The sequence below is a fragment of the Giraffa tippelskirchi genome, chromosome 4 (genome assembly GCF_054371585.1).
Source record: "Giraffa tippelskirchi isolate mGirTip1 chromosome 4, T2T-mGirTip1v1.2.pri, whole genome shotgun sequence".
NCBI lineage: Eukaryota > Metazoa > Chordata > Mammalia > Artiodactyla > Giraffidae > Giraffa > Giraffa tippelskirchi.
The window spans coordinates 35,695,702-35,759,533 of record NC_137278.1 but is presented as its reverse complement, the minus strand read 5'-3'; the positions used below and the strand labels follow the sequence as shown (position 1 = coordinate 35,759,533).

Genomic DNA, 63,832 nt, shown 5'->3' with positions numbered 1-63,832 from the left:
GAATTCCCCACAGAAAAGTCTGTGCAGTGTCCTTTTGGTTCCAGAGACACCTTGCCTCTCAGGGGAGCCTGTGTATTCCCTGAATTTGTCGGTATTTGTGGGGAGAAAGTCTATAGCTTCCATCAGATTCTCAAAGGAGTTCATGACCCCCAAAAATGTTTTTAAAGCCACTGTTCCTGTGAATTTAAAATGTGATCTTAAGGATCAGTATTGGACTGACACCCACTTTTCAGAAGGGGGCAGGCAGATTTCTTCAGATGATGTATGGGCCCGCACGTTCCTGGCGACAGAAGAGGGCAACGTCTCAGTGGGGTCACTGCTCAGTCCTTCCCACCCTCTCCTCCCGAGTGAAGCTGTTTGTTTTTAAACAAGCTTCACATCCGTGCACAAACACCGTACCAAGTGGCGGCCCAGCTCCTGTTGACCACGATTCTTCCTCATTCCTCCTGGTATGCATGTGAGTGTGTGTGTAAGTAACACACCAGCATCACCAGTCAGCCCAGAGCCCTGAGCGCATAAAAGAATGACCCTCCAAGCCCCACTGAGCCCTTCAATAGTCTAGTTTAAGCCCCCAGAGTCTTAGGTGTCCTGCGAGGACTTCTGGCCAGGCTGGTACGTCAGGCAAACGCCAGCTTGCAGGGCCCTGCGCCTCCCTGCACTGGGAGGGGAGGCGGCGAGGAGCAGGGTCATAATGACTGGGTAATTTAAAGGCTCTGAAGAGTGACTCAGACATTCCAATGGAGCTTTTATTTTTCCTTTTGGTTGATGTGTGAAATGTAATTGCAGTCATTTTTTCCAATGAGTTGATAAACAGTGATTATCCGTGGCAGCTTTTGAGTTGAGCCATTGTGAACCAGTTCACATGCCAACATTTTTCTCTCTCCCACCCCCAATCCCTAAGGTAACCACCCTCCAAGCCTAAGGTCAGAGGTTTCTTGGTCCCAGGAATTTTAGCAAAGCTGTAGGCTGCAAATGGTCAGAGGCTGTCTGGGAAGGGTGGCCATAGCCGTAGGCTAGAAGCCTGTGAGCTCAGGCCTGACCCTCGGCCCCACCCACCCCTCCTTTGTACTTAAGATGAAGGCAGAACAGAGAAATGGCTTGTTCTGCATCAGAGAGACCATCATCAAGAAAGGCAGAAGCGACACATAATATTTGGTGAGCCCCTTCTGTGGCAGGAGCTGAACTAACCAACCCGTTCCACGCGGATCACTTCATATAATCTTCCCAACAGTAGAGGACTGTTCAAACCTAATGCATGCTAAACACCACATGCTATAGGTACCGGATCTTTACAATCGTTACTGAGTGATATTATCTCCGTTCAATTTATAGATGTAGAAACTGAGGCACAGAGGATGAAGTAACATGGCCAGTTAGGGAGCAGAATTGGGGATTTGAACCCAGATCTAACTATTAGTAAAATCCATCGCTCACCAACACACAGACTGCCTCCCATCAGAGAGCTGGGCTTGAGGGACCACAGTGACCCCTATGACAGTGCCCAGCTGTGACAGTGTAGTAGAGCCTCTCTGATAATTCAGGAAGAGTAGCAGACCATGGTTTTCTCCCCACCAACCACAGAGACACAGGCTTCCAAGGAAGACCCATTTTATTTACTAACTGGTCACTGGTTAACAGCCTGCCAGGCAGTGACCATGGACACCACTTGCTAGGGAGTCCTTGTGACTGTCACTGATGTGTGCTATCATCCATCCTCCTTCATGCAAGAGGAGGAAATAGCAACCACTCCAGTATTCTTGCCGGGGAAATTCCATGAACAGAGGAGCCTGGAGGCCTACAGTCCATGGGTTACAAAGAGTCAGGCACAACTGATCATGCACACTTCATGTTTCATAAGGTCATTTTAGTTGGACTGCTCTGGCCACCTCTCTTGGTGAGAAGCCCTGGGATGTGGAGGTGGGGCCAGGCTAGGGTGGAGCAGAAACACTGATGAGAGATGTAAGGGGCATTTGGGAAGGAAGTTTGGTAAAGGCTTGGCTGGCCAGGGAATCAAAAGTGAACGAGAGATCTGAGACAGAGATTAGAAAAATGGCAGGACCCTTTCCTGTTTGCATTAAAGACTGGGTGCGGTTTTGACCCCCAAGGTAAATTTTTATTTAGATATGAAAGTTTAATACTCACAATTTTAAAAAGGGACGGATAGGAAGGAGCAGGTTGTTTACTCAAAAAGAGCCTATTGATGCCTTTGAGTTTAAACTGCCATTAACATTATGAGCTTCTGAGTTACAGTTTCTCATCATTAAAACTGAGGCTATCATTTTCCAAAGTTAGTATGTTGGGGATGACAAGGGTGCCGGGGAGAGTTGAGGAGTCACTTTGCTACTAATTCCACTGAAGTTAATCATCTTTTTATCCTGGTTGCTTTTAAGATTTCCTTTAAATATTAGGTATTCTAAACTTTAATTTGTTGTATCTAGGTGTATATTTCTCTTCATCTTTTCTAGGGAGATTCAACAGTCTTTTCAAATCTGTAGATTATTGTGTTTGATGACTTATGACAAATTCTCATTGTTCTCATCCATTTTCCTTTTTTGTTTCTTAAAATTTGATTAAAATTTTTTTCTTCCAGTTTTGAGATAATTGATAAAATAGCACTGTATAAGTTTTAGGTAGGAAGCATAATGATTCGACTTATATGCTCATGAAATGATTACCACAATAAGCTTAGAAAGTGTCATTTCATATAAATAAGAAATTAGAAATGGAAATTTTTTTCCTTGTAATGAGAACTCTTAGGATTTACTCTCAACAACTTTCACATATAACCTATAGCAGCGTTAGTTATATTTATCCTGGTGTGCATTACATCATTAGTATTTATAAGCAGAAGTTTATTTATTTTGACATCTTCATCCAATTTGCCCTCCCTTTACCCTGTGCTTCTGGTAATCACAAATCTGATCTCTTCTTTCCTGAGTTTGTTTTTGAAGTATACCTGACCTACAACACTATGATAGTTCCTGGTGCACAACTTAGTGATTTGATATTTCTATACATTTCAAAATGATGACTACAGTCAGCCTAGTTACCATCTGTCACCACAAAGATATAACATTATTATTGAGTATATTCCCCACACTATATCTTTCATACCTGTGACTCACTTATTTTGTAACTGGAAGTTCGTACCTCTTAATCTCCCTCACCTATTTCTCTCCTCCCCCAGTCCTCACCTCTCTGGCAATCACTTGGTTGTCCTCTGTATCTACGACTCTGTTTTGTTTTTTTTATGCTTATTTTTTAGATTGCAGATATAAGTGAACTTATTTGTCTTTCTCTGTTTGACTTATTTCATTTGGCAAAATATCTCCTAGGTTCATTCATGTTGTTGCAAATGCCAAGATTTCATTCTTTCTTATTACTGATTAATATTCCCTTGTATATATTGCTGGATCATATATGGTAGTTCTATTTTTAATTTTGTGAAGAATCTCCATACTGTTTTTCATAGTGGATGCACCAAGTTACTATCCACCAACAATGAATGAGGGTTCCCTTTTCTCTACATCCTTGCCAGTACTCCTTATTTGTTGTATTTTGGATACTAGCCATTCTGACAGATCTGAAATGATATCTCATTGTGGTTTTTATCTGCATTTCCCTGATGATGTGTGATGCTGAACATCTTTTCATGTGCTGCTTGGCCTTCTGTTGTCTTCTTTGGAGAGATGCTTGTTCAGGTTCTCTGCCCATTTTTTTAAATCTTTTTTTTTTATGTGAGTTGTATGAGTCACTTGTATATTTTGGATATTAGCCCCTTTTCAGACATATCATTTGCAAATATCTTCTCCCATTCAGTAGGCTGCACTTTTGTTTTGTTGATACTTTCCTTCACTGTGTAAAATCTTCTTAGTTTGATGAGGTCCCATTAGTTTATTTTGCTTTTATTTCTATTTTCTGAGGAGACAGATGCAAAAAAAATATTGCTGAAACCTATATCAAAGAATATACTGCCTATGTTTTCTTCTAGGAGTTTTATGGTTTCAAGACTTACATTTAAATCTTTAATTCATTTTGAGTTTATTTTTGCTTACAGTGTTTTACTGTGGTCCTCTTTGGGTTGATCTTGTTTGGAACTCTCTATTTCCTGAATCTGGATGTCTGTTTCCTTTTCTAGGTTAGGTAAGTTTTCAGCTATTGCATCTTCAAATATGTTCTCTGTTCCCTTTTCTCTCTCTTCTCCTTCCGAAACAACTACAATGTGAATGTTAGTATGCTTAATATTGTCTCAGAGGTCTCTTAAACTGTCATTTTTAAAGTTCTTTTTTCTGTGCAGTTTGGGTAATTTCTAATATTTTATCATCCAGTTTGTTGATTTATTCCTCTGTTTCATCTAATTTACTGTTGATTCCTTCGGGTGTGTTTATTTCAGTTGTTACAGTCTTCATCTTTGGCTCTTCTTTATATTTTCTGACTCTTTGTTAAACTTCTCACTGTGTTCATTCATTCTTCTGCTGAGTTTTTTGAGCATCTTTATGATCATTACCTTGAACTCTTTACTGGGTAGATTGCTTTTGTCCACTTTGCTTCTTCTGGGTTTTTATCATGTTTCTCAAAGATATTTGGAACATATTCCTTTGTCATCTCATTTTGCTTAATTTGCTGTTTTTATCTCTAGGTATTAAGTAGATCAGTCATGTTTTCCAATCTTGGAGAAGTGATCTCATGAAGGAGACGTCCTCTGGGGCCCAGCAACCCACTCTCCTCTGGTCACCAGACCCACACACTCTAGCAAGGCCCTCTATGTGGGCCGCATGGGCCCTTCTATTGTATTGGGTTGACTACTGTGGGCATGCTCTTAGGTGTGGCTGACCTCTGGTCTGGTTGGTTGCCAGGCCCTGCCTGGTGTGGAGGCTGCTGGCCAATGATGGGTGGCTCCAGGTCCTGGCATAGCTGGCTGCACAGCCTGTGGAGTCACCAGTGGGTGACTAGGTCCTGGGTTAGCTGGCTGTGGGGCCCTGGCAGTCCTAGGGCTAGTCCTGGCCCGTTGGTGAATGAGGCTGTGTCCTTAGCCCTCTGGTGGGTGGTCCTATGACAGCAGGTCTGCTGGTGAGTGGGGCTATGCTCCTGCACATCTATCTGTTTGGCCTGGAGTTTCCCAGTACTGGGGATGACTAACTCATGGCCAGGGCCATATCCCAGTGCTAATAATCTAGGAGGATTCCACAATGGTGCCCCCATTAAAATGATGTCCCCCAAATGGCTACCGCCAGTGTCTCTGTCTTCAGGGTAAATTCCAGGTGCCCCATGCCTCTCTAGGAGGCTCTCTGAAATCACCCAGTGGGTCTGACCCATGCTCCTTTCAAATTACTGCCTCTGCCCTGGGAGTCAGAGTAGTGAGATTTAGTGTGTGCTCTTGAAGAATGAAATGTATGTTTACCACACCCCTCTGAGTCTCCTGAAAGTAAGCTCCCCTGGTTTTCAAAAACATATTCTGAAGTCTTGTCTTTCTTGTGTAGGAGGCCTGGGCTGGGGAGCCCAGTATGGGACTTGGACCCCTTGCTCCTTGGAGATAACTTCAAGGCAATTGTAATTATCCTCCCATTTGTGAGTCATCTATCCAGGAGTGTGGGTCTTGGCCATTCCACATCTCCATCCTCCTACCCATCTTGTTGTGGTTCCTTCTTTATATCTTTAATTTTAGGACATCTTTTCTACTAGTGCTCATCTGTAGTTACTCTGTAAGTAGTTGTAATTTTGGGTAGAGGAAGTGAGCTCAGGGTCTCTGTACTCTACCATCTTGGCTACTCCCTTCTTATCCATTTTCTTGTTGAATATTGTGTCCCTTGTGTTTTCCTTCTCACCACCTTCATAAGCTCCAATTGGATGTATATAAGATATTATATCTCTGTTCTCTAGGCTTCTACTCCATGTTTTCATGTTATTAGCCTCTTTATTTCTCTATCCTCAAATTTATTGGGGGACAGTGTTTGGCACATAGAAAGCACATGATAAATCATTGTACTCTTTCCTTATCAAGGTGGATAAACATGTAATTATTAGGGTGTGAGTAGTAGGTGAGCCTTATATTTAAAAGACAAACTGAAAAATGCATGACTGCAAAGTGTATTTGTATGAAGATAAAATGGGATACAGAATGGTCCTCTAAATCTTTGCTACTCAGGCATAGTTCCTGGACCGTAACATCAACCATACCCTGTATCTTGTTAGAAAGGCAGAATCTCAGACCTTACCCCAGACCTGCTGAATCAGAATCTGTGTTTTAACAAAAGCCCCAGAAGACTCACATGCATTGTAAATTTTGAGAAGCTCAGTTGCTTTACAAACTTGCCTGTGTCGAAATTATAAACTCCTGGCACCCAGGTCTCACTGCCAGAGACACTGATTTCGTTGGTCTGGGCACTGAGTCCTTTCTAACATGCAGCCAGCATTAGGAACTAGCACTCTGCACCCCTGAGGTTTCAGGTGCTTGGTGCATCTGGGCAGGGGGTGAAATGGAGGAAACAGGTTGCCTGCTCAGCTTTCTCAGACGAAACCTCCTTGCCACAGCAGGAGTTGCCCCGGCTTTTGCCCAAAGGAGGATGCAGAGTTTAAAGTAAGGAGATTTGGGTCCTAATTCCAACTCTGCCTCCCCAGTAGGCTGTATCCCTGAGTCCAGTCACTGCTGGCCAAAAGAAGGACGAGTAAGTGACCTGTCCCTCTGAGTCCTGGTGTCATAACTGGAAAAGGAGGCTATTTATTCCCTCCAGCCATATGGTGTAAAGTTTTCCCCTATATTTTCTGTCCCTCCTGCTTTATGGTCCTGCTGAAGAGGGCTTCTCCCAGCTGGGCTGGCAACACTGGGACCTGACACAGCTTCAGGCAGAGGAGGTGTGCTCCTGAGGGGTGCAGAGAACGTGATTTCATTTATAGGAAGGTTGTGGGGGTCAGAAGAGTGGTTACCCTTTGGAGGAGTAATTGACAAAAAATTGGCACTCAGAAGACTTCTGGGGAGGGATGATATTCTATATCTAGATCTGGGTGGTGGTTTTATGGGTGTATAAACCACTGAGCTATTCACCTGGGAGTTGAAGACTTTATGTAAATTATATCTCAATTGAAAACAAAGAGCCAGTAGTACTCAGCAGGCCTGTAAGGGAATAAAAAGTTCAAACCACTTGATGGCTAGAGGCTGGGAAGACTGGCTTGGGAGCTAAAGCAGAAATTGGGTAGATGGGGTAAGGGTGAGTATGGACAGAGAAGATGCTTAGGAGAATAAGCTAATCCAAATTCCAGGCAGCTGAATTAGTTCTAGGTAAGAAGGGTGGGGTTTGGCTTCCAAGTAGGGTGAACAACAGTACTGATTTGCGCAGAACTCCTGGTTTTGGCCCTGAAAGTTCTGTATTCCGGGAAACATCTCAGGCCAGGGCAGTGGGGACACTGCATTACCTACCCTGCTTCTGAGCCCTGGGCTGAGGCTGGCAGGAAAATGGAGCAGGTCAAGGGTGCCCAGGAGGATTAGGTAGATGGGTTCTCTCCTCTTGGGCCAGAGGTGGCTATTACTCCAGAGTCTGATGTGAGGTAGTGGCCACCTACTTCATGGCTGCCCTACATATGGCTTCTGTCTTATCGCTGCTGTCATGGCACCCATCAAGCTAGTCTGCAGTGACTTATTTGCTGTGAGTATTTCTCTTGGCTTTGCAGCCTTGTGGGTTATGGATGAGGCTCCTTTGCCCATGCAAGTTCAACTCTCTCTCTGCTCAGGGCCACAGCACCAGGCCTTCAGGGGGTTCCTCACTGGCTCCCTGAAGAAATTTTAATCCTCTTTTTGGAATAATGCTATAAATGCATAAAATGCAAAGAGTTGCACACAAAATCAATTGTGCTGACATACAGCTACGCACTTGTGACAAAGTCATAAATGTCCTTTATTAATGCTTTACCTAACAAAATGCAGCAGCAGGTTTGACTTTGAGGTAACCATGACTACAAATGGTAGTTCCTGATACCTGCAACAAGTGTACCGTGAAAATGAAAATACTAGTGAATTCTGTTGGTGACAGTCATGGTGCTGCTGACACTCCTGTGGTTTGTTGCCAACATCTCTAATAGCAGGACATGCTGAATTTTTACTTAATTGTTGTTCAGTCATAAACCGTGTCCAACTCTTTTGCAACCCAGTAGACTGTACCTCACCAGGATCCTCTGTCCATGGGATTTTCCAGGCAAGAACACTGGAGTGGGTTGCCATTTCCTTCCCCAGGGGATTTTCCTGGACCAGATATCAAACTCATGTCTCCTGCATTAGCAGGCAGATTCTTTACCATTGAACCATCAGGGAAGCCCTTCACTTAGCGGTCAATGAAAATATAGATGTTCTTTTTGTCCCCTCCAAATTCAGATGCCCTCCTGAATTTTACCCATGTGCCCAGGTTCCAAAAGTGCTGTGTAAGTGAATGAAAGATCTGAAGTATGGTAGAGTGCAGTGCCCGTATAATATTGTTATCCTTGGGGGATGTGGGTAGTTCTGGGATGGGCAGGAGAGGATGAGAAACAGACTAAACGCAGATAATTAGCCAGCAAACAGTGAAGCTAGAAGCCAACAGGGGTGCCCAGTCTCCATGTTTCAGAGCTGGCTGCTGATCCTCACCAGGTATTGCTGCAGTAAAATAGCATTTGGCCTGACCCTCGCCCCCTCCTTCCATTCCCCAGTGTGTAGGAAACTAACCACTGGCCAAGCTCAAGCACTGAGGGGAACAGGAAGCCTGTCTCTTCAGCCTGGAGAGTGGACTTTTGGGGCACAGGAGGAGAGGCTATGGGGTCAGGCCCTGCCCATAGCCAAGGGAGAGAGCTGCAGGGAAGGTCTCTGTCCTCACCCCGACCTGCATCCAGAGACAAACTTCAGGTAAGCCCTCCTGGGCCGGGGCCCTCTTGTAAGATGAAAGTCTCCCTGGGAGAGGTGGGGTGTTGAGATCTCAAGATCACAGCATGAATGATTTTTTATATCACCCTGTGTAAGAGTGCAGGGGAGCAGAGACCCTGGGGGCAAAGGGCCCCATTCCTGGCACCAGCCCAAATGACCTCCAGCTGGAAAACTGCCCTCTAATTAGCAATCAGGAAATGAAGGTATAGCACAGCGCCAAGGAGCATGACTCCGGCTGTAGCCTGGTGACATTCCAGCCCTCGAGACAGCATGCCCCTGCCCCCGCACCGCAGGGCTGCAGACCCTGTGGGTTATTTTTATCTAAGGGCGCTATTGTTGGTTGTATGGTAGCTGCTGTGGTGGGTGCCAGCAGCGGTGAGCTTGCAGCCAGGATTTCCTGTGCAGCTTCCTTCCCCTCCTCCCTCATGCAAGGGGCCCTCCTTCCAGTGCTCAGGAGACAATCTGAGGGCTGCCTGGAGCCTAACCCTGGCCGTGGAGGAGGCCAAGGGCATCGTGGCCTTCTCTGGCTTCTCCTGGCAACACTGGGCCACCCCAGCCCTGCCTTTGGGTGCCTCAGCCCCATTTCCTCTGCAGAGAAGGGTATAAAAGGCACTGTTTCTAGCTGCCTCTCTTCCACCCCACAACTCTAAAAGGTAAAAGCACTGCTTTCTAGAAAGCCAGATTCACTCAGTGACTAACTATTTTAATGGCAACCTACAGCAAGAAGAAAAATTTCTCATGATCCAGTACACGCATCCATACACATGTAGGAATGAAAACAAAAGTTTCAGGAAATAACACAATCTTCCCATGTCTACTGCACTCTGATTCTTTTTTTTCTTTCCTGTTTTAGTCTTTTTTATCTGTTGTCTTTCTTTTAAAAAATTCTCGTGGCAACTCACAGATAAATCATTTCACAACCCAATAATGATTCATGATTCAGTTGGAAAAATACTGTGCCAAATACATCTTCTGGAGCTATTTCTCTTTCTGAATGAAGGAAGGGCAAGCACTAGAGTTTATAGAGGGCTTCTGAACTAGGCACTGCCCGGTGTTGGAATTAAATTCATTTTATAGAAAAGGAAGCTGAGACTCTGACAGGCTGAGTAGCTTGTGCACAGAATCAGCCAAAGTGGGATCATTTACCCCATGGAAATTGGCAAAAGTTTTAAATTAGGTTTGTTTTTGTTTTTCTTCTCTTGAGAGCCAGCTCTTACACATTTACCAGCACATCACTGATTCTAACCCTGCTCTTTCAGACCTCAGCTTCCTCATCTGTAAAATAACATTAAAAATGTCTACTTCATGGGAAAAATACATTGAGTACCTTCTGGTAAGTATGAGGGATAATGACTGGAAGGAAACAAAAATGCAAATCATCCTGTCACTTGCCACTGGATGGGATTTGAAAGATGAAGTCCCCAAACTCTGCTGTCTTCTACACTGCTAATTGTAGTTGATACAGAAAAAAAATCTGTATATAAAAACCCACATTTTAAAAAGCTGTTGCAAGAATTAGAAGTGATGGTAAACCTAGAGCCCAGTGCTCTACAAACGGTAGCCTGTATTGCTGCTGCTGCTGCTGCTGCTGCTGCTAAGTTGTTTCAGTCATGTCTGACTCTGTGCGACCCCATAGACGGCAGCTCACCAGGCTCCGCTGTCCCTAGGATTCCCCAGGCAAGAATACTGGAGTGGGTTGCCATTTCCTTCTCCAGTGCATGAAAGGGAAAAGTGAAAGTGAAGTCGCTCAGTCGTGTCCGACTCTTAGCGACCCCATGGACTGTAGCCTACCAGGCTCCTCGGTCCATGGGATTTTCCAGGAAAGAGTACTGGAGTGGGGTGCCATTGCCTTCTCCGGGTAGCCTGTATTAGAAAAAAGGGAATTCATGTTTTCCTGATTGGAAATGGCAAAGGAAGTAGTGCAAATGAATTACATTTCAAGCAGGACCTTCTTTGCAGATAAATGGGGAGAGGGGAGTGTTGTAATGAATATTCTGATATGCAGGCTATAATGACCAACATGGAAAGTGAAAGTCGCTCAGTCGTGTCCGACTCTTTGCAACCCCATGAACTGTAACCCGCAAGGCTCCTCTGTCCGTGGAATTCTGCAGGCCCGAATCATGGAGTGGATAGCCTTTCCCTTCACGTCAATCATTAATTCTTATTCTTTCTCAGTTCAGTTCAGTCGCTCAGTCGTGTCCGACTCTTTGCGACCCCATGAATCGCAGAACGCCAGGCCTCCCTGTCCATCACCAACTCCTGGAGTCTACCCAAACCTATGCCCATCAAGTCAGTGATGCCATCCAGCCATCTCATCCTCTGTCGTCCCCTTCTCCTCCTGCCCCCAATCCTTCCCAGCATTAGGGTCTTTTCCAATGAGTCAACTCTTTGCGTGAGGTGGCCAAAATATTGCAGTTTCAGCTTCAACATCAGTCCTTCCAATGAAGACTCAGGGCTGATCTCCTTTAGGATTGACTGGTTGCATCTTCTTGCAGTCCAAGGGACTCTCAAGAGTCTTCTCCAACACCACAGTTCAAAAGCATCAATTTTGTTGCGCTCAGCTTTCTTCACCGTCCAACTGTCACAGCCATACATGACCACTGGAAAAACTGTAGCCTTGACTAGATGGATTTCTGTTGGCAAAGTAATGTCTCTGCTTTTAAATGTGCTATCTAGGTTGGTCATAACTTTCCTTCTAAGGAGTAAGCGTCTTTTGATTTCATGGCTGCAAGCACCATCTGCAGTGATTTTGGAGCCCCCAAAAATAAAGTCTGACACTGTTTCCACTGTTTCCCCATTTATTTCCCATGAAGTGATGGGACCAGATGCCATGATCTTAGTGAAAACATTTCAATCACTAATTTTCAAATTTCTAGAATAAGCACTTTACAGCCTCAGATTTACCCAGTCCAGAGGAGTGGTGCCCCCTCCAGCTGACAGACACCTCTGCCTAGAGACACCAAGAGAACATTTAGCCTTAAGACAGCATGGGCTCTAGTGCTGGACAGTGGACTTGGCCTGCTTAGAACCCCTCCTGTCCATTGCCAACCTGTTCTCCGAGGCCATGCAGGGAAAGTCTGTCTCAGCAGTCCCCAACCTTTTCGGCACCAGGGACCGATTTCATGGAAGACAATTTTTCCATGGACCAGAGTTATGGGGGAGGGGATGGTTTCAGGATGGTTCAAGTGCTCTACATTTATTGTGCACTTTATTTCTAATCTAACGTGGCTGCTGATCTGGCTCCTATGGTACCAGTCCGTGGCCCGGAGGTTGGGGACCTCTGGTCTATATCATCATCACCACCATCATATTATTACACATGGCTGTTTTGGTTTCTTACTGTGGCTCAAACAAATTACCACAAATTTAGTGGCTTAACCCAAATTTATTATCTTACCATTTTAGAAGTCAGAAGTCCAAAATGGGTATCACTGGGCTACAATCAACACGTTGGTAGGGCTGTCAACCTTCTGGGGGCTTCAGGAATTGTCTCCTTGCCTTGTCCAACTTCTAGAGACAGGTACCTATACTCCTTGAGGCCCCCTCTGCCATCTTCAAACCTCTCTTTAACTCCCACACTCGCTAGTCAGCTTTCCCCCACCCCTTATAAAGACCCGTGTGATTAGATTGGGCTCACCTGGATAATCCAGTCTGTCTCAAGTCAGTCAGCTGATTAGCAACATTAATTTCACCTGCAACTTTAATTCCCACTTCCAATGTAACATCACAGAGTCACAGGTTCCTGAGATTAGGATGTGGACAACTTTGGGGAGTGAGGGGAGGGTATTATTCTGCCTTCTGCAATGATTGACATTTGAGCACTTACTTTGTGCCTGGTACAGTTCTAAGCTTGTTACTACTTGTAAAAGTGCATTTAAGCCTCACCTTAACTCTGTGAGGTAGGTACCCATTTTACAGAGGAGGAAAGTGAGGCCCAGAGAAGGAAAGTAACTTGCCTAAGGTCACACAGATAGTAAAGGCAGGGCTGAGCTACATACAGATCCAGGGGCCTGAGCTCAGTGCCCATTCTCTTAGCCATAACCACTTTTCAGTAATTGGAGGTACAACAGACTTCTGCCTAGTTTAATCCTCCTTTGATGATCCAGAAACCCCTTCAGGCTGTGACACTGCCTCAGGTCCATCAATCCTGACTGCCATTTGCACCGGTGAGACATCTTTGAATGGGCTGAGCAGTGAATTTCTAGGGGCTGGGATGCCTGATGAGCCTGCTTCCTTCTCCAGTGGGCTTCTCACAATGGGCAATAGTGATTCTAAACTCCACTATGTGGTATCTGACCTCAGCTACTTCTCTTTTCCTCTGCTCTAGCCCTGCTGGCTTCACAGACATTTCTCCAAAAAACTCAAGTCAATGCCTACCACAAGGCCTTTGCACTTGCTGTCACCCACAGCTTGAATCTCTCTTCATTTCACACAAAACCATCACTTCCAACAGGTCTCTGCCCAAGGATCTCCTCTTATTTAAAAAGGAGCCAGACATCAGGCCTAGCTTGATGGGAGATGTCTCCCTCTCCCCTCTTCAATATTTTGGTGGACAGAGGCATTAATGTTCCATTCATCTCCCTGCTTTCTCCCCCCCTCATGGTAATAAATAAAAGGGGCAAATTAAGGGAGGAATTTTTTTCTGTTTAAATTTGCTTTAAAAAACAAAGCAACTCTGAATTATAAAAAAAATTAAAATGCATTTATCTTCCATTAAGATCAATTAATCTCATCACCGATCAATTAATTTCAGCATTTGTGGATAGAGAGCTGTCTTCGCCTTGAAGCTCTTCTTGACTCTTGGTGTGCACACAGGACTCAGTGTGAAAAGCAGGGGAAAGGCAGGGGCTAGTTCCTTAGCTACCTCATCTTTCAAGAGGAAGAGAGGTAAAACCTCGACTTGTGGAGTGCCTACTGAGTGTTCAACCTTCACATCCCTGCACAAGAGGTACTAGAAAAGAAACCTGAAGGTCTTGGACATTAAGATAACATATGGACTGAGTAGGATGGGAATACAAGTCATCCTGAATAACACAGCAGAGTTCACCAGTTGCCACCAATGGTTAGGCAGAGAGGAGGTGAGCTGTGGTGGAGTGGGACAGCATTGAAGCCACTGACCAATCATGAAAAACAATTTTTTTTCCTAAATGAGTAATTATTCTATTTAGAAAGTCACATGGAGACAATAGGAGGCAGAAGTAAAGACTCATGTTTCCATCCCCAGGGGATATTTGCATGAGGATATACAATTTTTCTAGCACCAACTGTTGAAAAGATTGTCCTTTTTTCACTGGGTTGCCTTGGCACCTTTGTCAAAAATCAATTGAACATGAGTAAACCTATGGCTGATTCATGTTGATGTTTGGTAGAAACCAATGCAATACTGTAAAGCAATTATCCTTCAATTAAAAATAAATTTTTAAAAATGTTATAACTACTTAAAAAAAAAATCGATCGACCATTTATACTTGGGTCCATTTCTGGACTCTATTCTGTTCCATGGATCTATTTGTCTATCGATGCCAATACTAAATGTTTTGAATACTTTGACTTTGTAATAGAGTTTAAAGTTGAGATTTGGGTTCTCTAAGTTTCCTCCTTGTTTTGGCTATTCTAGCTAGATCCTTTGTGTTTTCACATGAATTTTAGAATCAGATTGTCGATTTCTGCAAAAAAAAAAAAAAGCTTGCTGTTATCTTGTGTTGAATCTACGGGTCAATTTGGAGAGAACTGACATCTTAACAACATTGTGTGTTTAGGCCCATGAATATGATATATCTCTCTGATTAAGTGTGAGTGATAGTTGCTCAGTCATGTCTGATTCCTTGTGACCCCATGAACTGTAGCCTACCAGGTTCCCCTGATCATGTAGGTCTTATTTCATTTTTCTCACTAGTGTTTCATAGTTTTTATTGAACAGGTTTTGTACCCCTTTTGTCAGATTTCTCCCTAAGTAGTTTTTTATGCTAATGTAAGTAGTATTTAAAATTTTAATTTCCAGTTACTCATTGCTGGTGTATAGAAATACACTCAATTTTTGTATATTGATCTTAGATCATGCAACCATGCTAAACTCACAGGTCAGCTCTAGTAGATCTTTTGGGTAGATTTCATAGGATTTTTCTACATAAATGATGTCATCTGTGAATAGAGATAGTTTTCTGTGGGGCTACGTTTAAGGAGGCTGTGTCCTAATAAATTCCATCCTCAACTGTTGGGGAGACACGGAGGGACAATCCAAGGTGAGGATGGTCAAGACTTGAACTTTATCATCAGGGTGGCAGATCCATAGAGCAAATGGTCTGACAGGCTAATGTTAAAATGGATCAATCTTCCATTAAGATCAATTAATCTCAGCACAGATCACTTGATTATCTATACTCTCCATGGTTAAGAGCCCAGATATGGGCTGAGTAAAGGCAAAAATATTCAGCCCCAGGTTCAAAGTGTCCAAAACCCTTTTCCACAATGCACCACCATCTCTCACTCTGATCTCCGCGTAGCCCCCTTCCTGGTCTCTGGGCCTTCCATCTTGCCCCCTCCAATTTCATCTCCATTGAGCCATTTACAAAAATGTAAATACTACTATCCTAGGCCCTACTCTTAAAAGCCCACACTCCTCACCCAGGTCTGAGAAGCCCTCCTTGCACTATTTCCTCCTCCCCTATGCCTCCAGTCAAGCTCATCTTAAACCTTCTCTGCCGGAAGCACCCTCTCCATGCACCTCACCTGCTCCTTGTCACTTCTTCAGATGCTTCTCCTGACCCTTCCAACAGACGCTCGCTATGTTTTTCCTGCCTTGCACTCACCACATTTGTCCTTTAATTTCATACTAAAGCAGTGCAGAGAGAGCTGGGACACTGCTATTTTGTTTACCCTGCCTCTTAACAATGCCTGATAAGTCCTAGGCACTCAGTCAGTGGTTTGAATGATTCCTGGAGTTCTCTTGAGCTACATACACACTCATTCATTCACTCCCAGTCTTTGTGAAAAACTTTGCAATATATTGGGGGTGTTTCTTTCCCTGGGTTGGGAAGATCCCCTGGAGAAGGGAATGGCAACCCACTCCAGTATTCTTGTCTGGAGAATCCCATGGACAGAGGAGCCTGGTGGGCTATAGTCCAGGGGGTCACAAAGAGTTGGACATGACTGAGTGACTAACATTTTCTCTTCTCTTAGAAAGGTGGTTTAAAACCATGGCTGTGTGTTAAAATCTCCTCCAGGTGATTCTAAAAAATTCTAATGCCTGAACCTCACCCCAGACCATTCAAATCCAAGTCTGTGGCAAGTAGGATGCAGGTATTTGTAACTTTTTAGAGCTCTGCTGGTGACCCTGATGTGCATCCAGAGTTAGAACCACAAGTGCAGAAGAAAAAAGCTGCTTTCATTCAACCCGCTGATAAAAATCATGAGCAGGTTCATCCCAGAAGGGCCAGCATGTGAGATACATAAGGACCCTCACATAGGGCGGCTATGCTGAACTCCGCCTCCTGCGAGAGTAGCTCCTACGCTTTGTCGGTTCCAATGGAGCAGCGAGAAAAAAAGAAACCAGACCAGAGTGGAAAGCATTTTCAAACTTTATTTACAACTGTCACAGTGACAAAAAGTAGTTTGAAAAAAAAAATGCTAGTTTCTCCCTGAGCCTCAAAAAAGAACAGATAGAAGTTACAGGAGGTTCATCTTACAACAGGCATTTTTACTGAAATACTAGGGTTGGTTTTTTTTTCCCCCCAATAGGATCAGTTAGAAATACACACAAGTTACTTTAAAAAAAAAAAAAAAAAAGAGGAGGCCAGACAGGAACTCAGCCACTTGTTCAAGAGCAGCTGGGTCCCCACAGCAGGCTCACCACTGAGGGTCCTGACTTAAGGTGTCAGCCCCTGGCCTGCTCAGACTCCACATGGTCATACAAAGGGATCTAGCGACCAGCAAAAAAATAACAAACCACCCCCATAAACACACATATACACAAAGCAGATTTGTTATGCAGTTTACAAGCACGTTAGCATCACACAGCAAGACGGGGACAGATGATACAGGGGAGCATGAGACAGGGACACAGAAACACGGGATTTTCAAAGGCAAGACCCCATCCACAGAGGGAGGCATGGGATGAGAACTGCAGCTGTGAGGGGTGAAAGGAATGGGGAAAGGCTCCCTGTGGCCGAAACGGAGGAGAGGGAGAGCGAGAGAGCGAGAGAGAGAGAGCGAGAAGCTCCCTCTCGGGGGCCGGCTGCAGGCCTCTCCCACTTGCCCGAGGAGCTGGAAGAAGTTATTGCCATCGGTGTATGCAACACGAACAGACAACACAGAGGGTGGGGGCGGAGGGGCAAGAGGATGAGCATCGGCTGCCCAGAACCAAGTCCTGCTGATACAAGTTAGCCACGGTGGTCCTCCCGCCCCAGCGTTCCCCAGAGCCACACAAACCTTGAGGTATTAAGTACAAATCTACACACATGTCCCAACCAAAGGGGCTCAACCTGGATGGCCTGGGGCCCTGAGGGAACGAGGTGGGTGCCTCAATTGGCTGCGTTCAGCCCCAGGGAGGGACTTGAGCTCACTTCTTGGCTGCACAGTCCTGCTCTGAGATAGAGATGTGTGAAGGGTTTTGTCCTGCAATCTCTGCAGCTCCAGATGGTTCTTAACTATGATAAGAAGCTCTAAGTCCAGGTTAGCTTTCTCTGCAACTATAGCCCTCGCAGGGGTCAAGTGGGAAGGGATGCGGCTGCCTCCCCACACCACCCACCCTCTGCATCCAGGAACACCAGGGAAGAAGCCCAGGATCTCATGACACCCTTGAGTTTCAAATTCCATCCCCGGGCTGCCTGTCACCACCATCCACAACTCCCGGGCTCTGCCAGCTCTCAGGACCTGCCTTAACGCCCATTTCCCACTGAGAAACAGAGAAAGTCTCCCCTGCTGGACGCTCAGCCCCCACTGGAAAAAGAAGCTAAGATCCCACATGGGAGTGGGTACCGTGGCTGGTCAGCCTGGCTCGAACCCACGGCCGGGCTAGCAGCCACCCAAACAGCTGCACTGGGGCGGGAGGGTGGGGGTCAGGAGGAGGAAGGGCCAGCCCTGGGGGGAGGGCCCGCCATGCTGTGCCTCCACCCAGAGGGAGAGCGAGTCTAGGGGAAGCAGCGGGGGACGGACCTCGGTGTCCAAGCATCTATCTTGGCCCTCCAACAAGGGCAGGAGAGGCTCTCGCTATTTCCAAAAGGGCTAGGGTGGAGGGCAAAGAGGATAAATCATGGGAACGCTCAAAAGTGCAGCCTCTCAAAAAACCTCCAGATCACAGCGGGCAGGTGCACCTGCCAGGGTCCGAGGGGAGGGTCTGGAGAAGGAACCAGGAGACCTTTCTCTTTCCCGGCATCACCTCCGGCTGGCTCTGCAGGAAGCCAGGCTCCACGGCTCTCCTTCACCTGCCTCCCATTACAGACCAACACACCCGAAATAAAAACAAAAGCGGGCAGTGGGCAAAACTAGAGAGAAAGATGAAGACTTTGTGGGGTGATGTCTCAGTAGCCAGAGCGCATGCTGCTGGGTCTGTCCTTCCTGGCTGCACTTCTCTGCTCAATGTTTTCTTTCAAATGTGTATTTTCTCTTTCATCTCCTGTTTGTTTTCCTTGCCCCAGACGCCCTCCCCCGGAGCCCACTGGAGTCCCAAGGCTGCCCCCAGCCCACCTGAGTTCAGATAATGATCTCCAAGACGCCCGCCTCCCCACACCCCACCCCTGCTCTAAGAAGCTTCCTTTCTCAAAGGCCTGGCGCGTAGTCGCAGAGGGCTCCGCTGCCCGACATCTCAAAAAAGGAAAAGAAAAGAAAAGAAAACCAACTCAGTGATTTGCAGGTGCAGAACAGAAGCCATCATCTGACGTGTGCAGAACTGCAGTGGCTCACACACGCTCTCCTTCCATGGTAGCGGGAAAGAACACAGTTCAGGTACAGAGGCTGTCTGGTGTGACCCCAAGGGAGCCGGCGTGGACTCTACTGCTCCTTGTTTTCACTCGCTGTCTCCTCACAGTTGTCCTGCGCATCCTCCTGGACCAAGAACTCCTCGGGGGGCCACCGGAGCTCCCCACTCTCCACCTCCCCCTCTGTGGGCTCCACCACGATGGATGGCAGACGGTCCTTCAGTTTGCAGCAGCGGTCAAAGTCTGACGGGTCAGGGAAGATCTGAAATAAAAGCAGAGAACCCAGTCATGTTCTCGTGCAGGACTGAGCCCCCACTGTACATCAGGGACCATGCTATGCCCTGGGAACACTGGGGAGCATCAGGCAGGGGCCAGGGAGCAAACTCCAAAGCAACAGAGGAAATCAGCCCTCAGCCGACTAATCCTGAAGCTGAAGGCTTTCATGGCAGTGCTATCAAATTGGTGTTTGTCCTTTTTGGTTTAAAAGAACTCGAGATAAAAAGAACTCGAGATCATGTCCTCCACAGTAAGTCACATCTCCAACTGCAGCAAGCATTTTAACTACAAGTACAATGCATGCAACAGGTGCCACAACAGCAAATTCCTCCCAGGATAATTATCAGCACTTGATGTGAGCCAGATACCAGGTATTTTATGTAGGTCATTTGCACCCAACACAGTCATGTTGAAACATAGGTGCTGCTAATGCCACTTAGGAGATACCTGGAGAAGGAGGGTGCCCAAACCATTCAGCCTGGAAATGCGCAGTGGTAGACTGGGATTTAAACCCAAGTCTGTTTGACTCCCAACTCCATGCCCAATACCACCTGCCCCTTAAGGAAACGGGTTCTAATCTCACTGCAGCTGTGAAGTTGAAGTCAAATCAGAGTTGAATGCGTGGCTCCAGACATGGGCACGTGGGAACACAATCCCAGGCTCCTTTTCCACCTGTGAACAACCCCTGGCTCCTTGACAGCAAGGAGATCAAACCAGTCAGTCCTAAAGGAAATCAACCCTGAATATTCATTGGAAGGAATGACGCTGAAGCTGAAGCTCCAATACTTTGGCCACCTGATGCGAAGAACTGACTCATTGGAAAAGACCCTGATGCTGGGAAAGATTGAGGGCAGGAGGAGGAGGGAGTGACAGTGGATGAGATGGTTGGATGGCATCACCGACTCAATGGACTTGAGTTTGAGCAAACTCCAGGAGATAGTGAAGGACAGGGAAGCCTGGCATGCTGCAGTCCGTGGGGTTCCAAAGAGTCAGACAAGGCTGAGCGATTGAACAACACCCACCTTGACAATTCTATACCTGAAAGAGTCTACTTCTCTTTCCAAAGTCCTGTTCACAAGGTTCCTTTTTCTAAGCCTACTGCGTGTCTTGCCCAGAGCCAGGGGAAACCCCAAACTAGGCTATAAAATCCAGGCTCTGTGGCTTCCCTTTGCGCATGCTGCCCTGTGACTACAGATGACCCAGTTCTTTGCCCAGCAGCTTAAGTGTTTAATCCCATTGGCTGCTGGTTCCCTGCCACACACAGCCCTCGGGGACACACCAGAGAGCTGGAGAGAAGAGATTGTCTGGGCTGCTGGGGCTTACAGAATCACACAGCACCTATAAGGTCATCTCTTCCCAACCTGTCCCTTTAATAGATATGGAAACTGAGGCCCAGAGGGGTCAGGAGACTTGCTCAGGGTCACACAGCTTGTTCATGGCAAAAGAAAGGAAAGTGAAACAAGGAGGGAGGTGGAGACACATTTCAAGAGAACCTGGGGGTTCCCTGTGCCTTTCTCTGTTCCTTGGAGGTACTAAAAGGGCTCTCCTAGAACCTCAGGTTTTCCCAACTTCTGGGGTGTGATGAGGGTGCCCAGTCTTACTGCACCTGACCCCATGAAGTGTGGTCCCCATCAAGTCCCTGACCACGTCAGAGGCCACGTGGGGCTTCTGGGAATCATGGGCCCCAACACAACCTCCCCAATCCCTGCAGACAAGTGATTATTAACCATTTATCCAATAAAGCCCTATTGCTGGGGATTAAGTCTTAAGCCAGCTGCACAACCAGGCATCATTAAAGATTTAACGAGGCTTATAAAAAGTATCGTAATGGCAGCCAGGAGGAAAACAAGGTGGGGAGGGGCTCTGCTGGGGGTGGTGGTGAAGGGAGGCGTGGGGAAAGATGACCCCCACCACAGGCTTCCTCTTCCCGAGGAAGCCAGCCCTGTAGGTCTGCCCCTGGACTGGGCTCTGCACTAGACCCCAGTGCCGAGCAGGGAAAAGGTCATGGGGCTTACTTGGGCCCCTCCTCACTTCTCTCATGTGGAGCTGGAGCCCCTCCCTGCAGGGGGGAACCAGATGCCCTTCCGAGCACAAGCCTTGGGCATAAGTGAGGGGAACCCCACGAGTGGAAAGTATGCTACGGTTTACAAAGGTCTTTCAGACATCACTTAGGCCTTACTGCCACCACACCACACACCGCAACCCCCCACCAGGAGCAGAGAGACCCTGGGACTCTGAGGGCCACAAGGAAGAGCCAGGATTCAAACCAGATCTGCTGTTTTCAGCACCTGCATCTTCTGAACAATGAATGGATGCCACTGGGCCAACATGACCATTTCCTGAAAAGCTGACCAAGGATGGTGGGTAAGACCCTGGGCTTTAATGGCCCATCTGGCAGTTCAGGCCCCAAGATGACCATCTGGGCAGAGAGGTCCAGAAGATGAACTGTCAAGTCTGGACAGCTGTTCTACATCTTCAAGGACAGAGCTGCGAAATATCAGGGGGGGATGGACACCAGGCCCAGGACAGCCCTGGACCCCTGCCTCTACCCTCTGACCTCAAGCCTGGGGCTGTACCTATGCTGCGACTCCCCAGCTGAGAGAGGTGGTGACCAGCTTCTAATTACGGTCGCCCATGCTGAGGAAGAGCCGAAGGGACACGCAGCAGCAAAGCTAGCAGAAGGAAGAGGAGGACAACAAGGAAAGGGCATGTGGTAGAGAGCATGTGATTTTGTTCTGAGCTGGGAGGGGGTCTCTCATTAAAAGTAGGGAAAATGTGATGACAAGGATGATGCTGATGACGATGGAAGATACAGCAGGCACATTTGCTGAGCAGAATCGCAGATCACAATAATCCTCTGAAGTATGCAGTGGTGTGATCACTGTTTATAGAAGAGAAAACTGAAGCACACGAGGGCAACTGACTCACTCAAGGCCACAGAGCTAGGAAGTGGCTGAACGGGGACCCAAACTCAGACCCACAGGACTTCAAAAGAAGCGCCCATTTGATAACACAAAGGGTCAAGCCACAGACCCCAGGTTCTCACTATGTCCTTGACATCATTTGTCCAACCCTACCTAATCAAGACCTCTCAACTGCCTGGGCCTGAGTTTCTCCATTTAAGAAGTGAAGTGGCCTCTGGTCTCACTAGATAAGATACAAATCCTGGGCAAATACAAAGATGATAAAATGCTTTGAGGACATATGTTAAATTCAAATTGGAATGTCCTCTCTGGAGCAGTTTCAACAGGACTGCTGAAGTAAGTATTCAACCTCCAAGCAAGAGGCAGCAATACTAACACAATAATTAAAATAACTCCAAACAATTTCATACCAGGAGCCGCACAATTAAGTCTTTTAAGTCCTTGGGGGAAGTCTGAGCATTGAACTTCTGATACTGCTTAGTTGCCAGAGAACTTTGCTCCCTGAATTGCTCAGAGCAGGCGCCATGGAAAAAAAAAAAAAATTAACAAAGCTTGTTAATTACTTTAAAAAAAAATCACTATAATAATCTAACCTTTCCATCAGAGATTATATTTTATTATCAGATAATACCAATTTATGTCTCTGAAAATTGTAGCTCTCTCCAAAGACAAACAGAACGCACCCAGAACCAAACAGCTTCTCATTTCCTCACATCCAGACAGAAAGCCTTGCAAAGCATAGCTGAGTATTTTGCCAGTACAATCTTATCTCTGACAGCTGCCTAAGAAGCTGACCCCAAGGAGGTCAAGATTTTTCCACTAAGTCATGCTTTTTAATCATCTAGGCAGCAGAAAAATGAGAGGTTGCAACGGCAATTTGATGGGGTGGGGAAGGCAGTGGAAAAAAGGACTCAAGTCAGACTTGCCAAGCACATGACAGGTAGGGCTGGGGCGGCAGGCCAGGCCAGCATGCTGTTTGCCTGCAGGAACTGGCAAGGGATAAACCAATTGCCCCTGTTCCAGAAAGAAAAGGCTTCTGGCTAAACCTCTTACCCGAAAAGTGCCCCTTCTCCCTGGACTGGGGAAGGGGGAAAACTCCTTTTCTCTTCTCTCTGCAGCAAAGGCTGCCCTCTAAGAAGTCCGGAAAGGACTATGGGGAGGCTCTGAGAGGTACTTCCCACCCTCACCCTCCAGGCAGGACAGGTCAAGATGCCTCCCTCACAGCTGGAATTCTCTCAGCCCTGCCCTTTGCTCTGTCTACCAAGATTGCACTCTACAACCAGCTGTCCCCTTGGCTGCCAAGGCCGATGGCTTGGATGAAACTAAGAGACACCAAGTTCCCTTCTTTACACACAAAGTCTTGGCAATCGCACGCATCAAGAACATCCCAGGCCCCACCTGTCTCACTGTGGAGGAACGGCAGGCATTCCAAACTTGATAATAGTGAATTTCATAAGGGACATTTCTTCAAAGGCATCCTTTGCCAGATGGCCTCCAATCCCAACAGGCTCTGACATTTTGGGAACTCAAATGAATTCACTCGAAAGGTCAGAGAAGCCTTAGGACCTTCAAGGAACAAACGATCTGTGAGCTGTAGTTTGGATGCTGGAATTTCTGCCTATGTATATTGGAGCTGTCCAATAGAACAGTATATTGGAATATGTTTCCCACAATCACGGAAATGTTTTCTACTTGCACTATCCGAAGGTACCAGCCACATGTGGCTCTTAAGCACTTGAATCGAGGCTAAGCTTTTTTAATTTCCTTTAATTTTTATTAATATAAACATATGAAATATGTAAAGTCAAGTAAACATAAATTGCTACACAAGTAAATGGTTAAATATGAGGACAATGGAAGTAGGACTGTCTGGGAAAGCTCAGGATGTTTGGCTGATGGGCCAACATAGGCTGCCTCGGAGCAGGGAAATCTGAGGTTGAAGGTGAGCTCCTGGAGATGAGGAATTAGTCAGCAGGCTTTTGTTGAAAGTATAAAAGTCGCCAGTCAGTTGGCTCCCATTTCACCCACGCAAGGGAACTGAAAGGTAATACCCGAGCTCCAAAGGCCCGAAATTTGGGGGCCTAGCTATCAACTGTCTGCCTCTAAGCCAGGTGACCTAAACCTGGCTGCCTCTGGGGTGGGAGAGGAGAGAGATGCCTGGCACCTAGGATGGAAAATGTGAGTGATTCTGGTTGGAGCAGCTCCCCCTCCCCTCTGCCACCCCGCCATGTACACTCATCCCTCAGCCATCACCCCGACAAACAACCACAACCCGGGCTGGCCACAAACAGGGCGGAGGGCTTGGCAAAGAGTTGAAAGATGCTAATAAGGGAAAGCGGACACCAGAAGGTAGAGGAGATGAAAGGTGGTTAACTAGACACAAAGGGCTGATTACCAGTTCTGCAAGCTGAGATCCAGGGAGCTTGGCCATCCGGTTCCTGTTTGCTGGAGAGGAATAGAGGAAAGAGGCGTGTTGGGGTAGGAGGGGGAGGGGAGGTGGGATAGAGCCTGAGATGAATAACCAGGTGGCTCTCCAAGGCTCCGAGAGGGATCTGCCTGAGCATCCAAAACCATACAGTGAGCCTCTTCCCTCCCTGAAGGGGGAAAAAAAAATCAACCTCAGACCTGAGATGGAAAATCTCCACTCCCGCAGGCAGACCAGGAGTCTGAAAGATCCAGCTTTTCCCTAGTCCCTGAATCTTATTATCTCCATGACTGGGGTCAAGTCATTTTAATTTCCCTGAGCTTCAGCTGCCTCCCAAGTAAAATGAGGAAGGAGTTCCCACTCCTACAGTATTGTTGGAAGGATTACATGATGCTTCAGATTGAGTGCCAGCATGGTACCCAATAGGCTCAAAGATGTGGAGGCCCACCCCACTCCTTTCCTCATTTATAAATTGGGATTAATGCTCATTCCTATCTTACAGGGCTTTGGAGAGAACTAAATACAGCTATGTGCGAACATGTTCTGTAAATTTTAAATTTCTAATGATAGTTCTTATTAGGTAAAGCTGGGGTCCCCAAGGCACATTTAGATTGAGGGACTGGAACGTCTGTGGCTGTGGCTTGGGACAGGAGGAAATCAGCAGCACTCCTGGGCTTGTGCTCACAAAGTCTAGGCCAGGTTCTTTGGAGAAATGGTTGTGACTTCATCACTTCCTCCCCAGTGCCTCTCTTTTCCCAGGGCATGAGTTAGGTCAGCTGGAATGAAAGCCACTGCCTGGTCCAGATCCTGGCCTTTCAGTGGAAGCCCCTGAAGCTAGAAGTCTCCTGATTATGCATCCTTCTCTCCTTCCCCCAGCCTACTCCCAGGTCCTGCTGCCCAGGTTTCTTATTTTTCCTGGAGAACAACAATGGATTGGCCTTGTGTGTTTATTCCTCCCTAGGAGGGGCTAGTTTATAACAATGGGCAGATCTCTACCAGCATCCTGCTCTGCCAAAGGCTGAGTGAATGAGAGGCAGCTAATTAAAAAAAAAAAAAGTACACACTGCTTCATCATCACTTGCATTTTACTGACTTTTCAAAGTGAATTGTGGCCGGTAAGAACAGAAAGAATTAGAGCTTAGGGGCACAGTGGCCACTGATGGATGCAGGGGACAAGGAAGAACAACCTCCCATCTCCACTAGGATGCTAGTGACCTCATTCTCCATCCTTGAGATTCACCTTGCTCAAATCTCCCCTGGATGGGGTTATGGAATATCCACCTCACCCTCTCCTACCCTTCCTTGGTGTCTCTAATCCTAAAGGAGACTTGAGTAGAGATTTGGGGCTTCATAACAACCGTTGGATCTCCTTCCTTTGGATTAAAGATGCTTAAGCCTCTAGCCTTGAAACTTAAAAGAAAAGGAAATCCTCTGGATAAACACCATCTTTCATAAACATCTCTCTAACACACACCCATCCTGCAAGTCAAGAGTTCCAAATTCCAATTAATTAGCACTAATTGCTGCTGCTAATTCTGGGTCCAGTGAGCTGATAGGGCTTTTGGAATATTAAAGAATGTTTCTCAAAGTTCTCCAGGGTGGTAAGAAAACACTGCAGCTATCTGGCATAGGATAATTTCACACACCCACATCCTATTGTGTATATCGTTATTGCCCTTTGAAAAGAAGACAAGCTTCTCAGTCATCTTAGGGTTTGGGGAATGGCCTCTCTGTCTCTCCCATTTGTTCTAGCCAAGTGTCCCACAGCCACACGCCCCCTTTCTCAGAAAGCCCAGACTGACAGGGCTGCTGTTTCCAACCATTTCCTCATTCTTTGTTTTAAAGACAAAAATCCTGAATAGTTGGCCTGGTCCCATAGCCTTCCCATTCTTGTCTGGGGCTCCGCTACTACATGGCTTCCAAACTCATCACTGGATGGAAACAACTTTCAGGTCTCTAAGGACTTGCTTACAGCCCAGCTCCAGGGCCTCTGCTTGGCCTTCAATCATCACCACCTTTGCAGCACACTACGAGGCCAGCCTGCTTCAGGACTTACACTCTCTCCTGAATCTCATGACCTTGCTCGGGTTTGCCTGACCTGTCTAACCTCACTTTCCCTGTGCCCTCTCTGAACTCAGTGTCCCCCTAGGTTTTTCTCTGGACTCAAGGCAGCTTTCTGACTTCAACTGTCCATCTTAGACTGAGGATTCCCCAATCCACGGCTATCCATTCCTTTCCACCATCTGTGAAAAGTCTCCACTTGGTTGGCATCCATCACCTCCCACTCACCTTTTCCCAAAGTGAGGTCATCAGCTAACGTATATCTTTAAAAGTTTTCTGCCCCCTCCCAAACAGGAAGCTTGATAGTAGGTCCAATAAAAGAGATCTGGAGATTTTAGTTGATCATAACTACAGTATTGATGCAAAAACACTGAAAGAAACAGGGCTATGTTCCTAGAGGTCTGCTCCTCTCATGGAGCTCATCTACACCATCTGCACTGAGATGCCCTGCTGCTGGCCTCTGATCAGATACTCTCTGTTCAGTCTAGAGCAGTGGTTCTCAAAGCTCAATTCCTCAGGTCCTTTCAGGGAGAGAGTGTCCATGTAGTTAAAATACTTTCTTCATAATACTAAGATGTTATTTGCCTTTTTTCTCATGTTGATGCCTGCACTAATGGTATGAAAAACAATAGTGGGTGAAATTGCTGGTACGGGTGGCTCCAATAGTAAAGAATCTGCCTGCAATTCAGAGACCTGGGTTTAAGCCCTGGGTCAGGGAGATCCCTTGGAGAAGGAAATGGCTATCCACTCCAGTATTCTAAGCCTGTAGAATTCCTTGGACAGAGGAGCCTGGTGGGCTGTAAGTCCACGGAGTTGCAAAGAGTTGGATACAACTGAGTGACTAATACTAATATGATGCAAGAATTAATGATGGCAGTAGCAGCAAACTGGTAGTCAAGGTATTTTTCACTGCCCCCCACTCACAATGAAAACAAAATTCTCCATGTCCTTGATGAAGCAGTAAAGATTAATTTTTATTAAATATTGATTCTTTAAGTACATGTTTTTTAATACACTATGTGAAGAAATGCAAAGTTGGAATACAATATTTCTGGTGCGTGTCAGAGCACAACAGTTGTCTTGCAGAAAAACACTTATGGGATTGAGTTGCAAGCTGAACTAGCTACTTTTTCCCATGAAACACCATTTCAGTTGAAAGAATTACTGACCAACAAACTATGGTTATTCAGACTTGGATATTTGGCAGACATAAGACTGGCATTTCAAAGAAAATGTCTGATGGTGTTTGTTACCAATGGTAAAAACAGGTCTCAAGCAAAAATTAGAATTTTGGAAAACTTGTATCAGCCATCATAAGCTTGACAGTTTCCTATCATTTGAAGAATTTCTGATGAGACCAGTGAATATATTAACTAATGTGATTTTTTTTATATTATGTAACAAAATGTGTTAACATTTGGAAGATCTGCATAACTTGGTGAATCTATATTTTCCAAATGATCAGTACATCAGGTTGTGAAACCAAGCATGGGTAAAAGAGTCATTCAAAGTGCAAGATAGGCTAATGAATTTTATGTAAAAGTACAGAACGTTCACTGATAAGGTTTCAGATTCCACATTACCACTAACCTTCAATAAACTACCACTTATTCAGTTTTGCCAAAATATCAAAGAAAAATATATGAAAAGGCTATTAAAATGTTTCTTCCTTTTCTAAGTACATATCTGCATAGGCCAGATTTCTTTCATTGACTTCAATCAATACATATCAAATCACAATAAATTGAAGGCTCTAGCTGTTTTCTGTTAAGTCAGATATCAAACAGATTTGCAAAAAATGTGAACACTTTTCTTTGTTTTAGAAAATATATTTACTTTTATTAAAATCATTAGTTTTATTAATTAATGGTTTTAATTGTTGTTTTAAAGGAGTTAATAAATAATAAAAACTTTAAACACTCTCTTAATGTCAAAAGATATAACCCACATAAACAAATGTATCTCTGGGGGTCCTAAATAATTTTTAGGAATGTAAAAGAGACTAGGATTAAAACGTTTGAAAGCCAATAGCCTAGAGAAAAAAAATACCTTCATAAAGATGACTGTATAAGTCAAGGGTGAAGGATAATATGTTTTAAAACTGGAAAAGACTTGAGGGGAACAGAAAAGTTACCTTCAAATAATTGAAGGGCTGACATGAAGTCTAAGAGAGAGAAGATTTTTTTTAACTCCAGGGGCCAACTAAGATCAGGATGGAGGATTTCACCTCATTATGTAACATTTTAACAAAAATGATAGAATCAACTCTCTCCATGACACATGGGGGAAGACAAGGCCCAAAGAGATGTTGGGAGTCACCTGAGATGATGTAGACAATAGCAAAGCCAAGCTTAGAAACCAGTTGTCCAGATTCATGGTCTAAAACCCCGCTGTGCTGAGAGGTTCTGAGCTCCATATTACTAACAGTGTCCAAAGAACATGTAGGTGACCCAATGTCATGCTACTGGCATTTGGGTGCATCCCCACATCTGACAGAGACTGGTCCAAGTCTCAAAGGTGGTCCATTCTCCCTCCCCCTCAGAGATGCTACAGTATCACAGTTTCGATCCCAAGGGGAATATCTATATCCACGATCTCCAAATATGGTATATACTTTGAAAGAATTTTGAAAAATTGTCTCCTTTCACACCTTTTAAAACTGACACCTAAAACTTCTGCTATATTATAAACACCACCATTTTAAAATAAAACTTTTATGCTACTCTTTTAAATGTATACTCATTGGCTTATAAACACCACAGCAATTTGATAGCAACCATCACCTCTTTTAAAAAACCTCATAAACAAGCTCTTAAGTCAAATCATATTCCTTTCTCTACTTGAAAATGTATGTCCATTCTACTGCTCCATAGACGTTTACCTTAATATATTTTCCTGTTTGAAAGTTTTTAGTCATTAGCTTTTTCATACTTCTCAGGAATAATATGTCTTTACTGCATATAAAGTGACTTTTAATGTTTTTATGTCCTGTGACCTTAAGGGTTGTTATTAAAAAAAACAAAATTCTGGATTGTCTTATTGCAGCTATTAGTATATAAGTGATCAATAAACATACCACAGATAATTATTAAAGACAAAGGCAATTTTTCATTGGTTCTCTACAGACAAGTGGGACTTATGAAGCTTTTTAGACAGTAACATCTGTAAATGGTCCATTTGTTGGATGCCTCTAAAGTTTCTACATGCTGGGGAGGCACCTTAAAAGATTCAAGTTGCTGAGAAGCAGGTCCTCTTACAAAGAGGATGAAGGGCAATCTTGACCAGAAGGGTAGGAAAAGAAAACTGGTGGTTTCTGTCTTCAGGAAACACAGTTTTAGAGAGCAACAGAGGGAAGCCAAAGATGTGGAAACTGATTTTTCCCCAAATGCTCTCTGCTGTCACATCCCTTGGAAAGTTTCTGTGAACCCCAGGGCCAGATGTCCTCTGGTCTTAACACTTTGCTGAAACAAGATGTGGTATATACACAGAACATTTACTAAGAAGTAATTTGGCATTAAAACCTCCAATATTAGGGTGCCAAGGAAAACAGCCAAAAATATTTCTGATATGGCTTTAACTGCTGTATCCAAGAGACCAAATGAAAAAAAAAAACACACACACAGAAATCATAATTTAGTATTAACTGATCTTTAAGAATGCTTCCATCTAAGAGTATATCTTCAACTCTGGAAGAAAACAATTCCTTCATGGTGACAACAGTGACACCAGCCACAGGAAGTCACGCACCACCATTGTTACTCTTTCCTGTCCACACACACACTGTGGCTCAATTACATTTTCTTCTTTACTTGCTTGTCTAAAACATAGTAAAAAAAAAAAAAAGTTCTATCACTACACAAATGGAAAACTAGTATTACTTATCTTAGATGGAAACCATAAAATTTTCCCTTTCATGCACTAGAGAAGGAAATGGCAACCCACTCCAGTGTTCTTGCCTGGAGAATCCCAGGGACAGTGGAGCCTAGTGGGCTGCCATCTATGGGGTCACACAGAGTCGGACACAACTGAGGCGACTTAGCAGCAGCAGCAGCAGCAACCATAAAATACACTAACACTTTCAAAGTTTGTCTGTATAGTACTTACATTAACTTTGTAAACCACCAGGCATATGGGGGCCCTACTGGAACGTTGGCCTAGGCTATTTAATTTACCTGTTGCAAAGAACCAGGAGTCTTGCAGTGTTGTTGGATGGAAGGCCCTTGAACACTGGCCCAAGACTTCTATTATGTTCAGATCGACTTCTAAGAGCCCAGTGTATCCTTGATTTCAGGGAAGCTATATTTCTTTTTTGACATTTATATTGAAATATAGCTGAATAACAATGTTGTGACAATTTCAGGTAGACAGCAAATGGACTCAGCCACACATATACATGTATCCATTCTCCCCCAAATTCCTCTCCCATCCACGCTGCCACATAATGTTGAGCAGAGTAGGGGAAGCAATATTTCTAAACCATGACCATTCCATGAGCCAGACCTGAAACCCCAGGAAAACCCAGAGGGTTTGGGGGACTAAACGTGGATCTGTTCAGCCTTTGCTGGTCTCCAAGCCAAGGCAACTTCCCCAATCTTCCTCAAGGTCACACAGTGCTCCAACATCCTTAACAAAGGAGATAAATAGGGGAATCGCCAACTCACATACATTCATAATCCATAAAGCATGTCAATATATCCACTATAGGACAAGAATGTCGCTGGCTATTTTAGAATGCTGGCTAAATGGTGTCTAAACATCATTAACTGCTATCATCTCTGCTCAAAATAAGCAATTAATAAACTAGAGGAAGATGTACAGCATCTCTCAAACACTTTAAAATAATCAAACACCTTTCTGACTCTCTCCACAAAGCCCCTCCATCATCCTACCTGTATAGATTTTATACTCCCAGAGATTCTATTTGCTAAAGCTTTCAATGCTGGGAGCTGGGATATTATGATAAACTCTTTTGTTTTCTGTTTTTAAGGTAATATATAATCAAGAAACTTAATGACGTTGAATCTCTTTGAGTCAGTAATTCTATTTCCAGGAATTTCTGGAAACGAATCAGACCTGTGCAGAGATTTGTGTAAAATGATGTTCAAAGCAGTGTTCTCTGTAAGAACAAAATATGCCACAACCTAAACATTCAGTAATAAGTGGTACATAACACAATGAAATGCCATTTTACAAAGAAAACCAAATGACAGGAACATAGTCACAATATCATATGAAATGAAAAAAGACTCACCAGATTCCTTCTAGCACACACAGTATTTCCTCAATTTTATTTTTTAATAAAAATGAATATAAAACTAGAAGTAAACATGCCAAAATGTTTCAGTGATAGGAATGTGGGCATTTAAAATTTCCTTTGTACTTCTCTATATTTCTCTAAATTTCTAGAAGGAATCAGTATCACCTTTATAAATTATAACACACACACAGACACTGTTACACCTTTTGACTCAGAAATTCTACTTCTAAGACCCTATTCTAAGAAAATAATATAAACTACAAACATAGATTTATATCTAAAATTATATATAGGTTATCATATTATTTATAAAATAAAAATGTACACAATCTAAAAAAATAAAACAATTGGAGAATGGTAAAAAAAATCATGTTGTAACTTTATGATAAAATATTGTACAGTTGTTAGAATGCTGGCTTTGAGGCATTTTTAAGATAAGTTATGATAACTGATACTAATGGTTTACATACCATTAAGTGAAAAAGCAAAACACAACTCAGTATCTTGGGCACATAAAAACACAAGTGCCATGGAAAAGACAGGAAAAGACGCTAAAATGCCAACAGTTGCAATTTATGCATGGTCAGATTATGGTAACTTGGAAAAAAAACTTTAAAGAAGAAAATAAAAATTCCACAATGGGCATGTGTTACTTTAAAAATTTGAAAAGTAAGCATAAGAATAATAAATTACATACTTCACCAGTGAAAACGTGAAATTACTCAAAAAGGGAGGAAGGAAAAGAAAGTTTTTCTATAGTTATAGAATTCTGATCTAAAATAACTGCTATTAACATTCTGCCATCTGCCATTTTGGTCGTAAGTGAGTGTGTAAGTGTGCTCATGTGTGTGAGAGTTCATGTAAGTGGATGCGAATGTGTGTGTGTGTGTGTGTGCATGCGTGTACACTCGTGTAGGCATCTCAGGCTCAGTCCCTGGGAATCAGTGGCTAAGCCTGGTGCTGCCCACACACACTCGCCTGCTGAAAAATTAGAGCTGACACATAGGGCTGTGTCTGGAGAAAATGTTTAGAAATTTGGGAAAACCAAGGATTCCTCTCAAATCCAGAGATGTCTCAAGCTCTACAAAGTAAAGACAGAAGATGAAATCAAGGCGCAAGGCACACTAATTAATTCTGCCTGGGAACCACCTTCAGGTTCAAGTTAGGAGAAAGTCAGACCTAGAGACCGACCCCCCCCCCCCACACACACACACACTGGACTGAGGTTTGTGACTGCTCTCCTCGCTCAGGGCAGGAGTGAGGTGATAGTGAGAGATCTGGAACCTTCCTTCCTATCGGCTCCAATACAATCCCTGGCTGAGTTATAGACAGTCAGTGTCCCTTCAGCTAAATGTTTGAGTGTTTCTTCTATACAGTTTATGTAAAAGGAGCTTCTCACAGTGCAAGGCAATTAATTCTAGCAGAGAGGGGGCTGAGGGAGCTCCCAAACTTCCCTTGAGGTCAAAACAGTCTGGGGCAACTTTTGGCTAATTTTAATTCTTTTTCTAAGACAGGTCTGTGCAACAAAGGGCTCTCCTTCAGTCAAGGAGTGAGGAGTAGACACAGGATTTGATTGACTGATAAAGATCCTCCTGAACTGGGCTCAGGGACAAGGGAAGGCAGGTGGTGAGATGAGAGGTGGCCGAGGGGACCCCATGGCTATGAGATAGCAAAGGATCGAAGCCCGGGCAGCTCTGATCCCCGTGTGAATGAGGGCCTGTCTTCATCCTGAAAGGATTATTTTAGGACTTGGGCCTGAGAGATCATTTCAGGACATTCACTAGACACCCAGGAATAGCTCTTGGCTCCAGTCACAAGATTCGCACCCAAACTCATCCCTTTTCCTCATGGTACAATCCTCCTCTCTATCCAACCTGGAAGACTAGGTCAACGTAGAGAAAAATGCTGATCCTATGAGAACCCACGCCATGGGGTGGCCAAGGTGGAGAGAGAATTCTCAGCTCAGGAAAGGGAGAGAAGAAGGGGCCAATCAATCACACAGCATCCAGTAAACAACTATTTGCCGGACTCTGCGCCCGGCACTGTGAGAACAAAGAGCCATCTAAGACACAGACCCTGGGCCTGGAGAGTGATGAACACACCACCGCTTGAGAGGCCTCAGGCCTAACACAGGCCCTTTGAGAGAAGGCTGGGTTGTATGGCTCCAGTGTGTGTCACGTTGGCTGGGGAAGTGAAGCAAGCTTGTTCTCTCCCTGGCGGTGCTACAGACTCACTGTTGTGACCACGGTGTATGCGTTGGAGGGGGAGCCCCTGTGGGAATAAGTCCAGCCCTCTGCAGGCTCTCACCCAGGGGCATTCCAAAACAGTGAATGCTGTGTGTGTGTGTGTGTATGTGTGTGTCAAGGCCTTGGGCATGGAAGGAAGGTGTTGGATCCCCCACACAAAGTAGACGTGACCTGAACACTGACGTGGCCTGGGCGCTGGCTCAGAAAGAAGCAGCACGTGCAGACGCAGGCCCAGTGCTGCTCAAAGAAACAGACTCCCTCTGCTTCTGAACCTTGTGGCTCTAGCTGCCTTGTTCTGCCTCATGTTCTTATGAATTGTACCAAGCAGGGAGTGGAGTGGACGGGGTAGGGACAGGAGAGAGAAAACATGCTGGGATTCCAGGAATATGTCATGTTCATGGCTGGACGTCTCTTGCCAAGTGCTTTGGAATTTTAGCTTTATGTCCCTCCAGGGACAACTGAGGCTTTTTAAGTCTGATGTGAAAGATGATTTCCTGGTGACCAGGGGACTTCTGTGTGCCTGCTCAGCCAAGGCTCCCAAACTCCTGAGAACCATGTGGGGGTACTGCAGCTAGGGGTACCCAATGAGACAGGGGCACCAGGAGGAGGAGACAAAGGGGGCTGATGACATGCTTGGAGTGGCTTTGTGAGCAGGGGCTTGAGGGAAACAGAGCAGAGGCACACACAGGAATCCCAGCCCATCACGGATTTCCACACCTGCACTTATACAGGAGGGAACAGGAGAGCCAGGCTCGGGGGTCTCACCAGGAAAGGCTCAGTGGACTGGTGAGTGAAGAGCAAGCATTTCTGAGCTGCTGTCTGATTGTAGAGGTTCAGCTGAGCCTGCTCTTTGAGACAGGAGTTGCTGCTTCTGATGAAGAGTGAGGAGGGGGAGAAAAGAGAGTCGGCTAATGCTGGCCTTGGAGATGGAAGAGACAGAAGAGAGTCTGTCCCAGGAGGGGCCAGGTGCTTCAGCCAGCCTGGTGCTTCAGACCTGTCCTAATGCAGAGCTGAAAGAGAGGCTCAGACTGCAAGAAGCAAATGACAGGACTGAGGCAGGAAAAGGTCACCTGCCACTGTCCTACAAAAGCCAGGACATCCCTCCCTCTCGTCTCGGGAAATGCAGGGGAAGATGCAGGAAAGCTCTCAGCACTGAGGATCAAAGGGAAAGCCCAGAACATGAGGCACTGTGGTGCATACAGAATTAGTGCTCTAGTTCACTGCGCATCCTCCCTGGCTTCCCTGAGTAGGAGGGGAGTTGCTGCTTCTCTGACTGGTGGGTGGACATCAAATTGTAGGAGCATGAGACCAAGAACAGCAGGAAGAATACGGGTGGCCAGGGAAGGACGGTGTGCTAATCAGAGAGGAATTTCAAGAGCCTAGGAAGGATAAAAGTTATCAGATCTTGGTCCAGTTGCTTGAGAGGGGACAGATTTAAATGAAGACCAAAGAGCCAAATCTCTGTCTAGAACTCAGCAAGGGGGGTTAAAAACTCCAGAAGCCTCAGCAAGCTGTGCTGGGGAAGCCGGGCAGCCAGGCCAAAATGCACAGCCTTTGGGTTGCAGCAACATCCACGACCAGAGGCAAACACCCAGGACCCTGCCCTATTCAGGGCCCAGACCAACTCAGGCACAGCACAGAAGAAGACCCGGTCAGAGAGGCATTTCAAAATGTCACAATCTAGTGGGGTTGCAGGGAGCCTGCAAGGCAGCCACTGACCTGCTTCCCTGAATTAGAGAAAGTAGGAAGGCATTAGGCAAACATCCCTATCCATCGGGCCAGAGAACAAGAAGCTGACAGATGCAGTGTGGGGAGGGAGCTGCAGCCCAGCAGGGACAGAACCCCATGCTCCTTCTGAAGACCCTCCCACTCAGCCCCCTGTGTGCTGGCCACCACTCACATCCCTGCCCAAAATGTACTCTACTTTCTATTAACCATTTATTCACCCACCTGGGAGGGTGTCATAATTCACGCCAAGTGAGACAGCAGATGCGGACTGCACATATTGGATTGACTCTCTAAGTAAATGTTAAGATAAAACAGGGGACTGGCTCTGTCAATTTTTATACATGCTCATAAAACAGCACTAACTCCCTAAGCACAAGAGATAGGGCTTCCCCAAATCTCTCAGGGGATAAAAAGACATCTATCTGAGCCTGTGTAGGGGATGCATGTTTGATCCCTGGATGGGGAAGGTCCTCTGGAAGAGGAAACAGCAAACCACTCCAGTATTCTTGCCTGGAGAATCTTCATGGACAGAGGAGCCTGGTGGGCTACAGTCCATGGGGTCGCAAAGAGTCAGACATGACTGAGCAGAGAGAGATTTGAGGCTGAAGAGGCCCTTTAAAAATTCTAAAGCAGAACTGCAGGTGAGCAGCTTTAGAATCAAGAGACTCAATTTTACTGAAACTACCACCATTTACTTAGCATCTGCTCTGTCAAGGCCCCAAGCCAGCAGGCACCTCAGGTTGGGGAGGGCTACTGGAAGGGTGTTGGCTGATAGGCACAAAGAGGGAATAAGGCATCCTCTGCCCTTGGAGACCTGGGCAGGGAGAAGGTCAGGCAGGACCACGGCAACATCATTTAAGCTCAAATGCCACAGGGGCTGGAGAAGAAAGATGTCACATCTGGGGCAAAGAAATAAGCAAAGCTTCGTTCTGGGGAGGTCTGGAAGGTGGGGGGAACAACTGACAAATTCCAGTGTGCCTATTTATTTTATGACCTTATTTCAAGGTCAAACCACAAGTCTGAGATTCTGTTTCAACTGCTAAGTCAGGGTTGATGTCTCCATCCCACTTTTAGTTCCTGGGAAAAGCAGGTCGCAGTAAAAGCCATGTACTATTATTACCCTCAGGAGGAATGCCAAGAACAGAGCTCAAAGTTCTGCTGCCCCCAGATCCAAGCCCAGCCTGAGCATGTACAATGGACAGACCCTAGCCAGTCCCCAGAGCTCTGGTTGGAATGTGTTTAACTGGATGGCAGTGGTTTTGAGCAGGCCCAGAGAATACCAGTTATATGACAATTGTCAGACCAACTTGCTGCAGAGCCCTGAGCCTGGCCCAAACAAGGACAAGCCAAAGGTGCTACAAAATTAGAGATGGAAGTGTCCTCTCAAAGTCCTAATTTTCTTTCAAGGCCCCAGTCCGACTTTCTCCTCCCAAGCCTTCCCATTGCCACATATCCCCAGATTGACCATAGCTTTCCAATTGCTCCACCAGATGGCCTGTATTCCAGTTATGTGCATCTTGGTCTCCCCCATAAGCCCTGGACCCTCCTCACAATGCCCAGCATAGCATGTTACATACAGCAAGTGTCCAATAAATGCTGATTGGTTGAAGATAACCACTGCTCCCCTTTCTCTTCACCAGGAAGACCCTTCTGAAATCTTGTGATGGACTGCACTGGAGTTCAAGGTAAGATACTTTGGAACAGGGCAGTAGTCTGCTTGAAGGTAGCAGGAACAGATCTCCTGAGAGGCTGTGGAAACTGGGCCCTCAGTCTGGCACCACAAGGGAAGATCTGAGGGCTCTTTGCTTAGGCAGCATCGAGTTATCTCAGGAGCCCAGAGGCAATTTTATTTTCCTCCAGCCCGCGGCAACCCCAGTTGAGCTGTCCTCACCCAGCACCACAGCACCTTCCTCTGTCATTACCTGCTTTATCCCTCAGATTCAACAGAGTAACCTGAAGGTCAAGAAAACTGCCCTGTAGGACCTGGCCCTTTATCCTGGGATGTGTTCAAAAGGAGAATATAGAAGGCACATATAAAACATACCGACAACTGTGTCTGGAAAGGTTCTGTGATGGAAATCTGAAACCCAGAACGAAACAAACAAACAAAAAAAAACTCCTCACCTGTAACCACAAAGAGATTCAGTCTGATTCAGTGACTTGGAAACTGGTATCCAAAAACACCCCAGCTAGTGGGTCAGGAAACTTCTGCCCTCCTACAGGCTGTGGGGCCTTCAGTTGTCTCTCTCAGACCCACTCTGAGGGTGGCAGGTAGAAAACCAACCAGGAAAGGGTATTTCCCCTCTCCCTCTGAACCCCCTCAAGCCACCTGAAGGCTTCTTTCCAGCCAACAGAAGAGGCTTGGCCATATCGACACACAACAAAAGGGCCTTCTTGAACCTCCCAAGTGTGTCTGAGGTGACTCTTGCTGTCACCTGCCAAATTACCTTAGCCAACCTCAGCTTTCATCTCAGCTCTCTTTGATCACCCTCCCTCCATCACACCCACCCAGCTTTCTGTTTTCTCTTTCTTCACAAAAACAAACCTAGAATGGTTCTAAGGAGTGACTAGCCAGAGCAAAGTCTCAATTCTAGCCAAGAACCAACCCTAAGGCACAGACACATGACGCACCAGAAGAGCAAGGCTTTGGAATTCGAGACCCGAGTCATCCGCTCAGTCTGAGCCTGTTTCCTCATCTGTGAAACAGAACGATAATTCCCACCTCAGAGCTATGGTCAAGACTGAACAAGTACTGTTTGTAAAGTGCATGGCCCACAGCAGCGTTCAGTTAGTATCTGCTGAATGAGCCCACCGCACCCCATTCATTTTCCCCCTTCAGCCATGCTACACAGTTTCCAAGATCTTCCCTTAAAAACAGACTCTTTTCTTCCCCATATGTAATGACCTAGACACTCTTGTCAGAAATCTGAAAACAGTTCACTGCCCTGAAGGTATTTGAAGGTCTCTGTAGTGGGCGAGGCACAGTGGAAAGCATATGGTAGGCCAGAAAGAGCACGGGGCTGAGAATCTGAAAGCATTACTCAGACCACTTTTTTGGTCCTTATATATTCTGGATCCACCACACAGGATAACCTCAGAGCTACCCTTTGGGGAAAGGTCTCTTCAACTCTAAGTAGTTTAAACACTAACCCTGTTGGAATCGGTTGGTCAACCATCAACCAGAGGAAGAGAGCAGCATTTGACACAGCAATTCCTCCACCAGACCACCCTTCTACATAAGATGCCCCTTACAGCAATGTTACTACTGCCCAAGGCTTGCCTGAGGAGGGAAGTTCTGCTCTGAACTGACTGCACAAATCACCTACCCCTTTGCCACCATAAAGGGAAGAGTTCACAGCAGCCAGGATGACTAATTAAGAACTGGTTCACACTTTCTGAATGCTTACTGTGTCCCAGGCACTGTGACTGCCTTACCCATGTTATTTCATCATGTTGTATCTTCACAATTCTATGAGGTAAGAATGACTGTTGTCCCATTTTACAGATGAAGAAACTGAGGCTTATTGGCATTCCAGGACTTTCTCAAGGGCACATAGATCTTACAAACAGCACTGGGATACAGAACCAAGTCTACCACCAGCCCCAGCAAAAGCCACTAGGCTCTAAGAAGCCAGAAGGGAGCCTGTACTGAACTCACCTGGTAGGAAAGGCCATCCTTTCGGGGGTTGAGGCCAATTTCTTCCATGGATGGGGTGTTCATCATCACTTCAGTCATCTCGGCCAATCTCAGATAATCAGGGCTGCCAAGAAACCCAGAACAAAAGTCAACAAACATACACACTTTCACATTCCTACTCTCGTGCCTTCTGCTGTTAAATCAGGAAACTGTCTGGAAGGAGGATGAGAGGTGTTCAAAACAGAACTCACAGAAAAACAAGCTCATACCCTGAGGAAGCGCCTTATGAGCCCAGAGCATCAGGGCTCTCAAAAAAGCCCATTGTCTGAAAACCACTCTGGCAAACCTCCTCTTTTCTCCTCTCCTGTACTAATCCGCACTGGCACAAAATGACTCTGAATTTTCTTTTAAGTGACAGAACTAGAAAAAACCCCAAAACAGTAAGTAGCTGAGGCCGTCTGTCTATATTAAAACCAATTCAACCCGTCTCTAGGGAAAATGAATATTGCTATTACATAATGATAACAGGCCAGCCTCAGGGAAACCAAGTCCAGTACTGCTGCCTTCCTAAATTTCTATGTCTCTCTGGTGTTCCTTTTTGCAAAATGCCCCACATAAAGCCCCAAGGGGTCAGCTTTCCCCAAGCTTCACATCTGCCATCCAAGCCCCTTCTCTAGCCTTTGCCACAGCAGCTGAAAGCTCACAGCTTGAAAAACATCCCCTGGATTAAAAGCCTTAAGGATCCCCGGACTCTGATTGCAAAGGAAATTTCCAGAGGGGCCAAGTTGGCCCACCAATGGCTAACATGTGAAAGTGCTTTGTACTCTGTAAGCAGGATACAAGTGTTCCATTATCCTCACACAAGCCATGGGCACGTACAGGGTCCCGAATGTGTAATGCCAAATAGCACATACCAAAGTCAACGTACTCGCTACACAGCACTCAACATTTTCACCATCATGCCTTTATACATGGTTAAAAAAAAAAAAGTAGGGTAGGCTTTAGAAAGACCACAGCTAAGGAAACAGGGGTACCAAACTCATCTTCATTTTACAAATTCTACATAGTGTAGAAATGGACTGGATTTGGAAGCAAAAGCAATAGGTTCTGGTCCAAGCTAAGCCACTCAAGTGCTATGTGATTTTGAACAAGTCATACAACCTCTCTGAGCCACAGGTGCCCTGTTAGTTACCATGATACTAATAATGCAGAGCTCACAGTTTCACAGTTATGCTCACAATGCTCCACAGGGTTGGGGGGGGGGGTGGAGCACTACAAACTATGAAATGCTAATCAACTGGAAAGTGAGACCCAAACTTAATCTCTCAGGGGACAATAACCTTGATGGGCCTTGACACACATCTTGGTGAGTTTTGAGTGGTCAGGGGCACACAGCCTCCAATGGCCTTGCAAGTCTCACCCATATGGTACCTGGAGGTAGGAGGGAAGGGGCCCTCTGAAGGAGAGGGGCACAGCAAGCCTCAGGGGTGAGGGAATTTTTACTCTGTTTTGAGAATGCCGTCTCTTTTCTAAATAGGCAGGCTGGGTTGGGGGAGGGGAGACTAAGAGAGGATGCTAGGCTTCCGGGCAAGTTTGAGGTCAGGGACCAGGACTCCAAAGTCAGTTTCCTCCTGGGTTCGGGAAAGGCTATTGCCCACCCTCAAAGAAACGAGACAGAAGAGCGCCCACCCGACTCTCGCCGGGCTCTCAGCCTGATGTCCCGGCGTTCACTCCTCTCTCGGCGCGGGGCCGAAAAGTTAAAGCAAGAAGCATGAACTTTCCGGTTTCTGAGCTGAGCAGGACTGTGCGGAGCTGGAGCCTGCGGCGCCGGGCTCTCTACGCCCGCACCTGAGAGCGCGCTTGGGGCCGCCAGCGCTCGCCCCCTGACTGCTCTTCCTCTCCTCAGCTCAGGAAGGAAGCAGCAGCCGGCACGCAAGTCCCAGCGGCCAGGGGCTCGCTCTTCAACCAGCCGGACGCCCAGGACGCATCCCTCCCAGCCCCGATCTCAGGTCGGGTGCAAATCTCCGCCTCCCGCTGCCCGACCCGGACTCCTCCAGGCGAGCCCGAGGGGAGGGCGGCTCCTCTCCAGCCTCGGCCCCCAGAAAGGCGCGTCGGGTTTAGGGGCTGTGGAGAGGAAAGGGATCGAGAGATGTAGCGAGTGATTGTGCGGCTGCTTGTGGCTTCAGTCGAGTTCCGTGTGGGGAAGGCGTTTTCCCCACCCCTCGGAGCTCTGCAAACGCGGCCGCTGCACCAGCTCAGCCTGGCGGCCGCGGGCCTCGACGCCAAGACTTGCATGCAAACAAAAAGGAAAAGGGGAGGGGCCGAGGAGAGCTGGAGCCCCCTGCGCCAGGCCGGGCGCGCGCCTCCTGCAGCCCTCCGCAGAGAGGGGGGTTTTATTAGCCGGGTTCAGCCCTGACCTCTGGTTCTTCTTCCAATCCACCACGACCGTACACACACCCTCCCAGCCGTCACTTAAATGAAGGCTGCGAGTTCACTTCCTTTGTCTGGATGCTCTCAGCACCATCACCCCCCACCCCCACCTAGGCAACCTTGACGTTGACTCCTGCACGGGCTTGGGCGGCTGGTTAGTGCTCAGTGCCCGCGCGTCGCCCGCTGCCCTCGCAACCCAGCCGATACGAGCAGGCGCCCCAGGGCCCAGCAGTCACGGCCGCGAGACGGATGCCCGCCGAGAGCGCAGAAGATACTCACCAGTGAATGGGGAAATAAACAGACATGAAGTCCTAGGGGAGCCTGACCCACGCCCTTGTGATTTAAACACGGTCACTGCGTCCCAGGTAAGGATGTCAGGGGCGCAGAGAGGGGCGGCAGGCTGCCGGGTGCGGGCACTGGGCGTTCGCTTGTCCACCTCCGGGAGACAGCCCCACTACCAGCGTTGTCGGCAGGGCAGACGAGCTCGCGGCCCCACAAAGAGCCGGGGAAGCGGTATTTATAGGGGCGGGGGGCGGGGCTGGGCTCCTGGAGGCCACGCCCTCCCTCGCCCACTCCTGGAATAACGTCACCAAAATCATGAATGGCTTCAGCGCTCGCAGCTCCGGCTGGCGGCGGCTGGGGGGCGCGCTCGGCTCCGCTCCCCGAGGGCCGTAGTTTGCTGCAGCTTTCTAGCCCGGCCCCCACCCCACCACTCACACACGCAAACACGCGCGTGGACACGGGCGCGTGCGCACCCGCACTCACGCACTAGGACCTGAGTTCAGTGTCAGCGCTGCTACCCGCTTACAATCCCGCCGGTGTCCGCGCCCTTCTCCCTGCACACACCCCGGGGACTTCTGGGCTGAGGACTGTGGCGTGAGGAGGGCGCCGGGGCCCGCTCTGGACACGACCGCTCGGCGGCCGCCCTGCCCTGGAGGAGGGCGCCATCCCTCAACCAGCGCCCTCTTTTGCACCCACGCGCCGTCCGCAGCCCACACCTGGGGTTCACCCCCGCTCCCCCAAATTAGGCCTTTCCCTGGCATCCTCGCCCGCAGCACCTGGATCGCTGCGCCCGAGGCGAGGCGCGTCTCTTCTGTCCCCCGGGAAGCTGCGTGGAAATGAGAGCACAACTCGGAAAGAGGCGGTGGGAAGGTGGGAGGGGACGCGGAGCTGGGGCGACCGAGTGCCCGCGGGGGGTCGCGTTAGCTTGCAAGGGGCTGGTCTGCAGCGCTGGGAGCCGTGGAGGGTTTGGTCTGGGTGAGAAAAGATGTGGCGTCGTCGCAGGGTTTTTTTTTCCATTGGACACACACACACTCGGCCGGCGGCGGGGGGCCGGGTGTGCTGGGGGACGCGCCGCGCAAGCACACACCACCCACCAGCCTGGGCTCGCAGATCTGCTCCAAGGAGAAGAAAAAAAAGAGCTTCAGCCGAACCCTCTCACGCTGCCCAGGAATTGAGGTGCCACCGCCGGGAGTCTCTGGGGCGCTCAGGCTGCCAAGCAGCCCCCATAGCAGGGGTGGAGTCTGCCCCTCTGTGGCTGGAGTGCGTTGCTTCACACCTCTGCCTCAAAGACTCCTGTAAAATAGCTTCATAACCCTGACTTAAGTGTGCAGAGGATGTCTGTGGGGCGGTAGGGGGAGGTGGGGGAGGCAGGTATCCCAAACTAGGCAAAATGAAGTGTGCGTTGAACTCAGCTCTTTGAAAGACAGTGAATGTATTGGGTCCATATGTTTGCGCTTAAAAGTAAAAACATCAGGTTTATCTCGAGTAAAGGAGGATAGGATTAATGGTGAGGTTTTAACAGTGGCAGAGTCATGAGGGGGCCCTCATAATTTGATCAACCCTCTCAAGCCAACCCAAATAAAAATCATCGATAAGAATGTACAAGAATAATTACATGAAAACCAATTTTGCTCTTTTTAGTCATTCATATATATAATCTGAATAAAAACAAAGGGCTTCCTGTGAAAATGTGCCTCCAGGCCAGATCCCTAGTTGCTCCTTCCAACCAGAGCAATTCAGGAGCTTCTCACCAACTTGTCCTCCACTCCTACCCCACAAGATCCATCAGAAATTGATTTCAGCTGCTAAGTACCACCTTCATTCTGCCCCTTTGACGGTAGTATCCTGCTGAGGGCGATGATGCTTCTGTGGACAGGAATCATGGGGGTGGGTGGGGGTCGGATTCCAAGTGTGCGTTTACTGCCGACAGGGGGCGCTGTTTGTGTCTTGTCTGCAGGGTAGGGAAGCTTCTCAAAGGATGCCTGTGAGTGTGACATGTCATCTACTCCACCCAAATAGAAGCCAGTGCTTGGAGACCTGGTTTCTAGCCTGGGCTTTCTGGGCACCTAGACGAGAGCTCCTGAGCCAGGGCCTGGGTGCTCTCTGCCATCTCTCCCCAGTAACAATCCGTGGCAAGGCCTGGCATGAAGGGCTGTCTTACCACTTATACAATCAACAGCCCTGTGTTGCATCTTTGTGATTATTGCTTTGTGAAACTCTCAAAACTCAGAAAGATACAAGTATAACAGCTACGCGTGCATGCATGTGCATGCTAAGTCGCTTCAGTCAGTGTCTGACTCTTTGCAACCTTACAGACCGTAGCCTGTCAGGCTCCTCTGTCCATAGGATTTTCCAGGCAAGAATACTGCAGTGGGTTGCCATGTCCTCCTGCAAGGGATCTTCCTGACCCAGGGATCAAACCGGCATCTCTAATGTCTCCTGCATTGGCAGGTGAGTTCTTTACCAGTAGCACCAACTGGGAAGCCCATAACAGCTATACCGTTTCTCAATTAAAATACTCTATATAGTACCTCGGAGAAGGCAATGGCACCCCACTCCAGTACTCTTGCCTGGGAAACCCCATGGACGGAGGAGCCTGGTGGGCTGCCGTCTACGGGGTCACACGGAGTCGGACACGACTGACCCGACTTAGCAGCAGCAGCACATAGTACCTTGCAGGTTTTCAAAGCATTTCCATGATCTCAACTCTCAAAAGAACATATCAATAGAAAGATTACCATAGCACAACTTTACAAATATTCCAACTGAATCTGAAACAAATGAAGGGGCTTTCCAAGTATTACACAGCCACTCAGCTACACTGCTGTGGGTAGAGACATAGGTTATTTTAACTTGCAGGCTGACCATTTCTTCCCAATACCCCATGTGATAGGTTTCTATCCCTACCGCCTTTGAATAAATGAAGAAACAGGAACACAAATGCATGAAGTTGCGTAGTGGCCCAAAATTTTAAAGCTGAAAGAGACTTTCCAAATTACCGAGTCCAGTCTCCTCATTTTACAGTTAAGAAGACATTGAAGATTAAGTGGCATGTCCTAGGTCGCCAGGCTGTTAAGGGGGTATAGATGGAAACTGAACGCAGGCCTTCAGACTGCTGATCAAATGTTCTTTCCACTACAACCCCACACCTTGCATTGCACTTGCCAGGAAGTCAGCAGCAGAAATCAAACACATGACCTGGTCTCTCAAAACCCTCTCAGTCTACCACCAACATTTACCAAGCATTTACTATGTGCAGAACAGGGAACTAAATGCTCTTCCGTATTCCCTTCTCCTGTCTTTATCCCCAGGAACTAGAGAGGTGAATTGCAATTATGCTTTGATAAAGCATAATCAGAACTGCCTTGCTTTCCAACATTACATAAATCCAGTTTCCCAGCTCTTTCTCACTCTCACCTAAAATAAGAATTAAAAAAAAAGAATAAAAATACTGAGCTTTATTTCTTATTAGAGCTATCTCAGGCAGCACTGTGCCATGTATGCAGGACACGTAGCTGATTATTCATTGAGGAGAAAAAGTCTCCATCCACATTCATTTAGCAATATATTTCCACACATTATCTCCCTCTGGCTTGCCAAAAGGCGGTATTGCTTGTCATTTGCTAGCAGTGGTGGAGCTCGTCCTTAGTGGTGGTGTTAGAAGAGACTTCACAATGTAAGCATGCTGAGGTACACTCATATCTGTTAAAAACCTTATGCCTCACAAACAACTTGAAGACAGTGGCACTATTGCTTCATTTTATAGCTAAAAAAGAGAGGGTCTGAGAGGTTAAGTAACATGACTCTCAAATGGCTCAACTAAAATTTGACTTTGGGGCTTGTTGGTTCTAAAGCCTATGTTTTCCCCACAATACGACGTTCATTCTGGCCTCTGTGGTTTTATTTGTTTTAACTACTAATCTATAAACTGGATACAAAAGTGTTGATTCCAATAGCAAAGATCAGGACTACTTTGTGTCCATCCAGTGGAGTACAGCTGGCACAATAAACAAATTTCCTACCCTGGGGATCCAGGAACTTCTCAAGGTGTCAGTCAAAGGCTTGGGGCTTAAAAAAAAAAAAAAAAAGTGAGTGGGAGATGGGGAGTTTCTAGCCTTTTTCAGTGAAACTCATTTGAGTGTATAAGAAATCTGAAAGGCAAGAATGTGTGTGGGTTGATGTGAGGATGAAATGAGATAATGTTATGAAAACACTTGGTAAGTTGGAAAGCACTGAGCAGATGCACAGCTTGTTTTTAAGGTGTGGGGTGGGGGGAGGAAAGGGGTGTTCAGCAGACATGATTGCATATGCTTCAGTTTCTCACTTAGTTCAACCACAGACTGCCCCATTTTCCCCTGGAGCCCCTTGACTGAAATTTCCAGCTTTGGGGGTGGTGGAGGAGGGCAGACATCAGAGGCAAGCGGAGAAGCTCTGCCTGGTGGGCATTGCTGTGGCCCCAGCAGCACGGCAGCTGGCCTCACATCCCCTGGAGTTTTTGGTGCCTCCCAACAAGCATTCAGCTGGGTTCTGGGCACACGATGAATGAGCAGGCCTGAGAGTGTGGGCACACTTTCCCACCTCAGCCATTAGGGACTTAGCAGCCCACCATGCAGAGCAACCCTAACCCACCAGACAGAATTCTCTGGCCTTCCTCTGACTTTGTTGTAAGTCCTCAGCACGTTGTGTGAACTCTTGGTCCCAGGCTCTTAAAGCCATAAAGCAGGCAATAGCGTCTCTTTTTGGCTCTCAGCGTGCTTAATAAGGCTGAGAGAAATTGCTTCTATAAATGCTCAAGAGGGGAGTGCTTTGCATCCTCTCATCAGAGCTCTGCAGCCCAGTGTAAAGCCCGTGGATGCTCTTGCTGTGTGCCATCATGCAAGGAGCCTTCACTGTTCTGCCCAGATTGCTCTCACCACCCCCCACCCCCCACCCCCACCAAGAAGCCTGGGATCTGGCAGCCCGTGAACTCTTGCCTTCCTAAATATCAAAGACATTCAACCCTGGCTTATACTTTATTTCTATCAAGGGGCCTTTGAACCAAAGGGATTTTTCAGAGAAAGAAAACTCTATGGAATCTTTAGGGTCCAGGCTCTTAAAAGAAAACACTGAAACTGGAACCAGTTCAAGGCTCTTATGTCCAATTAAGGAAATAGTCACATTCCTGTCCCGGCTCTGGCCCTAGCTTGCTTTCTCTCTTTCCCCATTTACACAGGAATGCACTTCAACAGCCAGAAAAGAGGTTACTATCACCAGGATGCAGATCACAGATCGTATAGCTGAGGGCTCCTTGGGGTAGGCTCCAGTAGGCTGATACCTTCCTCAAATCAGACAAAGAGCACGGACCACAGAACAACCCAAATTCCCTTCATACCACCTTACACTCCACCCCCCACCCCTCACTGTTTCAGCCATAACTCTGGACCCCAGAAACTCCATGGCACCTGAGGGGTTAGGAAAAAAAGAGGAAAACACTTACAATGGTTTCTTGTGAAGAAAAGCGCTTTCAGTTTTCTTTTCGAATATACAGGATGTCAGCTAGCTTCCTCCAGGGGCAGCGGCGTCCCTGTTGATTTCACACCCACTGCTCCTCCTTGGAGGAACAAGCGGTGAATTATGCACGAGGAGCAGCTCCTTCGGAAGGCCGCTGCCAACTCAGTAACCCGAGCTAACACCAGAACGTTGGAGTCCCTGGTGTGCTTCACACCCACATGGTGCCCAGTCTCAGGATCAGATACCTGGGTCCATATTACACCTTCCTGACCTTTCAACAACAGTTCTACCAACAGGTAGAATTAGGAGGTATTAAGCACTTACTATGTGCCAGATGGTGGAGTTCTAAGGAATTACTTTCAGAGATCTTCAGTTCTCTCCCACTTCCATCACCCTTGAAAACCATCCCAAATAGACACACAAACTACGTGATAACAAGGGATCTGACAGGCCAACACAGCTCTAAGACAAAATGACTAGATTGCTTTCAGTTCAGTTCAGTCACTCAGTCGTGTCTGACTCTTTGCGACCCCATGGACTGCAGCACACCAGGCTTCCCTGTCCATCACCAACTCCTGGAGCTTGCTCAAACTCATGTCCATTGAGGTGGTGATGCCATCCAACCATCTCATCCTCTGTCACCCCCTTCTCCTCCTGCCTTCAATCTTTCCCAGCATGAGGGTCTTTTCCAATGGGTCACTTCTTTGCATCAGGTGGGCAAAGTATTGGAGCTTCAGATTCAGCATCCGTCCTTTCAATGAATATTCAGGATTGGTTTCCTTGCAGTCCAAGGGACTCTCAAGAGTCTTCTCCAACACATTTCAAAAGCATCAATTCTAAATTGCTTTAGTGATCCTCTAAACAATGATAAAACTGAATAAAAACAGCACACAAGCTACGTAAGTACAGTTTGCATATAAGACCCCTAGCCTCTACCCTTCCTACCAAATTTTCTGTCCCTGAGTTCCTTATATAAAGAAATCAGGGGCTGCCTCTGGTGCTCGGCATGGTGTCTGTCCCTGGGGAGATGGGGCGAGGCCAACCCCCTCTAGAACCGTCTGATAGAGGCATAGAAATGTGAGCATGGGGGTTGCTGTGATTGCTCTTGTCTTGGGGAGATGGGTGCTGACCACCAGAAGATAAGCTCTGTAAGGGTAAGGATTGAGTCTGTTTCGTTTCCTGCTGTACCTTCACCACCTGGAAAGGTATCTGGCACATAGTAGGCACTCAAGAAATAGTGGTTGAATGATTGACTGAATGTTATCTGGAGAAACTAAAGGGAAAGGATGCTACTGAGTCAGACACCACTAAGCGACTGAACTGAACTGAGCTGGGGATGGGGAAAAGTCAGAGAAGGGAAATCCTAGCAAAAGAATGGCATAAGCAAAGACTAGGGGTGAGGAAGTGGCAGCGTGTGCCGAGAACCAGGAATGAGCCAAAGAATCGAGATCTTGGGAAGGGGCATTGGAGGCCCCAGGGACCTCAAGTCTGCATGCTAATCGGATGCTTATTTGTTAGGAAAGGGCCGTGTGCTCTGAAGAGTGGACTGTGCATGGAATTTCTGGCAGGAAAAAGGTCTGTCACTTCTATTACCCAAACCAGTCCAGTTTTCCTCGCCTCTCTGTTATTTGAGTTGATATCAGCATTTCTCCTCCAGTTGGGTGGGGCCTAAGCAGAAGTGTTAAGTAGGTCAGATTGAGTTTATGTGAAATTGTGTCTTCTGAGACTTCCCCTTTCCATCTCTTGTTTCTCACCTTTTTATGACCTGCCTCGGGCACCCACTGATCTTAAGAAATCCACGCTCCCTCCTTCATAACAGCCTCCGAACTCCAAAACCATCTTTTTCTTTTCCATTGAAATGTCTGCCCTTCACCTCCCTAATCTCAGGCAGCTGCCAGGCAAGCAAACTTGATCTGCCAAATAAATTCACACTATTGTGAGAATGAGATGCTCATAGTACCTCTAGGGTCTTCGTCTAATAGTGTCATTTCAGGTGGGCTGAGTGAGGGAGAAGGAAGATCTCTGTGGGCTCGAACGCTGGATGATGGTTGCTGGTTGAAGGCTGGGGACAGAGAAGGAAGTGCACCCCGCAGAAAGTCTGGGCGGGTGCAACCACACGCACATATGGAAAATGATTTCCATAGTAGGTCACAGCCCTTCTGGAAGGATCTGATGGGAATTCTAGTCCCCAGCTCTAACCTGCCAACAGCATTGTAGCAGATTAACACCAACGAGGAGGGGTCAACAAAATGTCTGGGCAGATCATTTTCCTCCTTCCTTTTTACTAAGAACGGATGGAACTTCAGACCAAAGGGAATTTCTCCAAGTAGACCCCAGGCACCCAGTGCCTCTGCTAAGGCCCAGGCCAGGCCAAGCAGCTCAGGTGTGCACCAAGATAGAGGTGGCCCTGAAGTCACTGCTGAAATCCTGCACCAGCCTGAGCAAAGCCGATGACAGATCGTGATGGTGAGAAAGACAAGTGCCCTTTCACCTGCTTGCTGAGGCCCTGGGGGTGGGGGTGGGCGAGGCTTCTGTGAAGGTTTCTAAGCCTAGCCAGCGGACAGTGTGGCACGTGAGCTCAGGCAAAGCAGGGAACAGTGCTGCTCACCAGCTACTGAGTACAGTGGGGCAGCTGGCCTCCATGACCCCAGTCCTGACATGTGAAGTCTGAACTCCTGCAGGAGTCTTGCCTTGCATCTCCACTTGCCCTCTGAGTAAGCACCTGGCTGTCTTGTTCCTTGTTACCCTGGCCTTCTCTGAGGAAAGGAAAATCAGGAAGAGGGAAAGAGACCCTTCAGAGGCTGTTTTCTAAATTTAATGCCTCTGATGTTACTACTGAGGACAGCTGGAGCATGAGGTGTGTTTGAGTCCTTCTGGAGGCTGGGGGAGGGCGTGGGAGTGGGGTTCCTTACCTGTAGCCATGTGCTCTTTTTTATTTAGGAGTAGGTGGAGAGCCCAGCAGTGAAAGCCCTGATCCACTTCATGTCCCTTTCCTCACTAGAGGGGTCCCCCTCACACCCACTCTTAGGCCTCCATCTGTGGGACCCTAATCTTCCACAGTACTTACTAATTTCCTCATTTAAATAGAAGAAAATATAAAGACTAATGAATTACACTCCAGATATGATGTTGTCTGACATCCTTAACAAGAGAACAAATAGGTCTCTTCACTAGTCTGGCCTCAGTTTGCCTCTCTTTAAAATAGGCCTGATATTCCCCATCATCAGCTCCTCACACGTAAGGGTACAGTAGTGGCAGACATGGGCTTCCCTGACGGCTCAGTGATAAAGAATCCCACACAAGAGACGTGGGTTCGATCCCTGGGTCAGGAAGATCCCCTGGAAGAGAGCATGGCAACCCACTCCAATGTTCCGCCTGGAGAATCCAATGGATAGAGGAGACTGACAGGTCCATGGGGTTGCAAAGCATCAGACATGACTGAAGCGACTGAGCATGCATGCGGGGGCTGACACTCAGCTTCCTTGGCTGTGTGGTGTTAAATTATCCTCTACTGGATCTGCTTCAAGAAGAACAGGAAAAAGAAGGGAAAGTAAAACCCTCATCAATTATTTCATTCTGTTGCTTGTTAACAGGAAAACATAGTAAAGGCAGCAACCCTTTCTTATTTCCTGAGACAGAGAGGCCAAGCCAGTTGTCTTAGAAGAGAATGATGCCAAATATAATTGTTGATAACCCATCTCTCCTTCTTCCCAGCACATTTCATGGAATATTTGCACTGGTCTCACACTTGCCAGTGCCTTAGCTAGAAGCACATGGTATATGAACTGCTGCATTTCCATCAAAGCCCAGGGAGGTTCCACTGGCCTTCATTGGCGGGCAAATGGCCTCCCACCTTCACAGCCAGCCTGCCCTTTGGCACACAGGGACATGGGCAGATGAAAGCTCTTTATACAACAAAGAACATTAAGAAATACCCTGGTATCAAATGCCAGCAAGTCACCCAGCTCTTCTTTTGTTCTTGGGATTTCCACATGTCCACACAGGCACATACAGTTACGTGCCAGGGGCACCTCGGCCGTTGAACAAGTGCTCTGTTTTCTGGGTCTAAGGTAGGGAAATAATGCTGACCTCGGTCCAAATAGAAACTTCTTATCCAATTCATGTTGTTTAACCACCTTTGTTTGTGTCTGAGTCTTTTTCACAAGCAGCAACAAATACCTCCCAGTGACTTCAGGGGAAACAGGTGTGAAGGACCAGCGTGACTCCACTCTCTCTAAAGTTCTCTCCCTTCTGTAGAGCGATGACGGGGAGCAGCCGGGGCTGTCTTCTTGATAGGAGCCCACATGGGGATAACCATCCAACAGTAAGAATGGAGGGGCAAGTTGGAGAAAGAGAGGTCAGAAGGGAATCTGCTGTGATGGCCCAAGAGGGAGGTTGTGTCCATGGGAGATGCAGATGACAAGGTGAGAGGCCATGCCAAGATGAAGGCTTTAGAACTCAGTGATTGTTTGGATGTGAGAGCAGAAGGCAGAGGGAATTTGAAGAGTCTTGGAGTCCTTGAGCTTGCATGACTGGAAAACTGTCACCATCTGCTGGAAAAGCAAAGCCCAGAAGGGGCTGGTCTGGGGAGAAGAGGGTCATGTTGGTTTTTAGATGGGTGGGGCATCCATGTGTTGACTGCCCCTTGAGATGCAGCTGTGGCTGCGAGTGCTGTCATACCATCAATGTTAGCTATTTCTCTCCCTCTGGTCCTTGGTGACTAAGGCTTCTGTTCTGAAGGTCAAGTGCCTGGCAAGTCTCTATGCCGTGAGTGCTTTGAACGTGTTTCTGATTAGGTTCTTCAGAGACAGCTGTGGAGAGAGGGCTTGGGACCAACACTGATGAAAGGAGGGGGAAGAAGCCGACTTGGGCTGAGAAAGAAGTCTAACACTGATGCAGGCTCAACAAATCTCAGCCAAGCCTATGGGGAGCTTTGGGGCAAATATTACCTGTTAGAGTATCCTGTGCTATGTTGCGCTTAGTCACTTCAGTCCTGTCCAACTCTTTGTGACCTCATGGACTGCAGTCTTCCAGGCTCCTCTGTCCATGGGATTCTCCAGACAAGAATACTGGAGTGGGTTGCCATGCCCTCCTCCAGAGGATCTTCTTGACCCAGGGATCGAACCAGCATCTCTTACTTCTTGTGCATTACAGGCTGATTCTTTACCTACTGAGACATCAGGGAAGCCCTTAGAGTGTCCTGCATTGGGACAAAACTTATCTGGGCCTCTTTCTTCCTGCATCTGCAGTGTGAGTTGTCCTAAGGAGCACCTGATCTTCGGAGAGGAGGCTTGGGGCTGACCTTGAAGGAGTCAGCAGCTGGCGGGAGTCTGCTCACCCCACTTACAGCAGCTGGCAGCAGGTCCTTTCCTGAAGGCGATCCAGGTGGCACATTTCCATTTCCACCACAGCCCCCAAAGCTGGCAGCCCTGCTTTCTGACCGCTCTTCGATCTGCCATGCATCACATAGAACAGTGGCTGGGGGCATCCTCCGGGAAAGGGACAGATTAGATGCCAGCCCACCTTCTCCGTTTTGCAGGCAGCAGAGCTAAGGCCCAGAGAGAGGCTCTGACTTTCCTCAGTTCTGACAGTCAGTGTGAACTCAGGACCAGCCCTGGCCCTCGGCTCCTTGGCCTGCACTTGCCCAGGAAAAGAGACTGCTCCGTGCCCAGCGAGCCATGATGAGCAGACCACTCCCAGTTCAGGGAAAGGCTACATCGCCTTCATTGTCTGCAGATTTGCTGGGAGTGCTGAGGACTCACACACCAACCATTGAGTGAGGTGGGCACAAGACCTGGAGAGCAGACAGAATTCATTTTCCCAGAGAGTCAGACCCGGGGAGTGCTTAGAAATCGCACTGTCAGATTCCCAGAGCAGTTCTTTGCCTCTGATTTTTATCCTGGGACTAAGCCAGCTCTTAAGGGGTCTCAATGGACTAGGCACTGGCACAGCCATCAGCCCACACTGGCAGCAGTAGAGGAAACGTCCCCAGGATACAGCCTGTGGGATTCCCCATAGAGCTGGTGTTGAGGACACTGTCGATGACATTCTGCTGTGTCTTGATTCTACATCCTGAAGCCCCATGGGGGAGCCTCAACACCAGGAGCAGCCACTGCTTCATTTTTACAGCGTAGGTATAGTAAATACTGTCCATGTTTTTCTTTTTTGCTTTATAGGTTAGGATGTCCAGCTGGATTTAAGATACCTTAGTCCTGTGCATGGGACCTTAAAACATCTGTTAAGTTCTTGACCACACTAGACTTAATCCTCTTTTACCTTTTATTTTCCCTTCTTCTCATAGTTCTGCTGCTTTTTTTTTTTTTCAGATTTTGCCCTATTTTATATGGTTTCTGAAAGCTCCTTCATATATCAATTCTTTCTGGGATGATGTAATATGTAAATAGCCAAGTTAAGTATGAATTTTTCAGTTCAGTCGCTCAGTCGTGTCTGACTCCTTGCGACCCCATGGACTGCAGCATGCTAGCTTCCCCATCCATCACCAACTCCCAGAGCTTGCTCAAACTCAGGTCCATCAAGTCCGTGATGCCATCCAACCATCTCATCCTCTGTCGTCCCCTTCTCCTCCTGCCTTCAATCTTTCCCAGCATCAGGGTCTTTTCCAGTGAGTCAGTTCTTTGCATCAGGGGGCCAAAGTATTGGAGCTTCAGCTTCAGCATCAGTCCTTCCAACTAATATTCAGCACTGATTTCCTTTATGATGGACTGGTTTGATCTCCTTGTAGTCCAAGGGACTCTCAAGGGTCTTCTCCAACACCACAGTTCAAAAGCATCAATTCTTTGACACTCAGCTTTTTTTATAGTCCAACTCTCAGATCCATACATGACTACTAGACCTTTGTGCATGACTAGATGGACCTTTGTCAGCGAAGTAATGTCTCTGCTTTTTAATATGCTGTCTAGGTTGGTCATAACTTCTTCCAAGGAGCAAGCATCTTTTAATTTCATGGCTGTAGTCACCATCTGCAGTGATTTTGGAACCCAAAAAAGATTACGTTTCTCACTGTTTCCATTGTTTCCCATCTATTTGCCATGAAGTGATGGGACCAGATGCCATGATCTTAGTTTTTTCACTGTTGAGTTTTAAGCCAACTTTTTCACTCTCCTCTTTCACTTTTATCAAGAGGCTCTTTAGTTCTTCTTCGCTTTCTGCCATAAGGGTGGTGTCATCTGCATATCTGAGGTTATTGATATTTCTCCCGACAATCTTGATTCCAGCTTGTGCTTTACCCACCCCGGCATTTCACATGATGTACTCTGCATATAAGGTAAATAAGCATGGTGACAATATACAGCCTTGATATACTCCTTTCCCAATTTGAAACCAGTCTGTTGTTCCATGTCCAGTTCTAACTGTTGCTTCTTGACCTGCATACAGATTTCTCAGGAGGCAGGTCAGGTGGTCTGGTATTCCCATCTTTTTCAGAATTTTCCACAGTTTGTTGTGATCCACACAGTCAAAGGCTTTGGCATAGTCAATAAAGGAGAAATATATGTTTTTCTGGAACTCTCTTGCTTTTTTGATGATCCAGTGAATGTTGGCAATTTGATCTTTGGTTCCTCTGCCTTTTCTAAATCCGGCTTGAACATCTGGAAGTTCACGGTTCATGTATTGTTGAAGCCTGGCTTGGAGAATTTTGAGCATTACTTTGCTAGCATGTGAGATGAGTGCAATTGTGTGGTAGTTTGAACATTCTTTGACATTGCCTTTCTTTGGGATTGGAATGAAAAGTGACCTTTTCCAGTCCTGTGGTCACTGCTGAGTTTTCCAGATTTGCTGGCATATTGAGTGCAGCACTTTCACAACATCATCTTATAGGATTTGAAATAGCTCAACTGAAATTCCATCACCTCCACTAGCTTTGTTCGTAGTTTGGAGGGCTTCAGTTTGTCTTGGGACTTGTTTCTCTGGGTATTTTCTTCTGTGTAACAGTGATGGAGTTATAACAGCCTCCCAGAGGGCCTGAACTTGGCCTTCCCCACCCTGCAGTACAAATCATGGTTGCCTCTTAGAACCACTGTGGGTGAGGTTCAAATACTAATGGAGTCCTACAGCAGTCTGGTTTCCTGAATGGTCACCAGAATATAGGTCTTCCAAGGGTCTGGGAGAGAGTTTCATGTTTTCCTACTTTGCCCGTGTGTGGTGGGGACGAGTCAGACTGCTTTGCTTCTTGAGATGCAGATGTGATGCAAGTGCCTACCAGGAAGCTGTCTAGGTTTTGCAAGGGCCCATCATGGTTCTTCGAGGTATTTAAATATCTCCAGGTGGGTCAGTCAGTTATAATTGCCTTCACTCTGGTGTTTCCACAAGCTGGGGCATTTTTTTTCCCCCTCCTGCAGTCCTGAATGGCCCTTAAGAGGCATTCTTTCCAAGTTGACACATCAAAGTGTCTCCTCCTGGTATTAAGAATCTCAAACCGCATGTCCTAGGGGCGAACACATCAGTGCCAGAGGGATCTGAAATCCAGACATGTCCACCTTTGTGAGCGACTGTCTCTACTGAGACCAGGGATTATGGGCCAGACATTCATTCCAGGATTCCTAAATTCCCGTACTTGGCCCTGTTGACTCTGAACAAAAGGTATTACTCATTCTCTGGGTTGTCAAGAGGGCCAATCGCCACAAGCAGACAACGCCCGGCCCTACCATGGGGTGTTTGTTATCCTTTGTCTTTGGGTTATTTCAGATGGCTGCGAAGCGGAGGGAAGGCAGCAATGAAAGCTCTTGGAAATGACACTTACATAGCAGGAATTAACCTCTCTTAGACCTCAACTTCCTTGCCTACCAAGGAAGGCGTAGGGATAACAACGCCCACCTTGCAGAACTGGTAAGAAGATTAAAAGAGCCTGAGGACAGAAAACACCTAGCATAGCACCTGTACAGAGTCAGATGGAGTTCCTTAAATGGTAACTATTTCAACTGTAAAATGTACACAGTCACTGAAACATTCAGGCTTTGCTAGCTCACCCTGTGGTCCACGGCCCAGCACCATCAGCATCACCTGGCAGCTTGTTAGACATGCAATTTCTCAGCCCTGCCCTTACCTGCTGCATCAGAAGCTGCATTTTAACGAGATCCCTGGGGGGCTATATGCACATTACAGGTGGAAAAACATCAAATTAAAGGACATAAGTTTTACCTTTGAATCTGGTGGAGTTGATGGCATTTCTCTTGGCAACCAACTGACAGTCAGTAAATGAGTCTGTCAGTCAAATCTAGGCAATATTTACCTAACATGGCCTGCTCGGGGCCAAGCTGACTCTGCATTGACTCCAACCAGCCCATGGCTCACCTTGCTCACCTACCTGCCGCGGTCACCTGCCCAGTGGCCAAGGCTCTGGGGAGCTGGAAGGCTCCTTGTTTACAGGGCAAGCACAGATAAGGTTTCTCACAGCCCCACCTGAGCTCCTGTGCCAAGGTAAACTTGCTCTCCAGAATCACTCCCTGACTGGAAAATGTGTCAGTCTATTTATTTCTCACTCCCACTGGAAAAAAGGTGGGGTGGGGGGAGTGGTTGGTCATGATGTCATTCTTTCCACAGAACTTCTCAAAGGCATCGCATTTCACGGTGACTTCCAGGCACCACTTGGGTTTCGCTGCACGGTACAGGACAGAATTGTCCAGAAGCACAAGTTTCTCTTCCTTCTGCCAGCATTCTGTCCGCTCCCCCCACCTCTGCCTGGGGTTTTCACTCCCTGAGAGTTTTGGAGGCAGCCCTGAAAAGCAACCTGGGAGCCACAAAGTGTGGGAAAGTTCTCTTAGCCTTTTTTGCAGAGATGACCTGCATCTTGGTGGGGATGGAGGGCACGTGTTGGGCTCTTAGAGGGTAGGGGAAGGACTCCCTGGGGGCAAGGTTAGCGTTTTCTGACACATCAGAGGATTAGGAACAAAGGATGAAATGATTTTTCTAAAACCAGACAAAGAGTCAGCAACAGTTTTGACCATTGCATTCATCATAATTCTTGTTTACATTTCTCTGGAGAAGAGCTGAGACTTTCTAATTGAATCTCTGACTCCCACAAGCTGATGAGAGATGCTCTAGGCTACCAGACAGAACTGTAGGAAATCTGGACTCAGGCTAGGAATGCAAGCCCATCATTCATCCCCTATCAAGGGATCTAGATCTCCTGTCATTCAACGTTCCTTCCATCTGCAGTCTGAGATAACTAAGAAAACAAGCACTGATAAAATAAGGGAGGAGACCTACGAAGACCAATAAAGATAATGTGCCATGAACTGAGAAATGTGATTAATCCAGTCCAATTTTAAAGCTGTTTTTAAAATGTCTTTGTAATATTTCAACATGTAGATAAAATCAGAGACTGATACAGTGAACCCCTGTGGACATACTTCCCAGCTATATCAGTCAGGACAGAGTTTGTTGTGCTGTGATAGCAAACATCCCCAAATCTCAGTGACTGAAAGGAACAAAGGTTCATTTCTCACTCATCCACCTGTCCTTCACAGGTTACCTGGAGATATCATGCCTGCTTAGGGCCTGAGGCTTTGCCCCTAGGCTACCATGTTGAGCAACACTCCTGTGCTCGGGCTCATGAGACCAGAAGTGGAAGTCACTTCCACTCCAGTTCATTGGCCATAGGCTCCAGGCCACCCCTAACTTCAAAGTGAATGGAAAATGCAATCCGACCATGGGCCTGGAAGGCAGAGAGCCAGAAATATTTGGTAGACAGCATTAATGATGGCCACATCAGCTTTAGCAAATATTAGCATATTGTCTTTGCTTCAGGTCTTTTTACTTCAAAGAAAGTAAATATTAGAGACACAAATGAATTTCCCTCTGTATTCCTCTCCACCCCATTCTCCTCCCACATTTCCCAGGCTGAAGCACATTTTGAATTCGGTGTTAAATCATCTTCCTGCATGTTTTTATATTTTTTTACTCTATTTATTGCATTTTTATGTATCCATAAACATTATAAACTATTATTATGCTGAGCCAGCTTTTAATATATGTGTGTGTGTACATATACATTATCATAATCTTCTGCAATGTATATATCTCCTCTAGCATTGCAATTATGAGATTTTTATCTATGCTGACACACACTGTATTGTATTCCATTGTATAACTATAATACACTTTAGTCATCCATTCTCTTGATGGGCATGCTGCAGCAAACATCTTAATACATGTCTCCTTGTGCACACATACAAGACAATACGCCTAGGAGTGGAATTTCTGGATGTGACCACCTACAACTTTACTAGTAACTGCCAAATTGCTCTCCAAAGTACTTGTATCAATTTACAATCCCACTGGCAGTGAATGAGGCTCCATGATTTAACATCTTTGCCAGCACTTGGCATTGGCTAACATAAATTTTTGCTCATCTGGTAGGTGTGTATGGTATTACATTACTATTTTAATTGATATTTCTTTGATTAATAGTGAGAGCAAGCATCTTTCTGTATTTTTATTGACCTTCCAGAGTTCTTCTCTGCAAATCAATAGTTTATATTCTTTGCCCATTTCCCTCCATGTGTTGTTTATCTTTTTCTAATTAATCTTAGAGATTTCTCTACATGTTATAGATACTGTGAATATCTTCTCCCAGACTATGGTTTGTTTTTCCCTTTGTTATAGTGGCCTTTTGTTGTATAGAAGTTAATTTTAATGTAGCAGCCAAGATTATCCATTTTTTTTAATGGTTTCTATTTGTATGTGTGTGTTTCTGAAAGAAATCTTTATCTTAAAGTCATGAAGAATTTTTCTATACTTTCATCTTGTATTTTAAACTTATGCTTTTTGTTTTCAGTTCCTTAATCTACCTGGAGTTGATCTAGGGTAGAAATCTAATTTTGTATTTTCCATATGGGTAACAGTTGCTGCTTAGACTCATTGATTAAATAGATGCACACTGATTTGTGACATTTCTGCCTTGTATTGTCTCCAAGTATGGGTGAGCCAGTGGTGGGGTTCTTTATTCTGCTCCATTGGTGTATCTTTTTGCCCAAACAATAGCGTCTTCATTACTAAATATTTTGATAATAAGTCTTGATATCTGGTAGGGCAAGTTTTACCCTGTACTTTTTCAAAATTGCTTCTCCATTATTCTTGGCTCTTTCCTCTTCCAAATCACTTTTGGGATCAGATTGTCTAGTTCCAAATGAAACAAAACACCCTGTTGGACTTTGATTAAAATTCCACAGATGAATTTGACATCCTTATAATTTTGAATGTTTCTATTTATTCATTTCATTTTGTATGACATGTGATTATGATTCCAGACTCTCCATAAGACCCCTCATTTCCTCCTTCGCTCCCCTCTCTAACCTTTCTCAAACATTGCTTACTTCTTATTTCTTATTGCAGCTTCAGTATTTTCACTTGTAGTTCTTACCTCCTTTGAAGGTCTCCTAATTCTTAAGAATTAGGTCTCCTAATTTCTTGTTGTGCAAAAGGTAAAACCCATACACAAAATGACAACAGGCAAAGAAAAAGTTCCAATAGTCTCGTATGAGGAAATATAAGAGCATAATTATATACAGGGGGGTGCACAATAACCTCTTCTGAGCTTCAGGAGGTAGTATGCATAGTGGGAAAGAAGCAATTCTGCTGAGCTGAGTTTGAATACCAAGTCTATCATTTACCAACTCCAATTTTGGGCAAATGACTTAACCTTACTTGGCCTGTTTTCCCTTCTGTCATGTAGGGATGAAAGTATTAATTATCTCATAGCATTATTACAAGAAATAAATAAGTTAATGAATGTAAGGTACTTGGGACAGTGCCTGGTTTATTGTGTGTTATCTATGGTTGTCTGTACTAAGACACAATTTCTTTTTTTTTTTTTGATAAATTTATTTATTTTAGTTGGGGGCTAATTACTTTACAATATTGTAATAGTTTTTGCCATACATTGACATGAATCAGCCATGGGTTTACATGTGTTCCCCTTCCTGGACCCCCTACCCACCTCCCTCCCCATCCCATCCTTCTGGGTCATCCCATTGCCCCGGCCCTGAGCCCTTGTCTCATGCATCGAACATGGAATGGTGTTCTCTTTCACATATGATAATATACATGTTTCAATGCTATTCTCCCAGAACGTCCCACCCTCACCTTCTCCCTCAGAGTCCATAAAATTGTTCTATGCATCTGTGTCTCTTATTCTGTCTCGCATATAGGGTTATCGTTACCATCTTTCAAATTCCATATATATGCATTAGTATACTGTATTGTTGTTTTTCTTTGTGGCTTACTTCACTCTGTATAATGGGCTCCAGTTTCATCCATCTCAGTAGAACCGATTCAAATGTATTTTTTTAATGGCTGAGTAATATTCCATTGTGTATATGTACCACAGCTTCCTTATCCATTCGTCTGCTGATGGACATCTAGGTTGCTTCCATGTAAGACACAATTTCCATGGCACACTGGGAATGTAGTCAGTTTGAATATTCAAGCTAGATAATGTCAGAGAAACTCAATAATCTTAACACCAGATAAATAACTTACTGGTTAGGCTTGTTTCTTCTCCTTAAGTAGATGGTTACCATCCACATTGCTGTAGGTTTAATCACTAGTGGTCCTCAGCAGTGCTGGTTTAGTGTTAACCATGTTGCAAATTTCATAGAATCATTGAATTCAGGGTTGGATGGTGCCCAAGAAAATCAAATCCAATTTCTTACCTCATGCTTGAAACCTCTTAAAATAAAGCTATAAAAAAGGAAGACATTTATGAAAGAAGATTAGAAAAGCAGGAATACTAAAAGGGCATCATATCTACTTAAAAACTAAAACTGAAGAGGACTTTCCTGGTGGTCCAATGGTTAAGAATCCTCCTGCCAATGCAGGCGACATGGATTCTATCCCTGGTTGGGAAGATCCTACATGCCTTGGAGCAACTGAATCCATGCGCCACAACTACTGAAGTCCACGCCTATGGCCAGTGCTCTGCAACAAGAGAAGCCTCTGCAATGAGAAGCCTGAATTTCACAACTACAGAAAGCCTGCATGCAGCAGTGAAGACCCAGTGTAGCCAAAAAAAAAGGAAAAAGTTTTCTGAGGTTGGCTACTAAGAGAAGTTGAAAGTAAGGGCATGGTTCTAGAGAGCTGATAGCCTGGGTCCCAAAGAGAGAATCTCATTCAGGAAAATGTCTGTGCCTTGGAAACCAACGGCATATTCTCAAGCTGCTGCTGCTGCTAAGTCACTTCAGTCGTGTCCGACTCTGTGTGACCCCATAGACAGCAGCCCACCAGGCTCCCCCGTCCCTGGGATTCTCCAGGCAAGAACACTGTAGTAGGTTGCCATTTCCTTCTCCAATGCATGAAAGTGAAAAGTGAAAGTGAAGTCACTCAGTCGTGTCTGACTCTTTGAGACTCCATGGACTGCAGCCTACCAGGCTCTTCTGTCCATGGGATTTTCCAGGCAAGAGTACTGGAATGGGGTGCCATTGCCTTCTCCGATATTCTCAAGAGTCCACATTATTGCCTAACTGGGTTATTTGATGGGCTTGGAACAATCCGCTCCTCTCTTCCTGCTACCAGGCTGCCAAGAGACCTGGTATTTCTACCTTTGTGTTAAGACTTTGGGTCTCCTATCGAAATAACATGTATATAATTCATGAGGAGTAAACCCATATCATCCAAGGAACTCTTAGATTGAATTCCTCAGCTTAGGCCTACCTGAGAGCAGGTCACAAGGTATATACATAGCAACACAGTCCTTCTGGGCAGAGGGGAAAGAAAATGCTCAGAATGTGGGACTCTCTTACAAGCAGGGAAGACCATAATAGAAACTCAATGGAACCAGAGCAGGAGATGGTGAGGGGATGGAGTTAGGGTTAAGGGTATGAGTGAAGGCACGGAAGGGGAGGGTGAAGAGTGATTGGAATCATCAACCTGGAGTTGGCTCTAGCTCTCAGAAGTTTCAAATGACCTGAAAAGCCACAGACCTATGAGGAGTCTTGCTCCCCTCCAAGAAAGCAGGGTTATATCAAGAACTATGTAGCACCATGTGGGTGCTCCCTTCAGAACTCAGGCTCCAGGGTCAGAGATTTTTACGTACACTATACTGTGTCCTTGAGGACAGCAGCACCCTGTTTACAGACACTTAAGCATCTCTTTTGCTGCTCTTTACTCCCATGGAAGCTGGATAGGATAGTGACATTATCCCCAAATTATGAAAAAGAAAACTGAGGATCAGAGAGGAGGGCAGTTTGCCATAGGTCCCACAGCTGGGCAGAAAGGACTCAGACAAGCAACCCATCGGGATCCCCATGGCTGTCAGAAAGGAGCTTTGGGTCAAGTGGAGAGCTGCTTGAAGATATGGCAGACCCTTATCCCAGGTCATTATCGTAGAGCATGACTGGGCTATGCTGGCTGGTCCAGGTGTTTCCTCCCATAGGGAGGGGTCTGCTAAAGGGGATGCCACCCTGTAGAGGTGATACAGCTGGGTGTGGGCACACAGTGTCACGAAGCTTGGTTGCTGCCCTGGCCCCACAGCAGCTCCTACTCCAGTCCTGTGGCCCCTGCCACTTCTCTATTCTCTAAATTCATTCATTCAACACACAGTGAGCACAGATGCAATAAGAATACTGAGGCAAAACAGGCCCCTACCACTGCCTTTCACGGTGTCGGGGAGGGAAGCAGTGCCTAAACAGACAAGAGCAACAAAATGTTGACTTAATTTTCAGAGAGGGAGGATACTGTAGTGGTTAGTATCACAGGCTTTGGAGCCAGAATGGGAAAATGAATTAAGGAGAGAGGATAAATTTGAAAGTATAATAACAGAATTTTGTGTAAATAAAAAGCTTCTGTTGAAAGGATTCAGTGTATCTAAACAAGATAGATGAAAAAGGTAGTCACCTAGAAATACTGTAATGAAAATTAACAATATTAACAACAAGAAAAATTCTCAAGGTATTTATAAACAGAAAATAGATGAAATAAAAGGGAAAAGAATCAGAATAACATGAAGCCACAGTAATGAAAATGGATATAAGAAAGCAATGAAGTAATATTTTAAATGTTGATGGAAAAAGACTTCAAACCTAGAACTTTATATCCAATGAAGCTATCATTTAAATGCAAGTTTAAAAGATGCAATTAAATAAAAATAGTATCAAGTATATAATTATTAAGATAGTTTATATCCAAACCCTTTTTGAAACATTCTTAGAGCCAATTTTTCAATGCAGGAAACTAGAAAAAAGCTCCAAAATAAACCTAGAAGAAGAAGGAGGAGGAGAGGAAAGGAAAACATACATATAATGTCAGAAATATGATAAACAAAGA

At 46.2% G+C, this 63,832-nt stretch overlaps 1 protein-coding gene across 1 annotated transcript; it reads right to left on the bottom strand.

Moving 5' to 3' along the window:
• Positions 1–16,443: 16,443 nt before the first annotated feature.
• Positions 16,444–42,276, bottom strand: LBH (LBH regulator of Wnt signaling pathway). Its single transcript, XM_081484312.1, has 3 exons — positions 42,062–42,276; positions 39,374–39,476; positions 16,444–19,060 (listed from the first exon to the last, which is right to left on the bottom strand). Exons 1-3 carry the CDS (start codon positions 42,085–42,087, stop codon positions 18,872–18,874), a joined length of 318 nt encoding a protein of 105 aa, XP_081340438.1. The 5' UTR covers positions 42,088–42,276; the 3' UTR covers positions 16,444–18,871.
• Between the last annotated feature and the right edge of the window lie 21,556 nt (positions 42,277–63,832).

Bases quoted from the DNA above. Each gene is read 5' to 3' on its own strand.
- LBH (XM_081484312.1), bottom strand. From the start codon at position 42,087: ATGTCTGTTTATTTCCCCATTCACTG. The intron at 39,477-42,061 runs GTGAGTATCTTC...GTTTCTTGGCAG, and splicing joins GTTTATTTCCCCATTCACTG to CCCTGATTATCTGAGATTGG. The intron at 19,061-39,373 runs GTGAGTTCAGTA...CTTTTATTTCAG, and splicing joins AGGATGGCCTTTCCTACCAG to ATCTTCCCTGACCCGTCAGA.